Source organism: Mesocricetus auratus, unplaced genomic scaffold (assembly GCF_017639785.1).
Source record: "Mesocricetus auratus isolate SY011 unplaced genomic scaffold, BCM_Maur_2.0 Super-Scaffold_100030, whole genome shotgun sequence".
In the NCBI taxonomy this organism is placed as follows: Eukaryota; Metazoa; Chordata; class Mammalia; order Rodentia; family Cricetidae; genus Mesocricetus; species Mesocricetus auratus.
Window position 1 is genome coordinate 14451140 of NW_024429211.1, and position 55767 is coordinate 14506906.

Sequence of the window (55767 nt, forward strand, 5' to 3'; positions counted from 1 at the left end):
TTCATTCTGGCTGTGGCATTTGCACACTGAGCTTCAGCTGTCTCCCTGCGACTGAGACCATCTTCCTGGACTGGACTCTCACCCTTCCCTCACTCTTCGCTCTTTCTTACAGGTCTGACTATTCTGTTTCCAAAACACAATCAGTCTTTAGCTCCTCTGCCTGTGTCCCTGGTGACAGCCCCAAAGCATGGGCACTAGATGATGGGCCACCAGGGCATCTTCTAAACCTCGGGTGTGCTAGGTCATGTCAAGCACAACTGTGAGTCAGGCCAGAGCCAGGGGACAGACAAAGCACCTACATCCTTCCCTTAGAGCCAAGTTTGCTCCTAAAATTAACACTGCTTTCTCAACTGGCTCATCTGGAGACAGTGGGGTTTGGACAGGATATCAAATAAAGTCCAGCCAGGAAATGGAAACTGCATCAGGAATTTTAAGAGATTATCTGATGTGAATAGTTTTTTTTTTCACCAGGGATCAGAGGACTGCAAGACAAAGAGGATGCTGAAGCTGCCTGGAGACAGGGAATAGGAGGTACTGTCACCCCACAGACTAGAGAAGCAGGGAACCCAGGAACAGAAAGGAGGCAGGCGCTCAGCGATGGACCCACGTGCTAGGAGCTAGGAAGAATGCACATAGCTGGGGTAGTTGATGAGAATGCTGTGAGTGTGTGGAAAACGAAACCAGGGCCAACTGTTCTACTGAAACGAGCTGTCATTGCCACGGTGAAGCAGCGTGGCTGGAGTGACGGAGGGATGGGTGATGGAGGGATGGGATGACAGAGGGATGGAGGGATGGGGTGATGGAGGGATGGGTGGTGGAGGGATGGGGTGATGGAGGGATGGGTGATGGAGGGATGGAGGGATGGGGTGATGGAGGGATGGGTGGTGGAGGGATGGGGTGATGGAGGGATGGGTGACGGAGGGATGGGGTGATGGAGGGATGGAGGGATGGAGGGACAAGGTGATGGAGAGATGGAGGGATGGGTGATGGAGGGATGGGGTGACAGAGGGATGGAGGGACAAGGTGATGGAGAGATGGAGGGATGGGGGATGGAGGGACGGGGTGATGGAGGCATGGGGTGACGGAGGCATGGGGTGATGGAGGGATGGGTGATGGAGGGATGGGGTGATGGACAGATGGGGTGATGGAGGGATGGAGGGATGAGGTGATGGAGGGATGGGTGATGGAAGGATGGGATAATGGGTGGTGGTGACCAGGAAGAGGCACATGCTTTTTCCCTCCTCCTGTCTCCATAGCAGGTAGAGTCCACTACGGCTCCAACTGGCGAAGGAGGGATGGAAAGACAAGGTAGGAAAGGGTGTGTGAGACCGGCAATGATGGGTTGTCCCGGTCATTGCAGAGCTCAGGAAATGGAGACAGAAGTACTGGTGGGCCAATCTGAGCCCTACAGCAAGCCTGAAGTTAGAATAGGCTATAGAGTGTGCCCTGACTCAAAGAAAACTAAGATTAAAACTAAAAAAAATGACTTGTGTATCAGAAGCTTATTACCCTGCAAGGGGCAATGGAAATAGAAAGGGAAAAGGCATAAACTTATAGTTTATCAAGTAATTGTTGGAGCAATAAGCTAGGAACATGTACAGTCATGTGTAAATAATCTGTGTGTGTGTGTCTCTCTCTCTTTCTCTCTCTGTGTGTGTGTGTGTATGTAAAATAGTAGCTCCCAATTTCTATTAACATTGAATATTTATTAAGACAAATGACCTGACTCATCACTCATGAGGACCCAAGGAGGTAAACACTCAGAGAATCTTCGTTTCATATCTGAGCAGCAAACTCTCCAGACATTGAGCAGCAAACTCTCCAGACATTGAGGAGGGTGCTTGTGATGCTCAGGGTAGGAGACCCAAGATCGGGCCCCATAGACCTCATGGTCCCAGCAGCCCCTCTTGTCTTCCAAGTACCCCAGCTATAGAGTCGGCTTTCCCTTCCCACACTCCCATGACTCCCTCCCCTGAGACCTTTTGGTTCCTCTCTGCCGTCCACCCGTATGCAGCGAATAGCTCTAGGTCTGTGGTTCATCAAAACATACGACAGAGGTGCACCGCATTAAACACCACAGCACCAAAGGGAGCACAGAGGAGAGGGCTTAGAAAGCAGTGCAGTAGCGCCCTACGCAGCCCGCACACCTGGCTATAGATAGACGTGGTAACCTGGAAAGATGCCAGCAATGAACATCTCTACGGGTCCATTGCTGCGCACCGCACCAGTGTCTACTGCGTCTTTAACAGATTTTACTGTCATCACAACCTAACTTCACAGGTCTCATCCCTGACAGCCCTGCTCCACAGAAGAGGATCCCAGGGCACCCTGAGAAGCTGTATAATTCCAGGTCACAGAGCTGCTCACCAGCAGGATCGCTTCTGACAGAGAGTCACTGGGCGCAGAGCATGTACTACCCACGACACCACCTCACTCCAGGAGAGTGAGAAAACCCTCACAGCATCCTGTTCAGTCATTAAGGAAACAGTTTATGAAGTAGTGTGTGCATTGCACCTTGTGCATCCAATGTTAATACATATGTATACATACACGCACGCACACACGCACATGTGTGTGTTTTCAGTCCTTGGACCAAAGTCTAGGTTATTTTTAAGTCACTATATGGATTTCTACACTAACGTCTTTGTAATGACGTTTAAAGTTTTTTAAAGAAAGGAGTTTTCTTGAGTCTTCCTTGGAACAATTTTGTAATATTTGGGGATGGAAAATCGAGGAACTTGTATGTGCTTCACCTGAGTTAGCTAATGAACTATTCTGACAGTCACCCTACATACAGATAAACAGGAGTCACTGCTTGCGCCCTGATGTCTTCCTGTTCTTTCTCTGCACATGAAGAAGGGTTTTCAGATTCACTGGATAGGAACGTGACCATCATACTTTGAAACTCAAGCCTTCCCAATCCTAATCAAGACAGCTGGGTCCCTCTGAACACCGACATCTGTGCGTGGATAGCGTTTGTCTGCTAGTTGGATGCTATCCTCTGCATCGGGAATATTCTCCGATTTCCCCCAAGCAATGTGTTGCCTTGGAAACATCATGATTCTTACAGAGATCTAAGCAAAGAGAAATAATAAAAATAATAAAATCTCACACTTAAAAGTCTAGTTTTCGTGCCACCAAGGTATTTCACTAACCTCTTCCTCTGGATAAAAGGACAGGCAGACAGAGTAGCTCACACTGTGAGTCACCCAGATAATTGCTAATTAGAGAAAACACACTGCTCTCTGTTCTCTGGGTAATTCAGGTCAAAGCAGACTGAGAAGGCCAGCACTTCCGTGAACAGATTCAGCCCTGCGCCAGATACCGAGACGAAGGAGACTGCTCCTCACTAGAAGCCCCGAAGCAGCTGGCCATCACCATGCCAACTTACACAGAAGAAAGGCAGCCCAGAGATCATCCCCCTGAGTGATAGTTCACCACCTTGTTTGTAAAACGCCAGACATAAACTACCCCAGCTTTGCAGGACATGTGGGCTTTGCCAGAACCACTCAGCACTGCCCCAGATGGCATGTAAGGAGTGATCATGACCATGTTCTGATAAAACTTTATTTGTAAAAACAGACAATGCCAAATTTGACCCAAGTGGGCAGTCATTTGCTAACCTTCCTCTAGTGCGTTGGATGGGGATCCCCAGGGTGTGTCTGCGGTACTCAGGGATGACCCTGAGGAAAACTGGCGGGTTGGCAAACCTGTCCTCCTTGTCTTCTTTCATGAAGGCACTGTACCCTCTAAACCTGACTCTGGCCTGAGCACTAAGTGAAGTTTATACCTGAGAGAGAAGGCCACCGGAAGCAAGCAAGAGCGTTTTTAGTAAAGATATATGACGAAAAGGTGATAGGTTAAGCCAGCAGGGGAGGGAAAACAGTTTGTCTAGCGTTGTCAGGGACCACTCCCGTGCAAACCACCCATTCGCATGAGAGTGAAGAAGCGTCTCTCCCAATGTGGGTGTTTCGGCAAAGACTGGGTTATCAAGTGTCAAGAACACAAATGAGGAGCCTCAGGCAGGGGCAGGTTGAGTGCCTCTAAGCAGCAGAAAAGCCAGTCCAGCTGGAACAAATTAGTAACAGACAAGGAGCGATGTGGTCAACAGCTGCTGCTGCTGGGAACTCTCCAGTCACGTGACATTGCACTGCCCTCACCTGTGGCACTCGGAGGCGCTGGCTCTTGCTTGACAGTTTCCACCTTAGGTGTGGTTAGTCCTGGAGGTGGCCAATTAGCAGAGCACATACCTGTCAAGTCTGAGGCTCCCACCCAGCGTTATCTTCTTGTCTCCATTGGTGAACATCAATGTCGAGACCCAGAAGAAAGCAGCTGCCTGGTTTCTGATTCATGCTCACAGAATGAAGAGGAGAAAGCAAAAGCTGTCATCTCCTTCAGTTTGTATTTTCACTGCCAAAGCAATGGCCCTCAAGGTAGAAACCCCTGGGTATGCAGGTCAAGGAGACACTGAAACCTAGGTAAGATGGTCTAAGGCCAGGTAAATGAGAATACCAGATCAAGTCCACACAGCCGATAGCTGCAGGTAGAGAGGATATCTCCAGCATCCACGTTAGAAGTGTGAGGACAGGGGAGGGCCCCCAACAGGCGATGCTCGTTTTTAACAGGGATAATGATGCACATTCCAAAACCAACAACTGGTCGAGCATCAGTCTCTGGACAGCTCGGAAAGTGCTGGGCGATTTATTTATTTATTTTAAATCGCATTTAATGAGCAATAGGAAAGAGTCTCTCACAAAGCAGTGACAAAACTCATAGACTACCCTGTCACCCTTTTGAAAGATGTCCCATTCAACAGCAGTTGACTATCCCAGCGTTGGAGTTGAGCGCCAGGTTCCCCGCTGTATGAGGCAGTCACCGTGTCCACCTCCATTAGCGCGGGAAGGAGCCTTAGGAACCCGCCGGCTCTCTCCTTGATCTAGCTCAATCCTGTGTTTCCCCGACTCCTCACCAGTGAGTTGGATGAAGATTTGGGAGACATCCCCATCCAATTCTACATTGTGTGGTGAAGCCCTAATCTGGCAAGAACTAATGGATACGTAAACATTCAGTGTTTCAAAAGCTAACTCTGATAGTATGGGTGCTTAAAAATAGTTGAGCTAACCTGTGGTGGGCAAGGGAGTTGACCCTCCCCCTTACCTAAGGCTGCAGCACTTGGTAAAGTGGGCCCTGCGCCTTGTCTTGGCAGCACACCAGAGCTGACCCTACCGGCAGGGGTGAGGGTGAACGAGCTGGTGAATGTGAGCCTGGAAGGTCTGGCCCCACCCCTCCTCGGCCATATGGTGGTGTGGGTAGGGGGAGAGATGTCCTCCCCCCTCGCCATCTGTGGTGGGTAGGAGAGCAGACCCTGAGGCCGGAAGAGCAGGAGAGCTGTCCCTGCTCCTCACCAGCTACAGCACTCCGGAGAGCGGCCCCTGTACCCCCCTGGGCAACACAGGAGAGCTGGCCCAGACGGTCCAGGTGTGGGAGACCGGACCCTGAGGGCTTGAAAGCTGGCAAGGATTGAATTAGCTGGGACAATGCAGGAGAGCTCACCCTGGAGGTGAGGATTGGAGAGAGCAGGTGGGCTGACCAACCCTGAAGCTACCCAGGCCCAGACCCAGCCTTATGAGTTGGTCCGCCCCAACATCCACACCATCTGTTATCTTCGGGAACACGTGAAGGGGCCTGTCCCGCAGACCCAAAGCTGCAGGGTTTCTACAACACAGGGCGACAACAGGATGTCCCCGAAGAGGCCAGTGAGGGCCCACCATCGACAGTGTGGCAGAAAGCAGATGCCCTGAAGCAGATTCTTTGCAAAGAACAGTTGCAGGTAAAGATAGATGGGCAAGAGGGTTTTGCTCCCTGTGTCACATTACAGCTTCCGTGAGAAATTTTCCTTTTTCTCTCTCTCTTCAATTTCATTTCATTGTTTTGGTGGGGGCCTCTTCAAGGGCAAGAGGGCAGATATGAAGGGACAGGGAAATGAATGGGATCAAGAACAAACAGAAAGAAAGTTAAGCTAAAATAGTTGGACTGGTTCGTGCTGTGGATCCCAGCACTCCTGAGAAGCAGAGGCAGGCAAATCTCTGTGGACTGAGGACAGCCTGACCTACAGAGTGAGTCCCAAGCTAGCTAGGCCTACATACTGAGAACCTGTCAGAAGAACAAACGAACAAACAACTGACCACAGATGTTGATCTTTTTTTCCTTCTCAGGCAAAGAGCATTAGGCACGGCATGTCCGTGGATTCGAGATTTCAACATATGGTTGCCTGTTCAGTCCTGGAACCTGGGGGAAATTTAAGATCTGATCAAAGCAGCCATGAGGAAGGGCAGGCAACACTGAAGACCATTTGTGTCAACACAGGAGTCCTGGCTTATCTTTCTCACTGGACATGCAGAGAGCAGCAGCTGAATACCTCTACCACCACACCCATCACCACCCTTTCCCCTGGGGAAATTCTTTTCTGAAGAAACTGAACAGTTCCAAAAGAGACTCAGTGAAAGCTGAGTTTCCCCCTATACCAGACTCCTCACCCAAACGCCCACTACCAAGGCCTACCCCAAGACACACCATGGTAATACACAAATCCATCCTTCTAAATTGTAACACCTTATTATTAGATATGAAGGACAACTTGCAAACTCTTTGAAGTGACTCAACGTTAAAAGAGGTGACTGCCAGCCAACAGAAAGAGCTAAAGTGACACCAACAGAAAAGAAGGCAAAGGAGACAGACACAATCAAGGAAACGAAGACTTGGGGGGGGAAGTACACCTATTAATTTTCTTTTGAAAAGACTAATATTGCAGCCAGGCATACGCTTCTCCCCTGGCACTAAGAGGCAGAGGCAGGCAGATTTCTGTTAGTTCAAGGCCAGCTTCGTGTACACAGTGAGATCCTTTCTCAAACAAACAAACAAGAAAAACCCAGCGATCGCATGCCCAAAGGAACAGAAGCCTCTGAAAAAGGATAAGAAAGATGTTTAAATTAAAGACAGGACAGCCTATATAAACAGAGTTGGGGGATAAAGTCGGAAAAGTCTAAGAAGAAAAGAAATGACATGTGAAGCAACCTTGTTCCTAATTTAAATTAAATAAAAAAACAAAATTAAATTTAAAAACAGAGAACTCACTAAAAGTATGAGGATAAAGTAGAAGATTCAACAAAGAGCAAGGAGGAGCAATGGCCAGAAAGAATCCCTGAAGAAGAGAGCAGACGTGGGGAGGGGGGATGAGAACAGGATGAACGGGGGCTGAATGAATGAACCACCTAGATGAAGCAGCCTCATGGGTCCACCACCGGGATCTCAAACGATCCCACCAAGGCTTTGGAGCCCTGTGCTCGAAACAAAACCCTACAAAGTTGGAAGGAAGCTACTTATAAACCAAGCTCAGATGGGCCAAGACTGTCTCAAGGACGAAGTTGTATCTTGGGATGATATTTCTCAAGCAGCATCCTAAGATATGGCCAAGGACTGGGACTTTGTTCTCAGTCTGCCAGAGAGTGATACAGAACTAAAAACCAACGCCAAAGGATCACTAGTAAAAGTAAACTCAGAGAAGATGCATAAATTAAAAGCCCACAGTTTTACTATCAGCCTCACTAGACAAAAAAAAAAAAAAAAGGACTCGTTCAAATTAACGTAAGAACTTTCCCACAACGGATGGATGGCGTACAGCTTATACAGTGAGGCTGGGCCAAGGGCCACACCGAGCAGCCTGTGGCAGCAGAAACATCTGCAAAGATGCTCTCAAGACTCTCATTCTCCACCCACAATTCTGGACTCAAATTATGGTTTGGATTGATCGGAGTGGGAGGACAGCATGCTGAATTTCAAAATCATGTGAGCCATATATCTTCTTGAATCTTCTCTCAGGAAGCAACTAAGAGATGTTGCAGCTTAGCAGAGGGGAAAACCAAAGGTCCATGCCCAGCACAGGACAAAGGGAGGTGAATGGAGGAGTCCCACTGCCCAGCTCTGCAACCTCCTCCAAAGCCACAGTGTAAACCTGTGCTGACGCTCAGAGAAGTTAAGACGGCCTTGTGAGCAGTGGGTATCAGAAAGGCCCATCTGCCTTTGCCTGTGCACACTCTGCCCTGCTTTTGAGTGACTCTCCCTAGTTGCTCCATGAGGCTTGGCAGTTCCAACAGGCTTCAGCTAGTCAGGGTCTTCCATTTCCAGAGGGTAAAGGCAGAAGTGGCCATGAGCTTGGTGTCTGCTCTCCTGAGGTTCCCTAGACCTAATCCTCTTTTCCTTCCATACGGGTGGTCCTAAGAACAGTAAAATCTCTAAAATATTTGTATTCCTTTCAAGTGAACACCACATTTTTCCCAATTATCCCCGCTGCTAAAATCATTTTGTTGTGTGCTTTTTGAGCAGGAGGAGGGGAGGTGGAGAACCAAATTAATTCCCTGGCAACAAACATCTAATTAATCAAAACTGGTTCTCAGTCATTTGGAGCCTCTTTAGCCTGTGGAAGGAAGCAGAAGCCAAACAGGAACATGAACAATCAGCGTGATAAAAAAGGAAGATGAACCAGGTGTGTCCTAGGATACCAGTTTCCTGGGATGCTCAGCGGAGGCAGAGCAGTTTACAGAGAAGAGGGTGTCCTGAGCCTGCCTGAGATGGGTTGGAGCCTGGCTGCGTGGCTTTGAGCAAGTCTGGTTGCTCATCTTTGGTGGTTAATCTTCTTGGTCAGTTGACTGGCTTTAGAATCACCATGTCTGGGCATGCCTGTGAGGGTGTTTCCAGAGAGCTTTAACTAAGGTGAAGGACTCACCCCGAATGCAGGCAGCACTGTCCCATGGGGTTCTAGGACTGAATGAAAAGGAGAAAGGGAACTGAGCACCAGCATCCATCTCTTTGCCGGCTACCTGCAGGTGCAATGTGACCATCTGCCTCCAGATCCTCCACTGCGATGGGCTTGTATGCCCTTGAGCTTCGAGTGGAAATAAATCCTTCTCTGAGTTGCTTGCCGGCTATTTATCTGGTCCCCGCAATGACAAGATCAACTAAGCAGCTGCCCCCCAGCTGCCCACGTATGAAACAGGAATAACAGTGCCTTCCCATGGTGTCAATCAATGGAGAGATGGGATGGTGTCAGTCTCACCTCCTCGGCACATTGCAATTGGTCATTGTTACGCCCCTGTAAACCTGGCTGCAGTTAAAGAAATTAGATATTTTGAGAGCATTTTAAAGTTTTTCCAGAAGTTCTTTAAAAAATTTCCTTGTGTTTTTAGAAGAAATAAAAAACAGATGTATGAAGAGATCAAGCTGCAGGGGATGTATACCATGTTGCTGACTCTAACTGAAGCAAGGACACCGTCCGAGCGTCCTAAACCGGACGGGGCAAGAGGAATGGCTACACCCATGCAGAGAGCAAGCGCTTGTCACACGGCTGCCAGACTGGGATGTTTGCTAATGAGATGCGCTCTTTGTGGTCAGACAGGAAAGCACAGCTGGCCATCTGCCAGCTTCCAAAACACACTTCACAATTATTTCGTCAAAAAAAATTTTTTTTATTTTTCAAAGCAGGGTTTCTCTGTGGCTTTGGAGGCTGTCCTGCAAGCTAGCTCTTTGCAGATGAGGCTGGTCTCTAACTCACAGAGATTCACCTGCCTCTGCCTCCTGAGTGCTGGGATTAAAGGCCTGTGCCAACACTGCTCGGCATTTGTCAAATATTTTCTACCTGATACACATACACGCGCGCGCACACACACACACACACACACACACACACCTGTAAAAGGAGTGTTTTATTCTTTAGTTGTCTAGTTCTTTGTTTGTGTGGTTTTCCTTTTACTCTATATGTGTGAATTTCCTTGTAGTGAGCATGTTCTTTGTGGTTTGAGAAGCAACACATGGGTTTCAACTCTATGAGTGTTGCCGCAGGAGGCCTGAGCACTTCTGAAAGGGGCAGGCAGTCGCTGTCTTCACCAAGCCTGCTTAAATGGATGTCCCTTGCCTGGCCTCAACCTCTGTCTTCAGACTTCTGCCAGCCAGTCAAGACTTCCTCACACACAAGGAAGTTTGAGAACTCCCCATAGCATCCTTCCACCAATGGCCTTCTCCCCCTGCGTTGGAATCTGGTCCTGATGTTGGCTGCCATATGCCATCATCAGTTCAGGGTACTACCTGAGGTGTTTTCTCTTTCTTCCTCTCGCCTCTCCTCTCCCTCTCTCCATCCATCCCCCTCTCCCTGGCTCTGCCCCTTCATTCTCAAGGCCCCTGTGGTCAGTTAGGGGGTATATCAATTGAAGGCTGTCTGACTGTTTATCTTCACCCTTCACTTTACTGAAATCCCAGAGCACCACACAGATGGTAGGAGCTGCAGAAACCCTGTCCTATCTAGGCCCTCGTTCTGTCTTCACAGCATCCCTTGGAGACATGGAAACAGAGTTGCGCCTGCGCAGAAGTGAGACTCAGAGAGGCCATGAGCGGGTCTTTATCCCTGCTCTGCTGCCGGACACCACAGGCTCCTCCCTCCCTCAAGCCGGGCTGCAGGCCAGCAACCCGAGGCCAGCAAGCAAGGTCAGAGCTGTAATTTCTCTCACAACTGAGGATCAGCTGGGGAACGCTGAGCCACGAAGAACAGAACTACAAATGCAGAGGACGGGCAGTGCGGGGAGGAAGGAAGAGAAAGAAGGAAACGGGGAACGTGTAACCAAAGGTCACTATTGAGGCTCTGCCCAGGCTTCCCTATATGGCTGGAGCCTAAAGTAATCCTGTAACCAAGCCTCAGGAATACAGTTTAAGGACAGCATGGTGGTGCAGGCCTTTGATCTGAGTGCTTGGAAGACAAAGGTAGGCAGATCTCTGGGATGCAAGCCAGCCAGGGTTACATAGTGCGACCTGTCTCACTCATCATCATCATCATCACGGTCCCTCAAACCTCCGTGAAGAGTCCTGAGATAGTTCCAGAAAAAACGAAAAACCAACCATTGAGCATAGCTAGACAAGACAGAGAGGGCAATACTGTCCTGAGAGCTTCTGGCTCTGATGGAGGTTCTAAGACACGCAGAGAGCCTTTCCAGCATGCTCTCCCAGACTCTTGCCTCATAAGAAGCAGATGTCAACGATAGAATGCCGTTCGTGTTTGATAAAGCTGAGAACCGAACCCCCTCTTTACACAAAATGGGATGTGCTATCTGTCAGGGTAAAAGAGAAAGCAGTAAGAACAAGAAATCGGAAGAATGATCATGGGGCCCTTGGGTATTCTATGTTTATTCATGCGATTCAACGCATGCAATATGGGTTTCAGTGGACTGAGTGCTAAATCAGGTTAGGACCAGGCTGACCTCATGAGGTCACCCTCCAACCTTCAGGCTCCTTTGTGCGGTGTGTCAGAGTTTCCTGAACTAGCCAGCTGCAGCAATAGTTCTGGCCACAGAACTTCCTTCGAAGCTCTGCTAGTCTTCTGTCCCAGTGTGAAGTCAGTTCCCCTCATTTTGGCTCCAGGCAGCCTTGTTGACTACAGCCCCACAGACCTGTTTCCTGCCTTCTGGAGCTAAGGAATAGAAGACGACAGGACTCCTCCTCCTGCTTTCCTTTCGCTCAAATGAATCCATGCAGACAGGCCTCTTGGAAAGGCCTCTATAGAGAGAAACAGCCTCAGGCCCTGGGCATGGGGGGGGGGTGATGAACTGTCAGGAGTCCTGGATACTGTGGAGACTCTGGACTCTGGGAAGTGGAGACAGGTCGGTCCTCCTGTGTCCCATCTGTGTCCCATGGAGTCTGTGAGCCTAAAAAGTGACTGTCCTATGCCCCCAAGTTGTGGGGTAATTTTTTATCAGCAGCGGGAGTTGGACCATCTTGTTTCTTGGACAGAATGTGCCATTGTAGAGTTCAAAGACAAGATTTGAAATCCCGGCCCTGCCATTTCCCAGCTATAAGGTCCTAGCAAAGTTACTCAAACTGCTAGGCCTCGCTTTTCCTTTCTGTAGAGTAGAGATAACATAAACCTCACATGGCTGCTTTAGGAAAAGCCACAACTGTGCATTAGGCAGCAAGGTCAGAGCTGTGGAAACAGAAGTTGGTGTGCATAACCTGGTGTAGTGTATATTATTTATGATTTACTAAAGCTTGCCTGAGGTTCAGAAAGCAAAGTCAGCCTCAAGCTATAGAGATCAGGCAGTGGTGGCACACACCTTTAACCCCAGGACTTACGATTAAGAGGTGGATGGATTTCTATTAGATCAAGGCCACCATGGCCTACACAAGAGTGAAGAGTAACAGAGATCATGCCTTTGATACTAGCACCTGGGGTCACATGCCCTTAACCCCAGCATTAGGGAGGTATGTAAGACAGGAGCAGGGTCTCAGAGGTGGCATTCAGTCTAAGGATCTTCCAGCCACGTTGAGGAGACCATGGCACTCCAGGATTAGTCTGAGGCTGAGGTAGAAATAAGAGCTAGCGGTCAGCTACTTTGCTTTTCTGATCTTCAGTTTGAAGCTTGAACCCCAATATCCATCTCTGAGTCCTTTTATTTATTCGTGCTATAGCCTGGGAACACTCTGGTCACTCATGGGCACTCAAGCTGTCAGATAAGCATTCTTGAAACAATAAGATAGATGAGCTTGTCTCAGCCAGCCTGCACAAGAGCGAGGGAGTGGTGGATGTCAGTGGACCAACAGGGCACTCTTCCTGTGAGGCCCTCATGCCAAGGGCCAGGTCTTCATGCAGCTGTCTTCTCTGCCTCACAGACCAGCAGTCACTGTCTGGGAGCCTCTTAGCATCATCTGGAGCTTCTTCTTTGCTCTGGAATTCATCCTGACTCAGTGACCCTATCCCAACCTCCTAGAAGATAGCTCATCAGACAGCTGCTGAGAATCCAGAGACATTCCAGGCCAAAGCCTAGGGACTCTGCCAGCATCTCTGATCCCACACCTCTCTGACCTGAGTTCTGCCCCACGGCCGTTCCCAGATCTGCTCTTTGTATCTTCTAGGTTGCCTCAGCCTGAGCTGCAGTGTTTGTTCTCTGGGAGGCTTCACTCTGGCTTGCCATCTGGTGGTTCCTTATACCTCACCTCAACTCAATTCTAGCAGCAATAAGCAGCTACCACACATCAAACATCCATGCTAGACACGTCCTACAATGCCGCACAGAAAGTCTCTGAAGTTGGAATCATTGGTCCTGCTCAAGATAAAGAACACATGCTACTTAGAGAAAGGAGACCAGTAGATGAATGTCATCGACAAGCTGAGGGCAAAAACACTAAAATAAGCACATTCTCTTCTTTGTAGGCTTTTTTTTTTGAGGCAGGATCTTGTGTAGCTCAGGTTGGCCTTGGATTCTCTGTGAAGCCAAGGTTGACCTTGAATTCCTGATCCTCCCAAGTGTTGTGATTACAACATATATACTACACTACACGCAGCTTGCTCAGAACATTCTTAACTCTGCTTTGTTACGAGCATGTCCCAATGAGCATGTGCACGCCACCCCCTGTCTCCACCAGCAGTTGTCTCTGTCACCATCATCCTTGCTCTACTTCTCTCTGGCCTAGGGTCTTTCTCAGATAACTTCTCAAACAGCTGTCCGGTCACCACCTCTCGGGTGCTACCTACATGACCTTAGTCCCCTGCGCAGACACAGCCAGGATGTCCCCACTCCCAAAGACCAGGAAACCAAGGACGATGCAGATACTTGAAGCAGATCAGCCACAAGTCACAAGAATAAGACAGGCTACGATGAGAGAATTCACAGCATCCAGAAGGCACAGGGGCAAGCCCCAGCATGGCTTCCCCAGCTCTGGCCTTCCTCTGGTGTTTCTGGTCATGAGTTAGATGCACAGATAAGGTCCCAGTCCAGAAGCTTCCTAGTTCCTAAGGTAGATAGTGTGTGAGAGAGTATGATTTCCTAGACAGTCTTCACACTTACTGCTAATTATCAAAACAATTGCCAAGCCCTCCCCCACTCAGTCCATCTGGGAAGAATTTCTCTCCAGCTGTAGTGGTTCTAACCTCACCAGACAAGATAACACTGTAGGTGCTAAGGCAAGCCCATGAATGCAAGTGTGCACGCTCTAGGTGTGCACGCTCTAGCTGACTATGTGTTCCGTGAGGAAGGACCGGGTCTGAGTTACCTGTCACTATAGTCTTGACGCGTGGCATTATTCCTTGTGTAATACTCCCCTTTCTCTTCTTACTTGGACCATCTCCGCAGTCTCTCCTTGCTCCTGTGTTGCTAATGTCCCTAGTGCACCATGCCACATCTCTCACTCCCTCTGTTGGCTGAAAGCAGCCACCAGTTGCCAGCTAAGCACCTTCATCTCCAGACTAAACATGCCTGCCTCCCAGCATCCCAGCCTGCTCTGGGAATTTCCTCTCCTCTCTGCACCGGCCTCAATTATCACCCCTGCAGAGGGGTCCCCAGAGGATGGTTCCCTGTCTAGCTACCTCTAGACATTGTCTCGTGGTGATGCTGCCAGTCCCCTGGGATGGATTATTAAGGGTGATCTGAGGAGAATGTGGTGCTGGAACGTGATGGGAGGAAAGATACCCCGAGAATAAAACTTTGGTGGACTAGATGACGGATTCCCTCGGAAAGCAGAGAAGAGAGAATGGTCCCAGATGGGCCTGGGTTTAGGTCCCCAGTAGAGTCTGACCCATCAGATGGAGAAGAGGAGAAGATGGTGTCTGGAACAGGCCCAGACCTAGTCTTTAACACGATGGAAGACAGAGGTGGCAGAGCAGGTGAAAGGCAGGAAAATGGAAAGCATGCTGTGCTCGGGGGACTGACAGCATCGTCACAGGACAGTGTCTAGCAACAGCTACAGGGGCCATCCTCTGGGGACCCCTCTACAAAGGCGATAATTGGTGCTGGCTGAGACAGAGAGGAAACCCCCAGGGTGGGGTGTGATGCTGGGGAGGTGGGCATGTTTAGCCTGGGGATCATGATGCTCGGGTGACATCTGACAGCCACTTCCAGTTAACAGAGGGGCGAAGTGAAGGATTGGGCCATGATGCCGTGGTCACACCAGCATGGCAAGGGACATCTGGCTGGGATATAGGTGCTCAATATACCAGGACCAAAGGTACATGGCCAAAAGGCATACAGTTGGCAGTCCTGCAGCAAATGTTTTCTTCTAAATAGGGGACAGACTAACAGAGATATGGATTTGCTATCACCAAGAATCTTCCACAGTAGCACAGGTAACAAAGAGGTTCCTGGGAAGGGAACATAGAAAATGTCTTCTGATTAAACTGGGGGCCAGTTGGGATGGAACTTGAGGGACTGGGCGGGGGGGGGCTGGTGGAGGGGGAGAGCACTGAAATCAATGACTGGAAAAGGGGGGGCACTTTTCAGGATCAGGTAGAAGCCTGATGCAAGGGAAACCTCCCAAATTTCAAGGATGACCCCCGCTAAGACTTCTAGCAATAGTGATTATGTAGCCTGAATTGGCCGTCTCCTGTGATCAGATTGGTGACTACCCCAAACTGTCATCAGACAGTCTTCATCTAGTAACTGATGGAAACAGATGCCGAGATCCTCAGCCAAGCATCAGGCCAAACTCAGGGAATCCTGCTGAAGAGAGGGAGGAAGGATTGTAGGAGACAGGGGAGTCAAGAATGTCACAAGAAAAAACCCACAGAAACAACTAATCTTGTTAATAGGAACTTGTGGAGTCTGAACCAACAACCAGGGAGCCCACATGGTACTGACCTAAGCCCTCTACACATATGTGAGAGTTGTGTAGCTTGGACTATTTGTGAGACCCCTAACAATGGGAGCAGGGGCTGTCCCTAAAGATCTGGCTGGCTCTTGGGAACCTATTCCTCATACTGAATTGCCTTGCACAGCCTAAATACAAGGGAGGCACTTAGTTTTACCTCAATTTGATATGCCATGCTTTGTTGATCCCATGGGAGGCCTGCCCCTTTCTGAAACAGAAGAGTAGAGAGAGGGGGAGATAGTGGGGAGGGGAGAGGGAATGGAAGGAGAGGAGGGAGGAGAAAGTGCAGTCAGGATGTAAAATAAATAAAGGAAAAACAATCAGCGCCTTGTCACCAACTGTTATTTCCTTCCTTGTATATTGATTCATAACCTTTCTCTCTTTCCCCCATGCCTATATTAACATCTATTGCCATGAAAACAGACTGTGTGGACGCTGCGCTTGTGTCCTCCCCGAATTCACACGTGGAAGTCCTACTTCCTATGTGGTGGTATGTGGAGGTAGGGTCTGTTCGATCATAGGTAGAACCCCAATGACGGGACTGGTATCCTGAGAAGAGAAAGAAACTCAGGCGCACGTTTTTCACTTATATGAGGCAGCCAGAAGGCAACACCCGACCTGGACAGTGACCTTGCATGTCTCAGCCTCCAGAACGTGGAAATTAGTGTTTTGGTTGAGGCATCTATGGCATTTTTCTTCAGCAACACAAACCGGCTATTGAGGCCATTCGGTGGTACACAGTGTCTGGAGCAAGAACCCAGGAGAAGCTACCTGGGTCTCACAGGCTAAACTGGAGGTTTTGGCTGGGGCCACTGTGCGCCCACGGCTAAGTAGGAGGACCTGTTTCCTGGTCTATTCTGGTGGTTGTTGCAATGAGCCTCTACTTTGCCACAGGTTGCTAGTCAGAGACCGCCACTGGCTTCCTGTGCATTACTTAGCTCCAGAATGTCCTCCAACACTCCAGCTGCTTCATCGGAACAAGTGGAAGTCAAAGGAAGCTAACAAGGGGAATAGATACATCCCATGTCACCTCCTCAGAAGTGGCCTCCTCCTGCTTTGTGTCTAGCCAGTCACGAGAGCAGAAAATTATATAAAGTTGTAGTCACAACACACCCATGGCTCTCCAAAGCCATGCTATGAGTATCTGTACACTCTTTCACCCACCATCCCCAAATGCGAGCTCTCCGATGCACTTTCAAGCTACAGAAGAATCTGTCCTGCAAACAAAGGCTGCCATGAGTTCACGGCTCCCTGGCTTTCTCCTGCTCCAGTGCCTGACGCAGGATATGTCTGACAACGCATATTTAAGGACACAAAGTAAACTACAAGATCCTTGTATTGTATCCTAAAATATATGTTTGGCCTCTTTATTTTTACTTTTAACTGGAAATAATCAAATATACTTCTGGGGTAAATGTCACATTTTAATGTACGCATGGAATTATTAAATCAATTAACATATCCATAACTGCAGGTACTCAACACTTTGGGGGAAGTGAAAATATTTAAAATCCTCCTTATCTTTTAAAAATGTTTGTTTTTGTTTTTAGTTATATGTATTATGTAGGGGAGATATAGATGCATGTAAGTGTGCTATCTGTGGAGGCCGGAAGAGGGTGCTGGGGCTCCCGGAGCTGGAGTTCCAGGCTGTTGGGAGCCACCCCATGTTGAGTGCTAGGAACTGCACTAGTATCCTCTGCAAGAGCAGTACACACTCCTGACAGCTGAGCCATGTATCTCTCCAGTCTGTTTCTTAGAGGTTTTGATGTACAAATATTATCACATGCTCGTTGAATGAATGAAAGTCCTTCGGTGAATGTTAATGCAATGCCTAAGCAGTTAGGTGGCTCAGTGACTTTGTGAGTGGCCACAAAAAAGCAAGAACGTTTAAGCAAGTTACCCTCAGGTCCCATTTCCCAACCGCATGTCCAGGCGCCATTTTGCAGAAGCTTGAATAACTCAGGAATCCCCCTGGAAGGTCTGTCTATGACAAGAGAGACTGCTGTCCCTGGAGAGAGAGATAGAAAGTAGAGACCTTTATCCTCTCCCAGGCTGTAGCAGGGGCTCCAGAGAGTTTAAAATTTAAATTTGCATAATTGTTTCCCCTTGACTGGCTCCCCCTACCCTGCTAGGGCTGATGTCCTAGAAATGCATTTCCCACTGACAAGGATATTGTCAATGTAGATCAGATCTCCACACTGTAGCACACTGATTGGCAGGCCTATTAAAAAACAAAGAGGACCCAAAATGAGCAACTTTGGGGACAAAAAAGGGGATGCTGTGTGAACGTATCCTTCTCCCACCCCAGCCCAGTCTTTTAATAGTAAAGCAGAGCCTCTGGATAAAGGAAATGGAACAGATGAACAATGCGAGCTATGTTTATTAAAGGAACAGCAAGTGTCTGGGGCTTTCAGGGATAAGTCTCACTGCGATCACTCTATTTATTTCACTCCTCCAAAAGCCTGATAAACTCATTATGTTATGTTTCAGCCTCCATAGAACCAAGGCTTTTCTATACGTTAATTTATTTTAGTAAATAATTATTCTGTTTGGGTGAGGGAATACATGTCTATAATTTAATAATTGGGAGGCTATTAAGTGTGATTAATAGGAGTCATAAACGAACACTGATAGTTTAAAATTACTTTTTTCACTCTGAATCAGTGCTATAAAGAGGACTGATGGGGTGGGAAGGAGGTTTCCCTCTCTCCACGTCCCACTGCTGGGACTAGGACGTATCCCTTCTTCTCAGTGTGAGAGCAGACTCTGACACCTAGTGTGCTTCTCTTCAGAGGTGTGTGTGTGTGTGTGTGTGTGTGTGGTGTGTGTGTGCACGCACACACTGAGAAACAGGAGAACTAAAGAGAAACAAAGAGAGTGGGTGGTCCTTCCAGGCCAGAGAGTCTCCCCCAGAGCCCATCAGAAGCTGTGTCCACAATGTGGACCTAGCCATCCTCCCCTACAGTAGCTAGGATGGCTCCAAGGAAACCTGAAGAGAAAAAGACAAATGATGGCAAGGGTATGAGGAGTGGTAAGCTCTCATGCTCTTGGCAGGAGATGAGTCAGTGCAGCAGTCATAGGGAGCAGGGTTTTTTTTTTCAGAAAACTGAACAATAAGCTGGTCATACGACTCTGGTGCCTAGCCACTGTGTAGCCAAAGGAAGTGGAAGCTGTGTATCAGAGACATCTACATCCCAATCTTGTTAGAGCACTAGTCACAGCAGCCACGGTACAAAATCAGGTGAGGAAAATCCTTGCTGTGCAAGCATGAGAACCTGAGTTTGGACCCTCAGCATCCACTTAAAGGCACTCAGCTGAGATCTCAGAGCTGTGGCAGGGAGGAGGATGTGCAGAGACAAAAAGCACGTTGGGGAGTCAAAGGTTTATTTGGCTTACACTTCCAGGTCACAGTCCTTTGCTGATGGAAGGCAGGGCAGGCAATCAGCAGGAAGTGAAGCAGAAGGCACAGAGAAGCCTACCGACTGGCTTTCATGTTTCCGCTCATGCCTGCCTACTTTCTTATATACCCCAGGAACACCTGTCCAGGGTGTGCACCGTCCACAGTAGGCTGGGCCCTCCCACATCCATCAGCAATCAAGAAAATGCCTCACGGACAAGCCAGAGGTCAATCTGATGCAGGCAGTTTCTCAACCAAGGCTCACTCTCCCCAGGCGTCTCTAGTTTGTGTCAGTTGACAATAAAGAACTAGCCGGTATGGCATGTGATCTCATGAAGCCCATGGTCCAGGGAGAAACTAGTTTGCAGACAGCTGTATCACAGTACAAAGAGTGATAGTCAAGGCTATACCAGGAGCAGGAGAACAGAGCTCAGCAGCAGTGTCTGCTAGGGACAGCTCCCCGCAGGAGGTGTCTTATGGGGACTCTCACTGCTTTCTCAGTCTTTGTTGTTTACTAGTGGATGTATTTATTTCTGCACTTGGATGTGGGTGTGCCCCCCACACTATTATTAACCACATCTGGTTTACTGCTGAACTAAACAGAAAAAATAGGACACAAAGGCAGCACTAATTTCACATACAACTCTTCCTTCTTGGACAGGCCAAGACCTTGAAATAGGCTCCAGTGGCAATACAGACCTGGGGAAGCCATTTTTCCTGTACTGGTAGTAATGTTAGTAAATGAAGTTCATTTCAGATTCTGAAAGGATAGGACCAGGAGCCTCGACAGCAAAATAGCCGGGACTGAGGGAAAACAGAAACCTAAAGACTTAATATCACACCTGTGTGACACCAGAAAGGGAATGGGACATTGAATCTCCATAGCCAAGAGCCATGCTGCAAGAAAGTGGTCGCAGTGAGCTTGCTCTGCTCAGGATGGGAAACACAGAGAAGGGGGCTTATCCAGTCATGCCTGGGTGGCAGATAGTACATTCCCCAGCCAGTTGCCAAGGAGGCTGTGAATAAAAAGATCAGATTTGCACAACTATACAAAGAACATAACACCCCAAACAGACTCATTTACTGTGGCTTCAGAAAAAAAGACAGAAGGAAGAGTAGGCATATGTGGGTTTTGTTCACATGTTCAGCCCAGAGGAGCCTTCTCCAGAAACATGACGGTTGGGGCCGTGACTCAGTCACAGACTTCGTGAGAACTAAGAGAGTGGTGACGTTCAGAAGAGGCAAAGCATAACTGAGATTAGTGGTATGCACCTGTAATCTCATCTACCAAAGAGGCTCAGGAAGGAGGACAACAAATCCCAGGCCCACCTGGGCTACAACGTATGTTCAAGTATAGCCTGGGAAACTCAGCAAAACAGCCTGTCTCAAAAAATAGGAAGTAGAAAGAATGGGGAGAGAAGATATGCTCAACGGTATGGTATTTGTGTAGCATGTATAGAGGCCCCAGCTCAATGGATAGCACTTTTAAACAAATGAAAAGCAGTAAGTACAATGTTGCAATGAAGGCAATTTCATCATAGCAATGTAGAACCTTCCATTGCAGTACTGTAGGCAAGCCCATTGAAACACTGTAGGCAAGCCCATTGTAACACTGTAGGCATGTCCATTGTAACACTGTAGTCAAGCCCATTGTAACACTGTAGGAAAGTCCATTGTAGCACTGTAGGCAATCCATTGTAGCACTGTAGGCAAGTCCATTGTAACACTGTAGGCAAGCCTGTTGTAACACTGTAGGCAAGTCCATTGTAACACTGTAAGCAATCCATTGTAACACTGTAGTCAAGTCCATTGTACCACTGTAGTCAAGTCCATTGTAGCACTGTAGTCAAGCCCATTGTAGCACTGTAGGCAAGTCCATTGTAACACTGTAGGCAATCCATTGTAACACTGTAGGCAATCCATTGTACCACTGTAGGCAAGTCCATTGTGGCACTGTAGGCAAGTCCATTGTAACACTGTAGGCAAGTCCATTGTAGCAGGCAATCCATTGTAGCAGGCAATCCATTGTAGCACTGTAGGCACTATCAGCAGCTCGCCAAATGAAGCACAGCAGCACCTACAAAGTAGTTGGCTTTCCCAGACCACAATGATCATTGACATCCTCCCCAATGATTATAGACTCCCCTAAAGACAGGAGGTGGAGAACCCAAACCAAGTCCCTCCTAAACCACAGGAAGGACACTATCTGTCCAAAAGTTCATCCTCCCAGAAGTCCCAGGACTTCAGAAAAATGCCCTTGCCCTCCAGGCTGCTGTTTCCTTCTCTGTACTGTGGGACCATTCCAACCATCCTCAACTTGGGCTTTGTCTTCAAAACCATTGCTGCACCTATAGGAGGATGCTGCACAATGCCTAGAAGAGATGTTTGTTTGGTTTTTTTTTTATTTGAGACAGGGTTTCACTGTATAGTCCGGGTTTTCCTGGAACTCTCTGTGTAGATAGACCAGGCTGGCCTTGAACTCACAGAGATCTACCTGCCTCTATCTCCCAAGTGCTGGAATTAAAGGTGTGTGCCACTACTGCCCAGCTGAACAGGAAACAGCACTAGAATTCCTGACTCCTCATTCTGAGTTTTGTCTGCTAAGCCATGCTACCCATGTGGGATGAGCATTTCTTGGGGGAGAAGTCTTACTGGCATTCAGAACAGCAGCTGGTAGGGGTGTAGGATGGATGCTGGGAAGACATACAGAACTAGCAAACCCGCCAAGCTCTTTGTTCTCAGTTCTGTTCATGTACTAACTTGTTTTACCCACGTGTATGAGATGAGAAAATGAGGCTGTTATCCCAGTCTCTACAAAGGAGGACCGTGAGGAAGGGTTATGAGAGCTCTGCCTATTGTGGGACAAGGGCATCAGACAGAGCTGGCGATGTTTCCCCAGGGAAGAAGTCACCTTCATGGGTGTCAGAGGAAGCTTGGCCCCTGCTTACACATACCGTAGTTTCCGATGATTCGAAGCAAATCCTGTGACCCTACTTTGTCATCTGGTCACACTCTGGTCCTTTCTTCCTCTTCAAAAAAAAATTCACCCAATTTTGTCCTGGAAACAAGAAGACATCTTAATACTAGTTACTTTTCAATTGCTCTGATGAAACACCTTGACCAAGGTGGCTTACAGAAGGAAGGGTTTGCTTTGGCTTACTGTTCCTGAGGGGTACGAAGACATCGTAGTGGGGCAGAGACCATGGCAGCAGGCTGCAGGCGTGGTGGCAGGGGCAAGACACTGAGAGCTCAGGCTTTGCCCACAGCATGAAGCTGAGAGAGCAAACTAGAAGCAGGGCACTGTTTTTCCCTCAAAGTCTGTCCCCAGGATATCCCAGAAAGATGGTGTCTCCTAAATGCCCTCAAATAGAATTTGTTCAAATACCCGGGTTTAAGGGGGGCATTCTCATTCAAACCCCTGCACATATCCACCCTCACCTGGGGTCCAGAAACACTTGACAGAGTGAGACAGCCCTATTGCCTACCAAAATTCGAAAGGACTTTTTCAAATCCTGATGTCTGATGCTGAAGGGTGTGGAGTAAAACTAATAGCCTCGTACAGCCATTCCCAGTGTACTTCTGTGGAGAAGCACAGTCCTAAGCAGTCAATTCTCATTATTCCCGGGTACCTGCTTTCTGTGAAGCCTCCAACTGTGACTCAAAGCCACTGCTGAAGTGCAGGGCTAGGATCTTGTCATATTCTCAGCCTCTGGTCATATTTTCACCTGTCAATCGATAAATAACCCTGTCTGATGTGTTTCTGTTCAAGACACCTTATTCCACATACTTACTCATTAACATCGATTCTCCTCCAACAAGCATGGTAGCACAGAGCTAAGCAAAACCTGTCAAACCCAAAACTCCTCTGTAAAGCACACTGCAGCTTGTTGCACTTAAGAATGCTGGAGAGCACGCAGCCTGCTCGGGAACGTTTCAAGCAGTAGAGTCATGAATGCGAGAGTATGGAAAAGAAATCCAAAAGGCATTGCACTAAGTAGATCACACAAAAGGCACTTGTTTGCAACAACTGAAGCACAAAGGAAGCCATAGCCTGGCTTCACTCCCCCTGGGAATGCTCCTAAAGAGTGAGTCAAGTTCTCTGCTGCTGTATACGTGTCGAAAACGGACCAGAAAGCACAATTAACGTTGATTTATGGGTTACAAATTCACCCCAGCAAGTGAGTGAACTCACAGATTTGGAAGCCGTAGCAAACGAGGGTCCACTTCGTACATGAAGAGCCCTTGACAGTCGCTCATGTTGGAAGTCAGGAGCTGGTTTCCTCAGACTGAATGGGTTCTGTTTCTGCTGGAAATGCCAAGACAGGGGTGGGGGGGGTGGCGCCTGACTCCTAGAGCCGTTGTTTATCTCACACTAAGCGTGGTGGGAAGGAGAGTTAACGGCCTCATGCTGGGACTCGGGTGGAAACCACCCCTGGTCCTCAGCCCCAGGGTCCCATCAGCCACCTGGGAGGAAGTACCACCAAGTTCGAGTTCTGCTCAAGCATCTACTGAGCCCTGGCTCTGGAGGCAGCTGGGAAGCCAAAGCCCCCTCTGTTCTAGCTCATCTCAGCTACTTCCCCCCCCCGTGACTTGCTTCTGGCATGCAGACCTCCTTGCTGTTTTCTGGAACATCCCAAGCAAGGATGGTCCCACCTCAGGATCTTTGCATCTGCTGTCTGCTCAACCAAGGACCCTTACAGACTGTTGCCTCCTCTCCTCTCTACCCCACCCCCATTCACATCTCTCCCTTCCCTATTTCTCTCCATAGCAATTATTACTACCTGCTATAGTCCCACATTGTCCGCTTACTATCTCTCTCATACCAGGTGGGAGAGAGGGAGAGGTTGTGTTGGTTCCCTTAGTTCTAGAGGAAAACCTAGCACACAGTAGGTCTCAATGAATATTGATCAATCAAATGAATGAAGCTTAACGACTAGAATAAGTGAAAATTGATTTTCCCCCCACAGTTCCGGTGTCCAGTGCTGTCACTTTAGTGAATTCTCATAATCCCCTAACTGGCAGTACTGCCACGGCCATTGCAGATGAGGAGACCAGGGTACAGGCTTAGGTGCGTTGTGCAACTTAGGCTCAAGCACCTATGAGGAAATTGAACTTCAGCCCACGGCAGTCTTTTCTCGCTCGAAAGCCATGAACCCAGTTCTTCATTGGGATGAACCTATGGTGTCTCCTCTTTCTCATTCTCCTCTTCCTAGTCCTCCCTCTCCTCCTCCTATTTCTTCTCCCCCTCCTGTGGCAATTGAGATTGGTGAAAGAAAAATAAAACAGAGGAACATTCCAGAACAAGATGCATGCTCCGCTGTTATAGCAACATCGAAGGGTTTGGACAGGAGTCTGTACTGACTGTCCCAAACAAGAGAGAGCTATCAGGGGCATAGGTGTTGCTGAGTAGCTTCATCCTAAACCTAAAGTATCAAATCCTATGTCATCCAGGATTGGAGTTAATGAGCCGTGAGCTAAGTTTGGGAGAACTTGAAATCCCTTCTCCTGACACTTACTTTGCAGGAGGTAGGAGGGTCTCCTGTCTTCATTTTGAGGTAAGAAATGTGCATTTTCTTCTGTCTAGATGTGGCTTTCCTGGGCACTTCATGGAGTGGCTCATAGTCAGCTGTGGGGTCTTCCTTTTAGCGACCCCCCCGGAAGCCTATCGAATGACATTGCTAGCCTGTTACCACCATGTCACTCATCACTATTGAAACTCTGTGTGTGTGTATGTGTGTGTGTGCACAAGCGTGCATGCATGCACACACACACAAGCATGGACAGCAATTGCAGGACCTGTCACGCGCTAGGCAAGCCCTGTACAGCCAAGCTGCATCCGGGTAAGGATGATTCTGTTGGTTTTTACTGCCGACTTTCTCCTGCCACTCACTGTGTCTCCTCTTCTGACACTGGGACCGTGTTGAGTCTCTGCAGGACTGCATGGAAGAATGTGGTGAGGAAGCTGAGGAGTTCATGGGGCAACTGGCCTGAGATCAGCACTGCACAGGGCCCCATGCAGGACGCCAAGTCCATTCAGCCCCCCAGCAGATGCGGAGAGCACCTGCCTCCATTCAGCTGTCAGTCTGATTCCGGGGTGGACGGAGAAAGCTCCTCCCTACCTGTGGCTCCCAGGACTCGGATGCAGACACACTCGGTCTTCCTCACTGTCTTCCAGCTCTTCTTGTCACCTGCACCCCCCACCTGCCCTGCCAAACACTCTTGCATGGCTGTGCCGCCATGTGAGCAGGATGACACCTGCTCCTAAGGGTGCCAGGGAGATGCCGAGGAGTAGGACGTGGAAGGGACCAGGTGGTGTCTGAGTTATGCAGAGTAATCAATCACTCCGCTGCTTGTCTGAAATCCAAAGGGATCTGAGTCTTTCTTTTTTTGTTTTTCCTCTTCCCTATTTCCTCCCATTATGGCAACCCTGAGTTTCAAGATAAGAAAACTGGGCTCTGAGAATAACAAACAAACCCAAAATCTGCCCCAAAGCTCGGTCAGGGAGGGAGGCCCCCCCAAACATAACCACTGCCTTTCCCACTGCCAAGCAATGGCCTGAAAGCTTCACCGTTCTCTCTGTTCTTTTCTCAAAGGCCCTGCGCCAAGCCAGTCCCACCACGGTGACTAATCCCACACCCTGAGCACTGTCTGGGGCTGAGGCGTGCCCGTGGCCTCCAGTAAGAAAGGACTTGCCACACATTTAGTCCCTTTAGTACTTCTGTGCAACATAAATGAAGAGAAGACCCGTTTCTGAATCTTCAGGCGAGCTTCGACAGAGCATAAATAACACTCCACTTCTATTTATAAAACTACTAACTTGCAAGGCTGGAGCAACGGCTCAGTGCTTGAGAGCGCTGGCCGTGCTCTCAGAGGATCTGGTGCGATTCCCAGCTCCCGCATGGTGGCGCACAACAGTATGACTCCGGTTCCAGGGGATCTGATGCCCCTTCCTGCCCGATGCGGGCCCCAGACGTGCAGATGGTGCAGAGACATACAAGCAGGCGAGCACATGGGCAAAATAAAGTGCCACGGTGCATTTTTGTTTCTTTGACTAAAGTAGAGGAGTATGAAAAAAAACAAAACAAACAAACAAAAAAATGGAGTTCCACCCTGAGTGCTATCTAAAATTCTTTTTGTTTACATCCTTCCAGATCTTTCCCTGGCAGCCTAGGCTCCTCACAAGCATTTGCTAATACCATTCACTAGAGGTGCTAACGCATTTAGGAGGCTAATTTCCTTGGCCATGCCTCTCACCAGGAAGCCTCAACACAACCAGATTTAATTTGACCGTTTTTTAGAAAAGCATGGAACAATTAACGGCAAATAAATGGAATTAAAATCAAATTGAATGCAGCCTTTCAATATGTCTTACAATTTGATTTTAAGCACAGTAATGGATATGAAATGAAAGCTTTGGCCTGAGTACTCTTGAATCTCCTGGATCCCAGAGTGCCACCTACTGGACATAGACTGCCATGACATGCCATCTTACCACTCCATGGTCTGCCTTTCTAAAAGCCCTGGACATACGCGGTGGCCCCCTTTCCTGAATGGATTTGTATACTCTTCCAGAAACCCTCGCTTTCCCCCTGCATTTCTCAGTTCCTAGAATGCAGGAGTGCATTAATAAAGGTTATTGGAGTGAAAGCAACATGTGTATATGTATGTATGTATGTATGTCATTGTTTCTCACGAAAAATAAGGGAATAATTCTTACCCTCCCCATTTTCCAGGAGGAATAAATGCTTGTACCACTAGCAGAGACCTTGTGTTATGACATAATATTATGACAAAACAATGTGAGTATGTACCAATCAGATGGCCAGGACAAGCATGAAACTATCCGGAGAAGTTCTGTTAAACACAAGAAACAACAGACAAATGTGCAGACTTCCCAGCCATGTTCTTAGCAGGCCCTTGGGAATGGACAGGTCCCCGGCTGTCCTTCCTCTTCATCCATGCTCACAGGCCCTTCCCTGGATCTGAAGCATGGCGATGCGCCTCTCCGGGGCTCACTCGGAGGGAAAGTGGGGGGGGGGCAGTGCCTGCTGTCCGTTCTGAAATGAGAGTCACTGTGCTCTGGGGTGTGAGCTGTCCTGTCCCACACCCAGTTAGGAAAAGTGGTTCCTGAAGCATGACTTGTCAGCCAGGCTGATGGGGGGGGGGGGTGCCCAACCGAGCATGTCCACTGCCGACGGCGCTTGACAAGTGTCATGCCAGCTTTGCTTTTAGATGCTGCCAGCAGGAGCTGTGGTCAGCAGGAAGGCAACACCATGTGGCAGAGGAGAGCCGACATGGGGTCAGAAGCCTGGGCCATTCACCCACCATTCCGTTAGGACGATGTAACCAGAAAATGGTCATGAAAATTCTTTGGAAAATAAAGCTTGGATTCAGGGTAAGACACAAGTTCCACAAGCAAGCATGCTGGGAAACGACTTGACCTCACACAAAGGCTACAAGGTGCTCCCTGTATGGGCAAGTACCTGCTTCCTTATGGATTCCAACCTCATTCTGCATCTGTGTGGAGAATTCAGCCATGGCCCACTGCGGCCTCCTCCATGGGCATTTTTAACGGGCTTACCCCTTCATGTTTTATCCATTCTTTGTTTTTAGCTTAAATGTAGACTTCAGGTTGCATTTTCATCAGAGTTTGCTTTGTTTTCTATCCATATATTTCTTCTTCTTTTTTATAATGAGGCAATTTCATTATGTAACACTGTAGACCAGGCTGACCTTGAACTTCTGCCCACCTTCCTGACTCTTGCCTTCCAGCAATGGAAGCATTGGAAGCTTCTTTGTCCAGTGCATGCGTTGTCTTACCCTGCAGGCAAGATGAGGTCTGAGCAACTCAACAGCGTCCAATCCACTGAGGATGTGTTCTCACATCCCAATTTTACCACACTCTGGCCTGGATGCTGTTACAGTCAGGAGATGTGAAGGTTTGTCTGACAGAGTGCGGTGAGGACCTTGACAAAAGCATGCCCTGACTGCTAACAGGAGAGCAGGGGGCGAGCACATGGGCTTCCCGCTCAGCAGATGTGGCAGAGGCTACCATCCAGTTTGTCTGCATGCATGCATATGTGTTTGTGTACATGCAACTGCCTATGCACAGGGGCCGGAGGTCCCTTGAATATCATTCCTCAGATATGGTCCACCTTGTCTTTTTAAGTCAATGTCTCTCACTGGCTTGGAATTTGACAAGTAGGCTAAGGTGTCTGGTCAGCTAGTCCTGGGGGTCTGTCAATCTTCACCCACCCAACACTGGGATTATAAATGCTTGCTACCATGCAATAGCAGAGGGTGTCACATACCTTCCAGGCCCAAGAACTTCAGGTGCCAGTATCTAGTCTATTAATGTCATTAAACAAACAGACAAACACCCCCCAAAAGAACTTTAATTAAAATGTGACATCATTTCGGCCTAACAATTCTCTCCCTGGCTAGTGTATCATGTTCATTGAGCATGTCCCTACAATAGGCCAGGTCTATTGCAGGCTCCATGGCATTTCCTTAAAATCTAAGTTCAGAATCTTCTCCCCAGGGAGTGGTGCCTGCTCTACCCAACCCTCTCCCTGACCCTTGTATCTCAGCTAAGATCAAGGTTTGAGGCTCTGCATCTCTCCACTCCAGGCTCAGTGCTGGGCAAACCAGAAACCTGGCAAGGTTCTGAGTCACAAGCAGGAATCAGGAAAACTCTGGGCTCTGTGTGACCCAAGCCTGGAGTCAAGAGGCATAGACCTCAGTCCAGGGACCGCAGCTCAACAACTCTGTGACTTTGGATAAGCCCTTCTGAACCGATTGTTAAAGGGCCCCCAGTCAAGTAAGCCAAGGAAGCAGCATCTTACACTCACGTCAGTGCGATATTGTGTGGATCCCCTGCTCCTGAGTGCGGCTTCTATTCTCTTCTAACCTACCTTCATGGAGTAACAACTCACAGAGAGGCAGGAAGGAAGGGGGGAGAGAATGCAGCCTGCCTCCCTTACAGTAATGACACATCTGCCGGCAATGAGCAGCCTGGAGCCTGAGTTACTGGAGGATACAATTTCAGACTATCCTGGGACCCTTCCTGGCCTGTCACCTGATTTCTTTCAGACCCAGACTAATTTTGTCCAGACTGGAGCTCTTCGTTAACTGTCAGGCCCCATTTGAATTATTCATGAGTCTCCACACTGGGGTAGTGTGAGCGCTGTTCTCTGCAGATGTGTTCATCCTTCCGCATCCTGGGAACTGCTAATGATGGGCCGTTTGGAGAGCCAAATCCCTTTGACATCCTCGTGTCAGTTTCTTCACTATGCAGGAAGGCAGTTCCTCCCTTATCGTTGACTCTACAAGACCTTTCGTTGTGTGGCTGCAGATGCCTCCAACTGAGATTCTACATTGCATGCAGCTCACAACCGACAGCAAACCACATAGACAGTTTGAAAAAAAAATGAAGGCTGCCATGTGATGATTAAGCTCAAAAGGAATTATGCAATTAGCAAAGGACGTTGATCATACAACATGTGAGTCTAATTGCGGTGCAGGCAAATGCTTGCTAAATTAGATAAAGACGGGGTTGCAGTCATTCTGGTGCGCAGATTGAATTGTAAAGTTAAGGAAAATATGAAAGTTAATTATAAGACAGGAGCGATAAGCACCGGGTACGCACATGCACTGGACAGATTAGGATTATTAACCAAGTAATCATCTCAGGCCAAAGGTGGAGAATTACAGAAGTCCCGACCAAGCCCGCAGTCTGACTACTGCTTAATGAAGATACCACACTTTATAGGATGCGAAAACCATGCTTCGCTTTCACGCAGCACCTGCCACTAGGAACGCCGGCGCTTGCAAGCTGGCTGCATTGGCTCACCAACTTGCATGCAGATAAAGCACTTCTCACCGTGATCAGCACACTTCCTGTCTTCCCTTCTCATCCAGCTTCAATTTTGCAGGCATCTGGGGGTGGTTACTCCCACTCTGTCCGTGTCCTTGATCTTGCTCATTTGTTACAATGTCCCGGGATGCATGTGGGTTACCGAGAATGTGAAGCGGCTGTTCTGAGTGCATGCCTTACCGACTTGCCAGGCCCTTCTATGCAGAGGCAAAGAGCCCCATTTAGAAAGGTGGCGAGGTGTTTAGTCTTCACAGTAACTTCACTACATTTGGAGCCACCTAGGAGACACAGCTCTGGGTGTTTGGTCTGTGATGGGCACACTAATGGACTGAGGCCCCATGGGGAAGCAGAGAGAGAAAGCAATAACTATTCATCCTCTCTGCTCTATCTATGCATACAGTGTGCCTAGCCATTAATGTTCCGCTGCCATGCCATGCCTGCATTGGACTGCTCCCCCATACTGTGAGCCACAATAATGCCTTCCTCCCTTAAGTTCTGCATAGTCAGGTGCTTAGTTGCAGAAATGAGAAAATTAATAGAGGTGACTGTGGTGGGACCTTTGACTAGGTTGTTTCCTATTTCTGCCACCGAGACACAGGGCTACCACCTGTCAAGGCTGTTGTAAGACTTCCAGGAGTGATGCTTGCTACCAGGGCTAAGGAAACTGTCAGCCACAGTAAACACTTGTGGAATCCAGCCATTAGTTCAACCACTTCAAAAGGGCCCACCATGTTCACGATGCCAGTGATCAAACTGATATACACGCACACTGGAACACACACACACACACACACACACACACACACACACACACATAGAGAGAGAGAGACCAGAAATACACAAAAAATGGGGAACACATATACTAAGACACACAAACAGGACACACAGACACACACACACACACACACAGAGAGAGAGAGAGAGAGAGCAGAAATACACAAAAACTGGGGAACACATATACTGAGACACACACACATACACACACACTGGGACACACAGCTCATATTCACTTTGAGATAAAGCTAACTCTGTCATACAAATAATGACATTGCAGCAGCATGTGAGGTGTACTGCTCCAATGTTACAAAATGCAGGAGGAAGACTGTTCCAGCAGCTAGAGGAAGCTGTTGTACAGCAGTGCTTCTCAACCTTCCTGATGCTGCGACCCTTTGATATGGCCCCTCATGTTGTGGTGACCCCAATCATAAAATCATTTTCATTGATACTTCATAGCTGTGATTTTACTACTGTTATGAACTGTAATGTAGACGTGCAGGATATCCGATATGCAACCCCTGTGAAAGGGTCATTCAACCCCACAGGCTGAGAACCATTTCTCTAAAGCCTGTCTGGGAGATTCTAAACAGAGAAGGTAGGAGGGTGTGTGTAACATTTTAGGAAAGGATACTTCCTAAGCAAAGATTCCCAAGTTAAAAGCAAAACAGCAAAACCGATAGAGCTGTAAATTAGCACAGATAAGGGACAGGCAAGCCTGGAAAAGAGCTCAGACAACTTGAGGAGTGGGAAGGGGAGTCCGTATCAAGACTCCACCCCATGCAGTGTGCCTGGCCCACGTACACGGGGTTATGGGGAGATGGATCTGGCCAGGGTGAGCGGACAGGACGGAGAACCTGGTGACACAGGGAGCAGACCGGTGGAAAGTGTGCAAGTGGGGGTTAAGAATGAGGGCAGGATACAGGGATGCTAGGACAAACGGATGTGATTCAGTAACCAGATGGCTGTACAGAGCAGGAAAGATAGCCCCAGTGTGACGGTGCACACCTATAATTCCAGTATTCAGGAATCCGATGAAGGAGGCTTGCTGTGAGTTTGAGGCCAGTGTGAGCTACACAGAAGTAGACCACTGGGCTATAAGGAACTCTGTGGCCACTCCCTGGGGGGAGGGGGCTGCAGCAAGACCCTGTGAGAGAGATGGGGGGGGAGGAGGAACAGGAGGAGGAGGAGGAGGAGAAGGAGGAGGAAGACGAGGAGGAACAGGAGGAGGAGGAGAAGGAGGAGGAGGAGAAGGAGGAGGAGGAGAGAAGAGGAGGAGGAGAAGGAAGAGAAGGAGGAGGAGGAGCGATAACTACATGGTTTTGAACTTAGCCCTCGGTTCTTCCTAGAGGAGACTAGCTGCTCCCTCCCTAGATTCTAACCCTCAGTGCTTCTGCTGCCTCCAAAAAATGGGGGTTGAACCTCTACCTTCCCTGGGACAAATGAACACAAACGAGCAAGCCAGCTGGCGCTGAAGTGAAGTGCCTGTGGCAGTGCCTGCCGCATGGGAGAGACTGCTCAGGAGACATGAGAATCCCCTGAAATGTAGAATACCAGAAAGTCTCACAGCGAAAGTCCCCCTGCTCGTGTTCTGTTCACATTTTGATGAGTCAGAAGACTTTTCCCCCAGGATCCTGCCACCCATCAGCAGGTCACTCCACTTAAGCCTTGGAGAAGCGCTGCTTCCTCGGGTCAGAATGAAATAAACCAGATCACCGCGTGGACCTGCAGGCAGTGCTGGCAGCAGCCCCTGCGGAATGAATGAATCTGCGAGTCTGGGTAGGGTCCCCTTCCCGGTCCCTCTGGTAAAGCCTCCTCCCACATGCCTTCTATGATCTCTTGAAACTGAGTCTGTGGGGACAGTCCCCGGGGCTGCTGACCAGTCACCCGGCGTATGTGCACTTCAAAGGCCTGTTGACACAGCTGCACACCCGAGTCTGGGGCCAGAGCAGCCTGAGAGGTGGCTGCTGCCAGTCCCTGAAAGCCCACCCACGGGGACCAGCGCTCCACCCCGTCCGTCCCTCAAAGCACAACGGTTTAGTCACCAGAAATTCCACACAAGCCACCTACTTCACAGGACACTGGAATTGGGAAATTATTGGCAAGAATCTTGAGCAGATCTTTTTTTTCCTTTGTCACTGGAGACGGCTGCTCCAGTTGACGTCTCACTGCAGGCTATAACCCACTTGAGTCAAACAGCTGCTAGTTTTAAAAAATGTCATGACATCAATGGACATGCCAGACTGCATGGGGGAAAAGCCCACGAGGTCTCAGCCCTACACAGACAAGTGCAGGCAGCTGAGTGACACTAGGAGACAGAAGGTAACCTTCCTCAGGGAAGAGCACACCGATTGGTTGTCCGACAGATGGTCAGCCCTGAAACACGCACACAAGTAATATTAGATGGACTCAACAGGTTATTTTGGGAATATATGCATGTAATAACAATTGATAGAAAGAGACCATGAATTTGAAGGATGGTAGGGTGTGAGTTATATGGGAAGGCTTAGCGGAAAGACATCAAATTATAATCTCAAAAGCAAATGAGAAATGTCATGAATGCGCTGAGGAAGTCCTCTAAGGGCCAGAAAACTGTCCACCTACAAAGCAGAGATGGGCCCTGGGCATCCGGCTTCAGAGCCTAGCGGGTTCTAGTTCCCAAGGGAGCTTGACACCGCCATGGAACTGAACAGGGTCCAGGGATTTAAGTCATCAGGCCTCCTCATGTCACAGAGAGACAACCACAGCTTAGAGCAGTCTACGACCACACGAACACTAGCTTCTTCTGTGGCACTAATGAGCTAGGAAGGAACTCGAGCAAATTGCTAATGTTATTTCCTTATCGCCAAACAGCATCTAAGACTTCCAAACAGTGACTTCCCACATGCCCCCTTGGCTACCACACTACCGATGAAGTCCCTTTCACAGAGGAGGTCGCTGGGGCCCAGAGTGGTCAGGAGCTTTCCTAAGGCCATAGGCCTGATAGGGACTGAAGTAAGGACGAGAGGAGGGGATCTCTGCATTCTAAGCCATTTGGTGAGTAGTCACCGACTCCAACTCTGCAGCATGTACGTGTCTTGTGTTCTGGGAGTGAGGGCAGACCCAAACTCAGGAGAGGAGGATACTGACCAACACACAGCTGAGCCAGGCAAGTTACAACCCACTCACTGACTCTAGAAAGAACACCTTGTCTTCAAGAGTTCCTCAGGGTATCTTTCTCAGGCATCTCTAGATGTTAAGTCCTTACCACACCCATGTAAGGCCTCTGGTTGTAAGGCTTTGAGACACTGGCCATCCCTCCCACAATGAGCACTGAACTCAGGGCACCTGCCACAAACAGAACCGGGAGGTGGGGAAGGGACAGAGGATGTAGAGGCAGCCAGTCAGAAGAATCCATCTCCTGGCCAAAGCTGCATGGGCACGATGTATCCGGCTACCAGGAATCTCACTGTGGTGATGAGAAAGTGCAAAAATAAAAACAAATCCAGATATGCTCGTGTATGGATTGTTTGGGACTAGATTACATGTGGCAAATACATCTATATATTCGCGTTGAGTACTTAGCATATGCTAAACACTGTACTGGTTTCCATGCATTAACTCGTCTACTCCTCATGAGGCCCCTCCAGGGGTATAGTTTAATTCCCCATTTAGTGTATGTGTGTGTGGGGTTCCTGAGGTGTTTGCTTAAGTCTACAAAGTTGCAATAATAATATTGGACTTTAAAAGCAAGGTTTGTTTTATTTCAAATCCTAAGCTTTATTTCTTAATTGTAAGTGTGTGGGTGTGTGTGTGTGTGTGTGTGTGTGTGTGTGTGTGTGTGCTGTGCATGCATGTGCATGCAGCGTGTGCATGTTAGTGCAAATGCCTTTGGAAGCAGAAGCATTTGATCCCTGGGAGTTGGAGTTGTTGGGAGCTGAGCCCAGATCCTCTTCAAAAGCCCTCCCTACTGAGCCATTACTCCAGACCCACATCCTAACTTCAAGTATCACCAAGTCTATCTCAAAGAGATGACTGACTAGAAGATGCTTGCTTTCCAAATGTGAGTCCCTCCTAAAGCAGCCATCCACAATCTGATACCGGTAAGGTCCGACCAGCACAATGACAGTAAGCCAGCCCAGCAAACATCTTTCTCTATCAATAAAATTATTATTTTGGTGCTGGTGACTGGACCCACATACAGCTAGGCAAACATCTGGCTCTGAGCCCTATCCCAGCCCAGGAATGTTGCTGCACACACTTCAACTAACATTAAAACGGTGACAGTTTATTCCAAAGACGGACTTTGTCACTAAGTGCAGCCTATTCCAAAAGCACGGGGGCAAACTCAGGTGCAGTTCATCCCTAACTGTGGCCAGGAGACCATCAGTTTACTGCGACCAGTTTCCACACTGACAAACACACTGAGCCTTCGCTGAACATTTTCCAACAGAAGGACCTGGAGTGTTCTGTCTACGGAAGTAAGGTAGTCCCTGTTGTTTACCGTGTGACAAAGGGATACGATCAAGAGCAGAACTCTACCACGACAGACCTGAACATTTTGAGGCTGACAGTCAAATCAGATCCTCAAATTCATACCCAAAGGGGTGTTCAGAAGGGCTTGGGAGTGAGCAGGTATCTGCTCAGGGTTTAGGAGTGGGTCGTTAAAGCTCCTGGTAACTGAGTATAACCTCATTTGGGAAGGGCCGTGATCATCGGAGCCTGCTCTCCCTCCGCAGCTCCAAGGCCAGAGAGAACAGCCCCGTTCATGCTAGTGTGAGCAGCCACTCCAGGAGGGGCAGGGGCAGAGCCTCCGCCAGTGACTCAGAAGCCACAGCTTCTCAGATAAGCAGCCGATTTGTACAAAACAGGTTCACAATCCTGGAAGGGAAAAGAGAAAGAGAAGGCCGTGAGTAAATGGAGCTGGCTTTCGTGTTGGGACCCAAGGAGAGCCAGTTCATCCCGAAGCTAAGGCGTGTGCACACACACGCGTCCTCTCTTTATAAGCAGGAGGTCATTAGAAGAGCCACTGTTCTCACTGGATAGAGACTCAGTGTGCGTTCACAGTTGGACTTGGCGCTGCAGGCGATGAGATGAGGGAAGAAAAAAAAAAGTCCCCTCCCTACTTGGTGGGAAAACATTCTAAGGTAGAACCTTAACCAGCCAACATTCACCAAGCCCCTTTCTTGGGCCTGGCTCCTGGCTAGATGCTGGGGAGACCAAGTGAGGACAGAGGCCTCTTGCTTGCTCCCTGGGAGGACACAGTGGGGTCAGGGGGAGGAGTGGCAAGTGTAGGGTTAAGGCTTTTCACTAACAGGATGTGAGGCATCTGCCTAGGGGTGGGAATCCACGTAGATGTTCCTCCCCACCAGACTCTGAGGAAGCAAAGCAATGGCTCATCAGGGAGGCTACAGGGTTCTGCTCTGGTTAGGACTTTTTATGTGTGACCAATCCCCGCCTCTGCTCCCCGGAACCCATACACATGCTTCTGCAGTGTCCTGGAACCGGGAAAGCTCTGTCCTTTCAACCTCCTGCTAAGCACAGGAGGACGTGACCTCAGCTCTGTAACAGCCTTAGAGCCTACACACACTCACCCAGTGACAGAATTCAGACTCCGGTTCTATCAAGGGGCCCTTGGTATTTTATGTTGTTTCCTCAAGGTATTTTAGAAATGTAGGGACAGTTGTTGCTCAATAAACAGCAGCAATGGCAGCTGCTGCAATTGAGGCCCTAGCAATATGGGCCCAGGCCTCAGGAGGAGCTGCCCATAGCAAGTATAATAAGTAGGACAAGCCCTGCCCAAGCCCTGCTCCACAGCCAGCAAGGCCAGTGCCCTCCCATCTCCCAGGTCCCTTGCTCCTTCCTTCCTGTTCATTCTCTGAAACTCTTTCCGTTTGAGTCCTGACAGTAAGAGTAACCACCTTGTTCAAGAGACAGGAGAAGGCTGAGATCTGGTTGTGAACAGCTGTGGTGATTTGTTTAGTGTTCCCAACAGCTGGTTTAGGGTGGGTATACCAACGCATATGACAAAGTCTAAATCCCAATCTCCACACTGAGTCAGCTGGTCACAAAAGCACCTGGGAGGTGGGTGTGTGTGTGTGAGAGACACAAAAGTCTCAGAACCCACCAACAGGAAAAAAAAAAAAAAGCTTTTCCTTAGTCCCTCATCCTATCCCAGGCATGGGGAAGGGCTTGTCTGCTCCTCTCACTCATCGATAATCGGATCTGATGGGACCTGATTCAGAAACCCCAAAGGTTACCTTTGAATCTAGGGACCTCAGCTGACACCTACCATCCCCCCACCTTTGATATCTTTTTTCATAATACCTTATTTATTGCTGAGTATGTTGCGCAACCCTCACAGTTGTGCAATCCAGAAGGATGACAGCAGAGCAGAAAAACTGGCCGAACTCAGTGAGATATGGGCTATTATGCAACACAGATGACCAGACACACAAGCATGAAAATCTTCTTGGAGTATATAACCAATAACCAGAAAACTATATTTGAAGGGAAAGTAAGAAAAATGACTTCAAGTTTGTCCTCTGGCCCTTCATGTTCGAGCAGCAAGCATGAAGGTTTTCTGTAGTTATCGTTCCTTTATAATCATGTCGAACTTCAAGTAGACACACTAGACTTGCGCACACGATGCTGAAGATGAACCTTGAGGCCTTGTGTGTGTTAAGTCGTCACTCTGCCGGGGGCTAAATCCCCAGATTCTTGCTTCCTTTCCCAAGTCTCATGACTGACAGGGTCATCAAGACTCCAAACCTCTCTTCGTCCTGCTTCATGAGTTTGACTATAACTGACACAACAGCCACCGTTAAACAAGAATTACATTATGTTGCCTCTCCTGCTGTGAAATGGCTGTGGCCTGGCCTACAAGTCAGTGACTTCTCTGCCCTGAAAAATTTCTAAGGTAGTACACTGGGAAAAATGAAGTGACAACAGAGAAACCTGAGTTTTGATTCTGGCTCTAGATATAAACTGGACATCACTTAATCCTTTGGGGCCCTAAGCACTGCACTGAAGGGTGAGAGGTAACCTGGCAGAAACCCACACACTACTTCCGTGATATGTTTAAACCTTGTGCTCTAAAAAGGTGTACCTGGGCTCAGTAAGATGTATCTGTCTCGTGAGCATCCTGCCCTGCCTAGCGACTGGGCATTTTACATCCACATCTGAGGATACAGGCTAGCCAGCCCCTTCTGCACAGCACCCGGGCATTTGGACCCAATCCTGGTTTGCGGGTTACTTGGGTGACCCCTGGGCCCGCACTTCTGACAGCTACTAGAATTGGACAGAGGCACGAAGATGCAACGGTGTCTTGGAGGCCACCCTGTGCTTACCTTGCTCAGGAAGACGAACCCTGACTACCTAGACCCTGGCCCAGTGTACCTTGCCTGGGCTCCCGGATCCCGCAGTGGCATTACTTCAACCGCTGCCCTCCCTAACCACCTAAGGAAAACACAGTATTTCCCTTGGAGTCAGCAATGGATGCTTTTCACTGATGTCCAACCTGAGTGACGAAACTTAAGAGTGGACCTGAGCCCTTCTGAAGCCGAAGACACAAAATAAAGAGTGGAAAAAGCCCAAACCACAGTCTTACGTGGAAAGGGGTAAGGCAACATGCGGTCCAGACGGCCCAGGAGTAATCAGAAAAGGGGAAACGTTGTAAGGCAAAGGCGGGTTAAAAAAACAAACAAACAAAAAACAAAACTCGGGTACGGAAAGGCAGCGCTAGGGAGCCGGGCTTCGGTTTCCACTTCTGCAAAATAAGGGTTTTGAACGTGAGGGGCTTCTAAGTTTGAAGTTGGCGAGACCTGTACGACACACCGGGCCGATGTCCCAGGCTCGTAAAGGGAAAGCGGGAAAGGCGAGGGAAGAGCAAAGAGAAGGGAAAAGAAGGCGCGGGACGCTGGGGACGGGCTGGGCGGGTTTCCCGCGTTACTGCGCCTTGACCCACACCTGTGGGTTCAGCGATCGGCCAACGCCCCGCGTCCGTCAGCTTCGGACATCGAAGCTCCTTCCTCCTCACTCGTCCTGGAGAGCGCGGGGGCAGAAGCCGAGCAGTCCTGAAGAGTGGCAGTGGGAAGGGTCCCGCTGGGGACCAGAGGGCAGGTGAGCCGATCTTCCCAGGGCTGTGCACCGGTTGACACGGCCCCAAGCTGGGGACGGCGGGGAGCCCGCGTGCCCTGGCCAGCCAGGACAAGCCAGACTTTCATCCCCCAACTTCGATCTCGGATAAAGGGTGTTTGCAAAAAAAAAAAAAAAAAAAAAAAAGGAAAAAAAAAGGAAAAGTTTTTGAGGACTTTTTTCCCCCCCAAGCCTGGCGGCAGGCGGGGTCGGAGGGCGGTGCCTGCAGCCTGATTCGCCGCGGCGGCCGTGGCGAGGCGCCGATTGGCGCGCGGGGGCCCGGGGGCCGAGAGAGCGGGGCGTGGGGGAGGGGAGGCTCCGCGCCCGCGGGAGCGGCTCGCGCCGGGAGCGGGTTAATTTCAAATCGGGGGCTGGACTGCTCCGGGACGGTCACGCTCCCACGACCCACCCGCCCGCCCGCCGCCCCCTCCCCAGTCCTGGCCCCGGTGCCGTCCCCGGGCACCCACCTCTGCGCCGCGGGGCTGAGCGAGTCTCCCTGAGACGCGCGGGCTCCTGGGACCGGCGGGGACGCGGAGCCAGGAGCCCGGGCCGCCCCGAGCCGCCAGCCCCGGAGGAGGATTGACAGGTGAGCGGGGAGCTGACAGGCGCGGCGGGGGCTGCGGGATCCCGGGCGGGGTAGGGTGAAGGCGGCCGTTTCCCGCCTCCCGCCCAGCCGGGGCCCGTGGGGAGGAGCCGAGCTCCCGCGCAGAGGGCGGGGGAGGGGCTCGTCCGCGCTCCAGCCCCGCGCCCTCGGGGGCGGTGCCAGCCACGGGCCTGCTTTCCGCGCCAAATTTTTAAATCGAAGGCGGAAGGTCCGGCCCCGCCCTGGGGACCTCTAGCCAATGGCAGGCCGGCGATGGGTTTTCTGATTGGCTGGGAGCCGTCGCCCTGGAAACCGTGGGATGCTGTCTGGCGGGCCCCCCCGGGGGCGGAGTGCTTTCGGGGAGGAGGAGCCAGTGCGTGCGCCCGGCGGGAAGCGGGCGACCACTGGGGACTGTACCTGGCTGGGAGCGCAGCTTACCGAGTCCCTGTGCAACGCGGTGATCTGGGCACCTAGGGAGATCCCCACCGCCACCTGCAGTGCTGCGCACGTTTGAAGAACTCTAAAAGAGGAGAGGGGGTCCGAATCCCAAAGCTCTCTGTAAATGCCCCATCGTGCGTTTAGAGCGCCAAGGCTGAATTGGGGAGTTGCTCTCAGGCCATTTCCCAAGTCTTTCCTTCTGAGCCTGTGCACGTGTGTGTCAGGCGAAAAACTTCAGCATCTCCCCCGATGCAGGCTCGGTGCGTGCTCAGTCGGTACCCGGGCTCGTACGCTCCGTCCGCGGCCCAGATTGGTGTGCAGGTGGGTACTTGCTACAGCTATCTTTGAACGGGAGAGAGGACTGTCACTGCAGATTCTGTGTTTGCTTGAAGTCTCGTGACAGGAGATGGGTTTGATGGAGGAATTTACTGCTGTCTGTTGGCGTGGTCTGCCTTAGAGGCGCAGTCTTTCCTCGAGGGGGCAAATATAAACCTGGTTTGTCATTTTTCGTTTCTTTGTTTCCGGGGTCTCCTCTGTTCATGAATGCATTTTCAGCAGATCTTATGTCTCTTTTTCCTTTTTTTCCTTTAAGGATATTAAAAAACTTTAATAGGATCGGTTGGACTACTTGAACCACTTGAATTTGGGGAGGATCTTCAGATTTTTCGTTTTTAAAGGCACACTAAATGTATGAGAAGTTGACAAAATGGAGAACCAAAAGGTATTTTTAAAGTTCAACCTACACTGTTGCAGTATAAGTAATGCTTTAGGTTTTTCCTTTGATAGTGCCGTGAATGTTGTCCCATTTTGGTTGACTGTTACAGAAATCCAAAAGGAAATTTTAATTTTTGAAGGAATAGGGATGTCCAGGGTTAAAGTAACCTTTCTGTTTCAATAGTTTAGTGTAGGCTTCACATACACAGGGGAAGGTATTTTTTTAATATATAAAAAAATAACATTTATATGTTGTATTACACCCTTTGCTTGAACCACTGGAATTTAGAGAGGACATAATTTAATATTGTTTTTCTTTGTAAAATAACATTCTAAGCTGTCAACCTTTTAAATTGCTATCTGTGTATGATATCTGTGTATTTTGTAAAATTACGAAAGACTTTGACAGTGGGATTGTGTGGATTGGTGTTCCTTTAAAAAAAAAAGGTGACTTCATATATACATTTCCCTAAAGATTTTAGATGTTAGTTAAATCCTGTTCCTGGCAATTTTCACTGAAGCCCCCAACCTTGGGGTCAGCACCTCCTGAGGGCACCAACCATATTGAACTGAGAAAATGCAGGTGTTAGCCCTGTATGACCTCTTCTGCTAAGTAGCAACGGCTGATTCAGCAGAAATACACACTGGAAAGTGCTTGATAAGCCCTTAGTTTCATGGTCATGTCATAGAGGATTTTTAAACCACATTCCTGAAAGTTACCAAGGGAACAGTGGGTACCTCTGTTCTCTGAGTTGTTGCCTCCCAAGTACATTCTTTTCGAAGATGCAGTCCCCGAAGTGAAAGCTCCTGTCTTCACTAGCCCTACGAACTGCTTACCACACTGTGTCTCCTAAGCAGGATCTAGGCTAATTTTGTGTATCTGTGCCTCAAGAGTCAATGTTGAAAGCAGATTTTTTTTTCCGGTCAAAAGTCTTGCTGGTAGGCATGAGGCCCTTCCCTGATAAGCATAGCCATAAGGGCACGGTCACTTTTGCTGCAATTCCTGGGCAGTGGTGTGTCTGTGAACACACACTGCGTACAGCCACTCCACTGAGTGGAGAATGGTTTGGGGCCTGAAGGCCTTTCCTTGGCATGGGTAGAGGCTGCTTCTAGGAATTTAGGCCACTTAGAGGGATCAGTTCTAGTAAGGAGAGGGTGCGAGCTATAAGCTGTCTTTACAACTCTCCTACTTCAAAATAAAATTTAAAATCAAAGCCTGCAGTTAAAGTTATTTATTTACTTAAATTCTTGGGTCACAAAGACATTTAGATACATGGTTTCTGCCAAATTAAAAGTGGGAATTTTCATTATTAAAATGGGCAGTAACAGCGAGGGATAGTGGGTACATGCCTTAATCACAGCACTTTAGAGGCTGAGGCAGGAGGATTGTACAGTCAAGGTCAGTTTATTGCTATGTAGTAAGTTCCAGACTGTTGGGCCTAAGACCTTGTCTCAAACGTAAAAGGAAAAGTGCTGTCAATATACTTCATTTAACCTACTTGTGCAGATTTTAAAGTCAGAAAGCTCTCTGATAGGTTCTCTGTTACAATGAACTCAGCTGTTACTTCCTTCCAAACCAGGAAAACCTCTTTTCTGAGCCACATAAAAGGGGACTGATGAAAAGCCCCCTGCAAGAGTCCTCGAAGGCCAACATAGTATTGGCTGAGATCCAGCCTGACCTGGGCCCTTTAACCACGCCAACCAAGCCCAAGGAAGTTTGCCAAGGAGAGCCATGGACACCCACGGCCAACCTGAAAATGCTCATCAGTGCGGTGAGCCCAGAGATCCGAAGTCGAGATCAGAAAAGGGGGCTGTCAGACAACCGTGGATTACCTGAAGCTAGAGACTGTTTGCACGTAGGTTTATAAGGAACTGGATGTAAGCCCGGGGCTTGTTGGGAGAGGGGTGGTAAACATGGAGGGTCAAGCAATCAGGAGCCAGCTGACCTGCTAGGCATGGAAAGAGTCTGTACCCTTGGTAGGTGATCTGCATCTCCGGCTTCTCTCTGAGACCATTCTTATTCCATCCCCAACCTTGAAGTGCTCTGAACTCTCTCTCTCTGAGTGTGTGTGTGTGTGTGTGTGTGTGTGTGTGTGTGTGTGTGTGTGCACGCGCGTGTGTGAGTAAGGGGTATTAGTCATCTAGCCCAGATGCCCCCAATAAATCCATCAAACTTTCTTTTTCTGAATGAGACATTAATTATTTACCTCTTCCCTTTGCAGGAACACTTATCTGGAGACGAATTTGAGAAGTCCCAGCCGAGTCGGAAAGAGAAAAGCTTGGGGTTGCTGTGCCACAAGTTCCTGGCGCGGTACCCTAAGTACCCCAACCCTGCTGTGAATAATGACATCTGCCTGGACGAGGTGGCCGAAGAGCTCAGTAAGTACGCTGGTTGCCAGACCTGAGCTCACATAGCCACATTATCACAGATTCAAATAGAGCCACATGGAAATTAGAAGTCTTAGAGGCCCCAGTAATTTAAGAATGAGTCGGTCTTAGGAACAGACAAATGGTGATGGAGAGTATTTCCTGGTTCAGGTTGTCTCTGAAGCTGTACAGGAAGGAAGTAGTATTTTATGACTTGTGTCACACACTGCCACGACTCTGGCCTGCACCTTGGCCCTGTCCTTGAGGAGCCAGTATGCCCTTAGTGGCACTGAGAGATGGCTTCTGTGACTCTGCCTGTCAGCCATTTGGGACTGAGGACAGTGGGTTTAGGGTTATTTTGTCTTTGGGGTGTTCTCCCCTCTTTGCTGCCCTGGGTAGACCTGATTCTAGAGCTAAAAAGGAGCCTGGCAAATTTCGGGTGTCTTTGAAGTCATTAAACTATCTTTTTGTGTATGTGTGTGTGTGTGTGTATGAGAGAGAGAGAGAGAGAGAGAGAGAGAGAGAGTATGGTGTACACATGGGGCCAGTGGTGAACTTTGGGTGTCTTCCCTTAGGAACCATCACCTTGGTTTCTGAGAATGGGTGTCGCTGGGATCTGAGGCTCACCACTTGAGCGAGGTTGGCTTTTCCCTTGGGTGCTGGGTGCCGGGGTGGGGATCAGACTCAGACTGCCACTTTCCCAGTGGAGCCGTCTCAGCCTGAAAGCATCTCAATCTAAAAACTTGCAGAAATGTGTTTAGGATAGTGTTTGAATGTGGAGCTATCAATCCATAAAGGAGAAGATTACCTTTCTAAGCAGGAATCTTAATTCATGACTTAATGCTATGCATCTGTTCTTCACATACACTCTGTCTGTGTGTGTGTGTGTGTGTGTGTGTGTGTGTGTGTGTGTGTGTGTACGTACTCTGACTCAGCCACAGGAGCTTGAACAAGAAGGACAAGATTCCCTTCCCAGTGGGACCTGTCTTTAGTGGAGCAGTGGTTACAGAGCAAAGGACACGGTAGAGACTGACTGTGTGTGTCAGGCAATACATGCCACAGAAAGGGAGCAGGGAGATCTAGAACGTCGTGAAAGGATGGGCGTGTGGGAGCACTGCTTTCTGACCATAAACTAAGGACTCACATCGGGCCTTGCTGGGAAGCCCACATCCAGGGCCTGGGAGAAGGGCGCCAAGCAGAGGCTTGAGGGCATCAGGGAGAAGGAACAACCCAAGCATAGTACAACCCTCTGTGCTGGGTCTCACTTGACAGTCGCCAGGAACAGCAAGAGGCCGCTAGGGGGTGCTCTATCCAGAGAGGAGAGATTGTGTCCAGTATAGATGTGAAAAGCAGCAGTGAAGGTAAATTTATGAAATAAAGAGACTCTCACCATGGGGAACACCGAAACCCCTTGTGGATTTACGAGAGCCACGGAATTGCTAGTCTCACCATTTCTGGTGGTAGGCAGAACATGGGTCAAATTAGACCCCAAAGGCATGTACCTTTCTGCTTCTTTTTGTTTGTTTGTTTTGTTTTGTTTTCTAATGCAGGTTTTTCAAGAAATGACATCATGGTTTTTATACTTGTCTGAGATCTCAGCACTTTAATAAGGAGTGTGTGTGTGTGTGTGTGTGTGTGTGTGTGTGTGTGTGTGTTGGGTCTTGGAGCCCAGAAAAGAATGTTGAATGCCAGAGCTACAGGTGGTTATGAGTCACCCGATTATGGGTGCTGGGAACTGAACTCTGGTTCTGTTTCTCTGGTAGAACAGCAAGCGTCCTTAACCACTGAGCTGTCTCTGGCCCCAGATCTTAGCGCTTTATGCCTGTGATATGAAGATGGCAGGCAGGTGCGGGCACAAGGAGGGGAGTAAAGGAATGGGTTCTGAATGGTGGCAGGCAGATACCAGAGGCGTGGCCTTGCCGCTTCCTCGATACCACTGAGGCAAGTCTGGACCTCTGTGTCCTCGCCAGTCAAGTGCTGGTGACAAAGGCCACCGGACACGGTAGTGTATAACTGTCCCCAGTGATGCAATTTACACCCCTCAGTAGACGGTGACTGTATCTCAAGCAAGCTCATTCCTCCCCGTGAGGGAGCCATGTCTCTCTCGCCCCCACAGTGCTCGCACACGGCGAGCATTACCTTGTTACTGAGGTGCGGCCGCCGGCCAGCACAACCGTGAAAGTCTGATCCCGGTAACACACCAGCATGTGCTCTTTGCAGATGTCGAACGTCGACGGATTTATGACATTGTGAATGTACTGGAGAGCCTGCACATGGTGAGCCGCCTTGCCAAAAACAGGTACACGTGGCATGGCCGGCACAATCTCACCAAAACTCTGGGGACCCTGAAGAGCGTCGGAGAGGAGAACAAGTATGCTGAGCAGATCATGATGATCAAAAGGAAAGAGTATGAGCAAGAGTTTGACTTCATTAAGAGCTGTGGCGTAGAGGACCACGTGATCAAGTCCAACACTGGCCAGAATGGGCACTCAGACATGTGTTTCGTAGAACTCCCTGGAGTGGAATTCCGGGCAGGTGAGAGGTGATTTCTAAAAAAAAAAAAAAAAATGCCCTGGAGGCTGCTACTCTGCCGCTACCATGACTTGTTTTGGGGTTGAGTAGGGTTAGGCTTGGGGTGAGTCGAGGTCTCTGTAGCCCAGTCTGGCTTTGGGTTCCTGGTGGTCCTCTCGTCCCCTAGCGCTGAGGTTTTAATGCTGGGAACGCCACGGCTGTCGGCTGGATGGTCCAGTGGCGCTATTTTTAAGGCTTGTTGCTTTTCCCTTCTTGACCGTTAATTCTGCAATCCCTGTCCTTCTCGGAAGCATCGGTAAACAGCCGCAAAGACAAGTCCTTGCGAGTGATGAGCCAGAAGTTTGTGATGCTGTTCTTGGTGTCGACGCCTCAGATAGTAAGCCTAGAAATTGCTGCCAAGATTTTAATTGGGGAGGACCATGTGGAAGATCTGGATAAAAGCAAGTTTAAAAGTAAGTGTCACAACTGCCCAGGAGGTCTGGGATCCATCCGCGAACAACAAAGCTTCCCCTACCGTTTGATCAGGCGTGTCTATGTTCATCCTCTCCACAGTGGTGATGCTGCTGCTGCTTCTAAGCCTTCTTACTGGCCCGACACCGTGGCACCATCCGATACTGTAACTCTCTCCCCATTTTACACAGCAGACGCTCCCAGAGCTTAAATGAGCAATCAGGTGCAAAGTAGGTCCAGCTCCTAGATCTCATCTGTCCACTAATACTGAGAGTGATGGCATAAATAATTCCCACCAAATTGTCCCCTGATGGCCCTGCAACGCAGATGGCTTGCTACTTTGAAACAGTTTTAGCCAGATGGCTGCTGCGGATTCAGCTGGTTCTGAACCATCTCTGTTCCCACGGTCCTGCCAGACACCATAGGGAACCTTCACAGGCAAAGGTATGGAGGAAAGAGCAGAGCAGACAAGAGCGACCTTCCACACGATTGTCTCCCCTGGAGGATAACTCAGATGTGAGCTACTCAGGGAACCAGCTGTATATAAGGCGTAGATGCCCTGAGATGCCGTACTCTGTGAAGCTGTACTAGCATGTAGAAGTTAGGTCCAGACATCCCTGGTTTGGTAGTGCATCTACGAGATAGAACTAAGGAGCGAGTAAGGCAGTAACTCTGGCAGTGCCTGGGAAAAGTACAATTTGAGACTACGCATCCTAACACTGCCAATGGGTCGCTGCTTTTCTGAGTCACCAGGTGCTGTTCAGCTCGACCCTGTCACTGGTCAGTCATAGCCTTGGAAGCTATTCCAGGAGCTGCAGAAGGGGTCATTTGCGGAATTCCTGGGGGAAAACTCGTTTTTTGTTTGAATTCAAGTGGTGTTGTTAGAATAACTTAAAAGAGTCGGGAGGGAGACCCTGCCTAATACTGGCAAGGTAGCTCTTGAGTATACCTGACTTTTTAGGAGACAAAATCCTTGTGATCTTTCATTATTCCATTTAATGCTATTCATGCCTTTTGTCCCCCCAGCAAAAATTAGGAGGTTGTACGATATTGCTAATGTTCTGAGCAGCCTGGATCTCATCAAAAAAGTTCACGTTACAGAAGAAAGAGGTCGGAAGCCAGCTTTCAAATGGACAGGCCCAGACATCAGCCCAAATACTGGTGGTATGTATGCAGGGTGTTTCTGTTTGTTTGTTTGTTTGGTGGTTGTTTGGTTTTCTTTCATTTGTTGTTTCTTTTATTAATCTAGAGGGATAGTCTCCCCTCCTTCCTACTTAGCCCCACCCATGGGAAGACTATGGTTCTCTCACGAAGGAAGCTGGCTGCTCTGACTTTGGACACTCAGGGAGAGGCCTTTTGGTGCAGGAATTTGGAATGGAGGCCTTGGAGCCCTAGTGACAGCTGTGTAACCCAGGCCCACAATATTTATGAGTGTATCCTTAGCCGGTGTCTTCTGTGACCGTGCTCTCAAATCTATCACGGGATGCATTTCTTGAGAGGGACTACCCAAGTGCAGAAGGCATGACGGTCACCACCTTCCACTAGCTCAAACGCTCTCCCAATGAGAAAATAAGCAAGATTCTATATGGCACCAAATGAGGAAAATCAGTAGGGAATGCACACTGGCATTTCTCTGGTTATGAGTTACAGTCCACTCTCCATATCCATGGGTTTCATGTTGAGGGGTTCAGCCGTGGAATGGAAATGTTTTTTTGGTCTGTATCAAGCAGGTGTAAATGTTTTCTGGTTGCTATCCCCTAAATAATATCACGTGACGATGTTTGTAAGCCATGGACATTATATTAGGTATTCCAGGAACCCAAGAGATGATTTAGCATAGACGGGAGGATGTGTTTAGCTTCTGTGCATGCGCGTGCTGTTGTATGTAAGGGACTTGAGCTTCTGCAGCTTTTGGCATGCAAGAGGGATTATGGGACAAGTCCTCCAGTGTGGAGGGCCAGCTGTGCGCTGAATGAGGCTCCAGATACACAGTAGGCACTCTGTGCTGTTACCCTTTATCCCTGACGTGGTTTTAGGGCTGCGTTTTGATTCCCTCTGTTAGAAGGGAGCAGATCATCTGGGCTTTAACACACCGGCCTTTTCCATTTCAGGCTCCAGTCCAGTCATGCCTCTTGCCACCTCCTTCTTAGAGGTGGAGCAGTCTGCAAAAGAGAACTGTGCCAAAAACCTGTTTTCTACACGGGGAAAACCCAGCTTCACTCGACACCCATCCCTTATCAAATTGGTAAAAAGTATAGAAAGCGATCGGAGAAAGATCAGTTCTGCTCCCAGCAGCCCCATCAAGAGCAACAAAGGTATGTTTTCCTGGCAAGGCAAGCCTCTGTTCAGAATTACCTTTGATCTGCTTCCTTTTGGTCTGCCTGATCCCTCACAAGTCTAGCTTCTAAGTGAATTAAGGATAAGAAGCACTTTATGTTTAATTGCCGTATAACTAGGCAGCAGATGGATGCTCTCTGTCCCTTTGACACCTGCGTCTTCTTCCCAAGCAAACAACTTAATCTGTGGCTGTGACCATCGTCCCTCTGCTTTCTATTTTGCCAGCCGAAAGTTCTCAGAATTCTCCACCCTTCCCAAACAAGATGGCTCAGCTCGCTGCTATTTGCAAGATGCAGTTGGAAGAGCAGTCAAGGTAGGCTGGCGTTGCAGCTGGAAACAGGGTGGATTGCTGTCTCGGTGTGTGTCGTTAGAACTGACTGCTCTGCGCAAGGATAAGCATCACACGAGAGACAGTCTTTAAAATATCTGTCCTCGGGCCGGGCGGTGGTGGCGCACGCCTTTAATCCCAGCACTCGGGAGGCAGAGGCAGGCGGATCTCTGTGAGTTCGAGGCCAGGCTGGACCGACAGCCTCCAAAACAATACAGAGAAACCCTGTCTCGTAAAAACCAAAAAAAAAAAAAAAAAAAAATCTGTCCTCGGTCATTTAAAACACAAAACAAAACTGCCGCTGTTTTCATAAAAGTGTGTCTTTAACCTGGAGCAAAAAGCGGTAGACTGAGGGGCTGGGCTACGGTTTGGTGGCGAAGGTGCCACTGCTCAAACATGAGGGACCTGAGTTTAGTTCCCTACTGCCCGCAGAAAAGGCCAGGAACGGCAGTCCCCCATTTTTAGTTCCAAAGTAAAGGTGTCACCTTCCCTGGAGCTCACTGGCTGGCCACCTCAGCTAAATTGATAGCAGCACCCATCTTTAACTCCAGTTATGGCCACTGAATGATCCCTAGAGCTTATCGGCTGGTGGACCCAGCTAAACCGATGAGCTCCAGGCCCACTGAAAAGGTGAGAATCACCGAGGAAAATGTCTCATGTCAGCCCCCTGGCCTCCACATGTATGCGTGTTCACACACACACACACACACACACACACACACACACACGCACGCATGCACACACGCACGCACGCACGCACGTGCACGCAGATAGACTGCTTAAGAGCAGTGCGGTGCTGTGATGCCCCATAAATCTTTACTTCCGCTGGGTGGTGGTTGTGCACACCTTTAATCCTAGCACTCGGGAGGCAGAGGCAGGTTGAATGGATCTCTGTGAGTTCGAGACCAAGCCTGGTCTACCAAGCGAGTTCCAGGACAGGCTCCAAAACAACACAGAGAAACCCTGTTTATAAATAAATAAATCTTTTCTTCCAGTGAACCCAGGAAGAAGGTGAAGGTGAAGCTAGCAAGATCTGGGCACTACAAGCCCCTGGCCCCTCTGGACCCTGCAGGGAACACTGAGCTGGAACTGGCTGCGCCCTCCCTCATCCAGCCCCTGGGGGTGGTCCCCCTCATCCCTAGCCCGTTATCACCTGCAGTGCCTGTGATCCTACCTCAGGCCCCCTCGGGCCAATCCTATGCCATCTACTTGCAACCCGCCCAAGCCCAAATGCTGACACCACCCCATGGCCTGAGCCCAACAGTCTGCCCCACCCACTCCTCTAATGCTACCGGATCCAAAGACCCTACAGATGCCCCCACTGAGAGGACCACCCCAGATGCCGAAAAGCCTGGCGCCTCCTGCAGACCCGGAAGCCTGCAGCCAGCACCGGAAAGGCAAGAGGCAAAGAACGGAAGCAAGGAGACAGCTGGAGACCGAGGAACAAAGAGGGCAAGCACCCCAGAGGACAGTGGTTCCGTAAAGAAGCCCAAAGAGGACCTGAAAGCGCTTGAGAATGTCCCCACGGTGAGTACAGCCTCGGACGGTGCTCTCAAGTCTTACAGTCCCATGGCTGGCTCCACAAGAATCGGTGGCTTGTGAAGTTTGCCAAAGCCCAGAGCAGTCTCTCAGAAGACAAGAATCGCCCCTTAACATCCCATACCTACCCCAGTGAGGCCCCAGACAACTAATCCTCACATAGGGATGACAGCAGGGACATTTTTAAACCCACAGAGGAGGGGCCGACTTGGTCTCTTTTAAAAGCGTCACAGGTGGCCGTCCCATACTGGAACACAAACACCTGTCATGAGAGTCATAAGCAGTTTATAAGCAGTTGTCACTGGAAGGATACGTGGGCCGCCTGTAACTCATGCCTTCTGAGTCACTCCTCGGTGTTTGCTTGATGTCATGTACCTGGCATCCGTTGCCTGGAAGAGAATTTGCCCACCCCCCTTTTTGCTATCTCAGACCTACCACAATCTTTTTTTGTCGAGTGGAAAAGTCAAGTTGATCTTGTCAACTCAGAAGTACAGTGCCCACATTAGCTTCTAAAGAGGTTGGTCCTCTGGGTGTTTGTTTTTTTCCTTAGGTAAGACTAGTTCTGGAAAGAACCTACCCACACATCAGGTATCACGGACTCGAGGGTCTTTTACACAAAAGTCTCACTTCAATTGCAGTACAGTGACTCATGAAACACAGTATCATTAACAGATGCAACTAAACGCAGATGCAGAAGTTAATCTCTCCTTTGTCCCTGCTGTTAAGTTTTTTTATTACTCCATACCTTGCTTTTCTTTATCTGCCATGAATTTATTCCTCCACACCCACTCCATCCCCCTGTCCTCCCTCTACTAGATGAGAAAAGAAACTGTCCCAGATCAAGTCTAAGCCAGCACCCACCTTTGATGGCAATCCCTTCTGAGTGCTCACCCCATGGCCTCATGACAGTTTTTTTGCGGGATTATATAGAAAGGGCTTTGTGATCCCTGTAGGACACCGTATCTGCAGAATCTGGAGCTGCGCTTTTTTTTTTTTGGTTTTACGAGACAGGGTTTCTCTGTATTGTTTTGGAGGCTGTTGGTCCAGCCTGGCCTCAAACTCACAGAGATCCGCCTGCCTCTGCCTCCCGAGTGCTGGGATTAAAGGCGTGTGCCACCACCGCCCGGCTTGGAGCTGTGCTTTTTAAGGCAGCTTGAATCTGTGGAATCGGGGTTCCCTGAGGATAACCTCGTGGAGACCATTCATATCATCCATTGTCTCATTTGGTATTCTACACTTAATGTGCATGCTGGGAGGAAATCGCAAGGCCGGTCTTGACTCAGTATTCTGGAAGGGCCATAATGTCCCTGGGCCAGTGCCTGCGATTTTGCAATGGTTTGCTGGTGTTCCCTGGTTACCTCAGATTAGAGGTTTTAGAGGTTTTAGACTTCCCTTGTCCCCTAGTTCTCGTCTTGGTTGAGTTCATTTTGACTCTTCTTTAGCTTGGACTGAACAGTAGAAAGACAATGATTCACGTGCTAAATTCATTCGATAAGTATGCTCTGAGAACCCAGGCTTGTAGGGATGGAGAGAAGGTATTATTCAAATAAGTGCAAGCTTATCTGATAGTAGCTTATAAGGGCAGAGAAAACAGGATAAATGATCAGAATATGGGGGGGGGGCTCAGAAGGTTAGAAGAGGCAACATTCAAGGGGAGAAACATCAAATTCATTCATCTTGCTAACTTCAAAAAGTGGCTAGAAGACCCGTAGTACATGCAGTTTGTTGAAATTGAGGCTTAATTATTTCAGGAGGAATGCAGGCTTTACTAAAGACTTGAATGAGTCAAGCCAGTAATCACAGTAACTTGTCCCACCAGAGAGGATGGCTATTAGCAGCTCCGTGTAAAACGGCCAGACCCAGCATTTAAGAGTTCCCTATCCGTGCAGCTTTCAAGGCACCGGCTCCCAACCGCTTTGAACAGCACCAGGCACCTGAGAAACAATTGAAACCTTTCAGCCCTATGGATTCTGAGTTCACTGGTTCCCAGTAAAAGACCCACCAAGAGCTAGGGATCAAAGTGTGGGCTGCTGTTTTTGACAACGGAGAGAAGAAGGAACACCTGAAGGAGGGTGAAAGGGGGCCCCTGCTTCTAAGAGCTGCATTTAGACTCCCCAGCCCCAACCCGGGGAGGGGAAAGCAGCTGTCTGGGAGCACTCCAGCCACCCACATACTCTTTGTGTTTGGGAAAGAGAGCACATTTGATCTAATGGGGGGGGGGCTGCATCAACCCCACCGCAGCAGAAGCTTGTGTCTATTGGCATCTGGGTCTTTTCTATTGGCAACTGGTGTTCTTTTCTGCCTGTGAGTTTGGGCTCAGCTGCAGTTGGCTTTGCATGTGAGCAGATTGCTGGGTTTCGTCAGAACGAAAAGTACAAGGAGTCTGTGTTTGTGCAGTTCCTTAGTTCTGAATCAGAAAACCCAGAGGACCAGCTCGCAAATGTGTTTGGTTCCCTAGGCCATAGGTTCTCTGTTGCCCCCACTCAACTCTGTCCCTGTTGAGGTTCAAAAGGTCCCTATGCAAAGGGTGGAGCACATTCCAGGGAAGCCTTTGCAAAAAAAAAAAAGCAAAAGAGAGAAGGTTGGACACGGTAGTTCAACCACTCCTTTTTCTAAATCAGTATTGTTTGAAACTTTTCCTTCACGCATTAGTCCTCTTTAATGGCCCACTAAAATCTTGGTTGCCAAGCTGACTGAAAAGGCTACATGCAGTGTCCCCATCAGGTTACTAACAGTATCCATCATTGAAGTTCCAGAGTTCTTCAGTAAAGACATTTTTCATAAGTTTTTCCAAAGCCTATTTGGCCATGACTCAAGTAGTGCCTGTTCATATCCCCAGGAATCAGGGTCCCTCAGAATACTCTTAGGGGAATAATAGCCTTCAAAACTAAAGAGCAGCCCACTAATGACCCAGCAGGATCATATGTGGTGTTTATCATGTTAAACTTTGCTCCAGTAGTTCTCCATCATGTCAGGAAATCTGGTTGCAGGAGTAGGGGTGTCTGTAACAAGTATTCTTCCCGCCAGCCTGGTCCCAGAGCCGCGTCAACCCCAAATAACACACAGAGACTCTATTACAATGCTGTTGGCCAACATCCAGGGCTTCTCGTTGGCTAGTTCTGGTTCTGTCTTAAGTATTAACCCATGACTACTGATATATATTTCTATAAGGTCTTATCTTTACGACGACACCATCCTGACGCATCCTCTCTTCCCAGGATCACATGGCAGCTCCCACTCTTTACTACATTTCCCAGACTCCTCCTCAACTCCTAGTCCCACCTATCTTGCTTCCCTGTTGGCCAACAGTGCTTTATTTATCAACCAATAAGACAAACATGCACACAGAAGGACTTCCCCCATCAGATGTCAGTGTGAAGATGACCTGCTGGCTGACCCTCAAGAAGTCTCCCTAATGCAGAGAGGACCCAGAGTTCAAGGCTAGCCTGGGCTAGCTGGGTGGCTAGACTGCCTGCGGCCTAAACTGCTCTAGAAAAATAGCCAAGAGGTGGTTCTGGAAGGGGATATGTGTAAAATAAATGTTTTTTTTTCCCTTATTTTGTAGACTCTGTTCCCATCAGGGTACTTAATCCCTCTCACCCAGTGCTCATCCCTGGGGGCAGAATCCATGTTGTCTAAGACAGAAAACTCAGGTACACTTTCCCCAAACCGCAGGATCTACGGCTCCCCAATTGCAGGTGAGTAGATGGCAGATGCCATTCAGACATTCTGCAGTTGGATTGTCAGCTTCCTGAACAAATGTCTGCTTTTAAGACTTAGCCCCGCCCCCTCCCCCTTTTCTTCCAGGTGTCATCCCGGTGGCATCATCCGAGCTCACTGCTATGAACTTCCCCTCTTTTCATGTGACACCTTTGAAACTTATGGTCTCCCCAACGTCTGTGGCAGCCGTACCTGTTGGGAACAGCCCGGCTCTCAACTCAAGCCACCCTGTTCCTGCCCAGAACCCAAGCTCGGCCATTGTAAACTTTACCCTGCAGCACCTGGGACTCATCTCCCCCAGTGTGCAGATGTCTGCCAGCCCCGGGACGGGAGCTGGCACGGTCCCCATGTCCCCACGTGTGGAAGCAGCTAGTGTCATACCAGATAACTTGAGCTCTCGGCAAGGGAGGACCAGCAGCCATGAGTCGCCAATCCTGGGCCAGAGCCAACTAAATGGACAATCAGTTGCTGGGACAGGGCCACAACAGGTAAGAATATTTGTATTTAATTTTTAAATGGGCCTAAAACTTGAGGATGACCTTGACATTTTGATCCTCCTGCCTCCAAAGGGCTGGCATTGCCATTTAATTTAATTACCAAGTCAACTGTACCATAAGAGGCTCCTGTTTCCTTCATTGGAAAGGGAAGTATGACAGGGTGAATGAATGAAGGCAAGCCTTCCTTCCAGGCCCAAGAAGAATGTCCAAGGAGTCCATATTACTGGGTTGTCATGAGGCTTTGTCTCCTCTTCTTAGCAGCAATAGTTGAGAGTTCAATGGACCTTGAGGCTCACCTTGCTGATATCAGGCTATCCCAACATGTCAGTCATCAGGCCCTGTCTTGAGTCTTCTGGGGAGCATGGGTCGCCTTTGGTCTGATCCCTTTTTTCCTTTGCTCTCTCCAATCAGCCTGTTCCTGTGACACCCAAAGGCTCCCAGTTGGTGGCTGAAAGTTTCTTCCGTACCCCAGGTGGACCAACCAAGCCTACCAGCTCACTCTACATGGATTTCGATGGTGCTAACAAAACCTCCTTTGGAACCCTCTTTGTCCCACAGCGTAAACTGGAAGTCTCAACTGAGGATGTTCACTGATTGACAGAAGATGGTGGTTTAATTTAATTTTCTAAAGAGCTATTTAATGAGATGATGTAGACATACAGATTGAGAGAACACCACCTTTGAAAATACTGTAAATACTTTGGGGTTTTACTCAATATCCCAGCAGATATTTTGTCATGCTTAAGCATGTGCACACATGGCGCGTGCACACGTACACACACACACATTTGTACAAGGCCAAATTCAGCCTTCAGTACTATAAAGTAAAATGTTGAACTAAGGTACATTAACTTCTAGGGGGGGAAGATTCTTTTTTTTTCACCTGTGCCTGTATTATTATGCAAAGTAACTTTATTAAAGTTTACTTCCCTTTCAGTAAATGTTTGACTTACCTAACACAGCACCTGCTCAAACTTTTGCACAAAGGAAATGCTGTGTGATGTATAATGTATTTTTACATAGGGAGGCGATAGCTCTATTTTTTTGTAATTTCTTTAATCCTTTGCTGTTGCAGTCTGTCTTTTTGTAGAGTTTACAACCCTCCTCAATCAAGTCTATGGAAAAAATTATTTATAAAATGTATTTTTAATCATAAGTTGTTGAAATTAAAACTCTTCTCAAATGTAGTTAACATTTTCATTGGGCCACTTAGGACACTCACTGTTGGGTGGAAATGATAATTTACCTAATAATCTCAGGGGCAGTTTCTTGGGAAGGGCTCTCTTGGATACTTGAGTTCACAGGAAGTTTCCTCATTCTCCCAGCTCTCCCTACCATGGTCCTTAAGCATTGCTAGAACAGTGAACCACATGATGATGAGAGGCCGAGAAAGCAGATGGAAGGCAGGAGGAGCTAAGGCCACCC

General features: G+C 48.9%; 1 protein-coding gene and 1 long non-coding RNA gene across 4 annotated transcripts; one reads left to right on the forward strand and one right to left on the reverse strand.

Annotated features, from left to right (window-relative positions):
- Positions 1–34968: 34968 nt before the first annotated feature.
- On the reverse strand, positions 34969–39391 carry LOC121134752. Its single transcript, XR_005871953.1, has 3 exons — positions 39305–39391; positions 38670–38804; positions 34969–35582 (listed from the first exon to the last, which is right to left on the reverse strand). It is a non-coding gene; the product is annotated as an uncharacterized LOC121134752 (long non-coding RNA).
- On the forward strand, positions 38698–55529 carry E2f8 (E2F transcription factor 8). Of its 3 annotated transcripts, none has more exons than XM_021234754.2 (13): positions 38698–38822; positions 40451–40579; positions 42153–42428; positions 42795–42951; positions 45160–45474; positions 45762–45923; positions 46948–47085; positions 48033–48236; positions 48484–48571; positions 49582–50113; positions 53691–53823; positions 53933–54333; positions 54754–55529. In XM_021234754.2, exons 2-13 carry the CDS (start codon positions 40565–40567, stop codon positions 54934–54936), a joined length of 2604 nt encoding a protein of 867 aa, XP_021090413.1. In that variant the 5' UTR covers positions 38698–38822; positions 40451–40564; the 3' UTR covers positions 54937–55529. The 3 variants fall into 3 exon arrangements, with proteins under 3 accessions (XP_021090413.1, XP_021090412.1, XP_005083269.1); XM_021234753.2 differs by lacking the exon at positions 38698–38822 and adding an exon at positions 39294–39423; XM_005083212.4 differs by lacking the exon at positions 38698–38822 and adding an exon at positions 39535–40179.
- The last annotated feature ends 238 nt before the right edge of the window (positions 55530–55767 follow it).

What these genes read in the sequence shown, in the direction of transcription:
- E2f8 (XM_021234754.2), top strand. An exon ending in CATCAGCCCAAATACTGGTG is followed by an intron (nt 47,086 to 48,032) that starts GTATGTATGCAG and finishes TTTCCATTTCAG; the next exon opens with GCTCCAGTCCAGTCATGCCT. An exon ending in CCCCATCAAGAGCAACAAAG is followed by an intron (nt 48,237 to 48,483) that starts GTATGTTTTCCT and finishes CTATTTTGCCAG; the next exon opens with CCGAAAGTTCTCAGAATTCT.